Source organism: Garra rufa, chromosome 15 (assembly GCF_049309525.1).
Source record: "Garra rufa chromosome 15, GarRuf1.0, whole genome shotgun sequence".
Classification (NCBI taxonomy): Eukaryota; Metazoa; Chordata; class Actinopteri; order Cypriniformes; family Cyprinidae; genus Garra; species Garra rufa.
Window position 1 is genome coordinate 12139401 of NC_133375.1, and position 72089 is coordinate 12211489.

At 34.6% G+C, this 72089-nt stretch overlaps 3 protein-coding genes across 3 annotated transcripts in view; 2 read left to right on the top strand and 1 right to left on the bottom strand.

Annotated features, from left to right (window-relative positions):
* Positions 1-2180, bottom strand: part of gck (glucokinase (hexokinase 4)) — a 10534-nt gene extending 8354 nt beyond the window's left edge. The window contains exons 1-2 of the mRNA XM_073818892.1: positions 2062-2180; positions 1760-1922 (exon numbers count right to left, since the gene is read on the bottom strand). Coding sequence (XP_073674993.1) covers positions 1760-1922; positions 2062-2136 — 238 coding nt within the window. The 5' untranslated portion in view covers positions 2137-2180. The remainder of the gene's footprint in view (positions 1-1759; positions 1923-2061) is intronic.
* Positions 2181-13281: 11101 nt separating this feature from the next.
* Positions 13282-15621, top strand: myl7 (myosin, light chain 7, regulatory). Its single transcript, XM_073818969.1, has 6 exons — positions 13282-13699; positions 14644-14719; positions 14829-14933; positions 15044-15122; positions 15196-15244; positions 15470-15621. The coding sequence occupies exons 1-6, from the start codon at positions 13664-13666 to the stop codon at positions 15572-15574; spliced, it is 450 nt and encodes a 149-aa protein (XP_073675070.1). The 5' UTR covers positions 13282-13663; the 3' UTR covers positions 15575-15621.
* Positions 15622-20538: 4917 nt separating this feature from the next.
* Positions 20539-40125, top strand: tbc1d10aa (TBC1 domain family, member 10Aa). Its single transcript, XM_073818883.1, has 9 exons — positions 20539-21403; positions 27426-27525; positions 31304-31411; positions 31654-31760; positions 31856-31970; positions 32106-32171; positions 34123-34312; positions 35078-35232; positions 36454-40125. The coding sequence occupies exons 1-9, from the start codon at positions 21219-21221 to the stop codon at positions 37213-37215; spliced, it is 1788 nt and encodes a 595-aa protein (XP_073674984.1). The 5' UTR covers positions 20539-21218; the 3' UTR covers positions 37216-40125.
* Positions 40126-72089: the final 31964 nt, after the last annotated feature.

Genomic DNA, 72089 nt, shown 5'->3' on the forward strand with positions numbered 1-72089 from the left:
TGCCGCCACCTACTGGCAGGTTTAGTTTCATTTTTAAAGTATTTTTTCAATTATTTAAATCATTTAATATTTCTGTATTCAAAATTTTATATTTAAAACATTAGTCTCAACATGAATTTGATTTACGCCACCTCTGAGCCTCATTAAACATGAAAATACACCTATATAAGCCACTTTTGTGTTCTTCTGTGCCACCTCTGTAGTACAAATTAATTTTGTTAATACTTATTGATTGCAGTAATAGCACGCAGCACAACGTGACCAACTGCATGCACAGGGAGCGTTCCTCGTTGGAAGTTACCTAGCTGGGAACTAATTTCAGGCGCTGCATGATATTACTGTGCCTGCTTCGGCCATGTTACGGCAGCAAACTCCCTTGACTATTACGCTGGAATGGGAGTGTAGTTCCTAATCTTATCGGCCTAGAAAATTGCAGCTTTACATTTTCCGCCGGTCTTAGTACACGATATAACTGCAGAAGAGTCAAGTTTTAAATGGGACAAATACCGAAACTCATTGGTTATTTTTGAACGTGATGCTATTGGTCTAATAGGATTCAATGATCTAAGCTAAGCTATGCTAAAAGTGATATCGCCAGAACAGGAGAACGACTGAATGGATTTCAAAATGGTAAAACTCAACTTATTAACTCGAGGGGAGTTGGAGAATGAGCCTATTTCCAAAAAAAGTGGAATGTTCCTTTAAGGAGTCAAATATCACCTTGTAATATGAAGGCACATTTTTGATCAGATTTTTTTTATTAATTAATAAAAATTTTGACTGCTCCTAATTTTTTTTTAAGTTGGAAAAAGAAAATTAAGAGAGCCCTGGGTTATACAGTATTTGACAGTTAAGAAAGACACAGTTTTCCCGTGAGTGGGCGTGGCTTCAGCATAGCCAACAGTGTTTGCAAACAGCGAGGATGTTTTTGTGGGCGGAGCCTATCTGATTACAAAAAAAATGTTTTTTCAACTAGCAGTCTTTGGAGCCATGGAATAATAGATTAAAATAGGTAAATTTGAGTTTATTTTTTTTAAACTCTTAATTTATTCTTGAAATTCTGAGAATAAATCTCACAGTTCTGATTAGAAAAAAAACAACTTGCTATTCTCTTTTCCCCTCGGCTTTTTTCCCCTGAGAATTGACAAACTCCCTATTGTTGAGTTAAATCGAGTCATAAAGTATGAACTAGGAGATATAAACTTGCATTTGCAAGAAAAAAGTCAGAATTGTCAGATAAAATAAATAAATGTCATGTAAAATGTTAACAGTAATAGGTTTAAAATAACATTATGTCATGCATTCCGATTCTGGCATCAAAAGGCAATTTTTTTTTTGTTTTTTGTTTTTTTCTCGTATTCCATGGATTTTACTGTTTCACTCCACTTTTTACCAGGGTTTTTCTGCCAAGTGACATAACTGTGACATCTACTAAAAATTGGTCTATACTGTTTATTTTTTCAAGATTTTGATAGGCTAACTTATTTTATTTAGTTGGTGTTTTTATTATTCAAATTTGGCTGGGTGGTTAATACCACTTTTGTCTGTGTTGTAACAAACTCAGAACAGAATCTGTGCAAAAGTTTTCATTTTCATTTTAAAATACAACTTTTAAACAATAAAGGATAAAATGCAGCATATAAATTATACGTAACCTACCCAAAACATGTGAAACACAGATTTTTATGTAAATATCTGACTACCCTTTAAACATTTCTTAAAGGTTAAACCAGGATGAGGATCAGAGCTGAAGTCTTACCAGAGCCTTCAGGTGTGGAGCGGACATAAGTAGGCAGCATTTTGACACTGGCTTCATCATGTGTCTCCACTCGCAGTCCTCTCTCCATCTCTCTACGCATTCTCCTCATCACTTCTTCTAGATCTTCTTTTCTCAGCAGAAACTCAGACAGAATTTGGTCCACCTTTAGAGTATCCCAGAAAGAGAAAGATTCAAATAATTAGTTTCAGTCATAATTTGATATTAACACTCACAGGAGTGACAATGAATCAAAAAATAGCCCAAAACATAGATACAACTACTTTCATAGCTTTTGCTCTTACCAGGAGAATTCTCTCCAATACTGACTCATAGTCACTGGGCATCCTCTGCTTATGAGCTGAAGTAAGGCACGGCATCTTTGCAAGTCTTTCCAAACAAGTGTATGATGAGCGTTGATTTGCTAAAGTTTGAATGTGTGTGAGGTGCATGGAGATGCTCAGCTGTTTTTATGCTCCAGTGAAGGAGGAGGGGAGGTGTGGTCATAAAGATCATTACCCTCTGTGTACACACACACACACACACACACACACACACACACACACACACACACACACACCTACATTTAATCTCACCTATCACCTTGGAAACCTAACTGTCAAGGCCACTCAACGTGGTCACGCGCTTCACATGTAACATGACCTTTGCCTCCATGGGAAATTCACAATGAGATTGACACAATTAATTTGATGTCTATAATATAAATTAATACTGTATGTATGAAACAACAGTGAAAAGGTATATTTATAAACACAAGCATCATTCTGATGCAATACAGAGCAAAAAATGGCATTTGACATTATACTGTGATGCACCTAAGTTGGCATGTGGGTTTCTTTAGATGTCTGTTTGCCACTAAATGTTTGATTGATATTGTATTATTTCATACTGAATTGTCTTATGTAATTTACTTTCAAGAAAACTAGGATTTAGGTGAAATTTAGAAATAGCTACTGAACTTAAACCCTTGCTAAATATAGGTTACTTAGTTTACATGGGGCAAACATTTTTCCAAAAATAGGTCTGCAGGAATGTGATGTGAGGGAAAGTCCAAATATCAAAAGTTTATTGCACTCTGAAGAGTTGCCTAAGTGGTCAGGCAGAGTTATGTTTAGGTTTGTTAAAAAATCAGATAAACGTGAAAACACAAAGAGTATGAATTGCTCTAGTATCATAAAAATAATATAAAAAATGATTTGAACCTCACTAGCAAGTTCTAAAAGTAGATGGGAGTTCAAGGAAGAGAAAGACAGAAATAATTGAAGCTTTAATATCAAGTGTATAAGGTTTAGAAACTTGATCTGTGCAGCCCTGGTGCAACGTGGTAAAATGCTGATAACATGAAAACTGTTGGGTTTGATTTTGTGCAGTATATGGCTCATATTTATGGCAACACTTTAGTTTAGAGACAAGATTTACTATGATTAACATGCATATTACCAGGACATTGTCTGTTTATTAGTATTCATGAAGCACATATCAATGCTTTATTCCTGACCATATTAGATCTCATAACCCTACCCATACCTAAACTTAACAATGACCTTGAGCAGCAAATTAGGAATTTATTGAGGCAAAAATCATAGTTTATAATTAGTTATAGTGAGAATTGGTCTCCAAACTAAAGTGTGACCAAATTTTCTATTTGCAGGTTTGACTAGGACCTAGACAAATCCTTATACTACATCAGTTAGGTTATAGAGAATTATGTGCTTTCACCTCAGTTTCCAAAGTTTGTGGAAAGCCTTTTTTTTTTTTGTTCCAGTGTAACAAAAGCAAGAGCCATATTAAAATATCCACATGAGTTTGGCTTTAGAGTATGTTGCCAATAGATAATGTTATCATATTGGGGTCAGTTATATAAGTATTATTAAGTAACGCTTTTATACATTTAATTTCCTTATTGCCATTCTCAATATATTGTAGGCTATCCTTTATCTATGTCTTTGTGAATTGATGTGTCTGTTGCAAGAAGATTTTATGATGTTTTAAAATTCTTATAATCAGATTGCAGTTCGTTTTTTAAGTACAGAATTACATTAATTGGAAATCACTTTTCTTTTTTTTATCCTTTTTATTCCTAAAAAACCTGTCACTTATATATGTTTGTAAAGTGTTCTAGATTTGTTGAATTGTACACACAGACCAGCCATTATTCATTTTTACACAGACATTTAATAGGCTACACAAATTTAACTACTGGATTTACATAAATAATTTTACTTTTAAGTAGTATTTTCTCAATATGTTTTACTGTGTCTATGGAATTCATATATTTTCATAGTTTACATGTAATGCAGGAATTCGCCGATTTTATCTGTCAACCGAACCTAAAAGATGTACTTACAAAAGTAATTTAAAAGTAATCATAAAGAAGTCAGATTACCGAAAATGTAGTCAAATTATATTACAACAAATACAATACAACTGATTTTATAATTCGCAAACAGCAACAGACTACAGTTTGCAAGTAATCTGTCCACCACTGTATATATACTGTAGACAAAAACTTTTTGAATTTGAAGATCAGGGTAAATTTGATTTGTTTTGTCTTCAAACGTAAGTATCTTCTGTAGCTTCTGAAGGGCAGTACTAAATGAAAAAAAAATAAGACATTTTGGCAAAATAAGAAAAATGTACACCTCTTCATTCGGTTCAAAAGTTTTCACCCCCAGCTCTTAAAGCATCGTTTTTCCTTCTGGAGCATCAGTGAGCGTTTGAACCTTTTGTAATAGTTGCATATGAGTCCCTCAGTTGTCCTCAGTGTAAAAAGATGGATCTCAAAGCATACAGTCATTGTTGGAAAGCATTCAAATACACAAAAATAAACAAAAAATGATTTTTCTGAAGAACAGCGGGCAGCTTAACTGTTTAGAACAAACAAGGGACTCATGAACAACAAACAAACACACACACACACACACACACACTTTTGAACAGGGCCATTTTTATAAATTCAACTATTATTTTCTCTGGTGGACTATATGTAAACGTCTTTTATGTGAAATATCTTATTCAGGTCAGTACTAAATAAAAAATAACATGCATTTCGTATGATCCCTCTTATTTTGGTAAAATAATTAACATTTTGCAGATTCAGTAAACTTTTGACTTCAACTGTATGTGTTTTAAGACCTTAAAAAGTCATGTGCCTGGGGTCATAAAGGCGGTCAGACACACATTGAACTCCCACGCAGAGTTACGGTTACAATATACTGACATTGCGAAAGGTCCTTATCAGTGCAAACAGAACTTTATTTCTGGACACATTTATCATTCATTCCTGGATTTAAATACTTCACATAGGTTAGCTAAAGAGACTTTTAATCAAACTCTTAAACATTGTAGAAATTCCCTATACTAGAATTTTTATCCTACAAATGAATTTGCTTCATAATCACTACACTTATTACATAATCACTACAACTGATTGCACTGCAAATGATTCATTGTTATTAAACTCACATTGCAATTCCAGCCTGCATTACTGTAAGCAGACCCATCCTCAGTCTAAAGTAATCAAGACAGACACTTATCAGTATCATAATATTTTTACAGCTGTGGCTTCTGTATGTTGTCTAGGCTTATTCCAGAAAAAAAAAAGTATGTTAAATTTTAATCATTTTACGAGAGGGCGTAGTAACTCTAGTTAGAGTTCATAATTTATGATCAGCTTTTATAATCATAAGAACTGTTTATTGATACACATCCAATGCACTGTTACATCATAAAAAAGGCAGGGCGATGGACTTCATGACAATAAATTGACTCTGAATTGAAGATGCAGTCACAGTGACACAAATCACACACATAGAGTTTGTCCAAGGTCATGAGCCATTAGATGACAATCATAAGAGCAAACTTGCAACAAAGAAATCTACTGTGGCGTGAGGGGGAGGACCAACAAAAGCTCAACAGATATTTACAAGACGTTGCAGCATGCTTTGATAAACGCTACATTCCTGGCAAGGTCTTGGATAAAAACCAGGTGCTATTAAGTGTAATAAAAAAAATGTCTGATTTAAGAATTTATAATTGAATATCTACTTTATGATATAAAAAAATCAATAACAGTCAACACTTACTAATAAAACATGACATCTATTAATATAGAAGCAAGTGAATTATAGGTAAAGCTTCATAAACATCAATTACACAGCAATTTATTTTAATAAGTCTGTACCTTGTTCATGGTATGAAGGTCCATGTTGTGTCTTCTTCATGTATTCATCATTTTAAAGTAAAATCTGCATAAGGTGCAGATTTTTCTTTGGTTCTTCCTAAATTACAGTTCAATGCAAATGGCTATAAAAATATACGTAAACCATCTGTCAACTTATCCAACCTTCTTCATGGTCGACTGGATATTCCAGTAGTCAGTCACACCGGATGGTCCTTTGTGTGGTCCATTTTCAATCATCCAAGTGTCCCAAAACCAAAATCCAAAAGTTTTTGTAGCTTGAATTTGATTTCAATCCAAATCCTTGTCTCGATGCTCGACCAGTCTACTGTGCGCCACTGAAGCTGACCCAATACATGAGTAAATCTTTTACTTTTAACTTAAATAAACAAAGTATTTTGATCCTACACTAATGCTATGTTGAGGAAAAGGGTTTCATTCATAATTTTCTCCCTCCCTGACTCTGTAACTAAGGCAACAAAATGACTATTTCCTCCTATTTTTGTAGAAAAATACCCACACCTGTCTCCTTCTACGCCAGTTCAGACTGCAGGCCCCTTCTTGTTGCCGTGGCAAACTCGTCACCTTGGATATCTGTGAAGACCACACACTACTGATATGGAAAATACTTTGCTTGCCCTTGGTTAAGTGTCCAAAGGGAAATTGTTAAATGAGGCAAAATTACTTAGGAAAACATTGAGTATGAGTCTTGTTTGGTGAACATGAGTGGCTTGTTTAGTGTTCGCTTAACACTAACCTTTTATAATAGACAGTAGCACATTTCGCACTGTAATATGGAATTACAGAATTACTTGTTGCTGTTGGTGCAATACTATATCAGCCAATGATAATAAAAACATCCCAGATAGCACACATGCATTTTCAAGATGTCTGTTAAAGATCTCTAAATCTGGAAAGCATTTGCTGTGCACAAATGTCTGGCAGACATCTGTAAGATTTCTGTTTTACATACATCTTAAAGACATCTAATAGACATCTTTTTGACATCTGATAGGAAACATCCAATAAGCGTATTGCAGATGAGCAAATTTGCATAAATGTGCATTTACATCTGCAAGATGTAGTCTGATCATCTGCAATATGTCTATTGGATGTTTCCTATCAGATGTCAGATAGACGTCCATTAGATGTCTTTAAGATGTTTATGATTTAGAATGTATGTAAAACTGACATCTTCCAGACGTTTGTACACAGCAGATGCTTTTCAGATCAAGAGATCTTTAACAGAAATCTTGCAGTACGTGTGCTATCTGGGATATTAAAGCTTAACTGTGGGTCAAGCTAAAAAAGCTCATGTGACGATGCAAAGCCTCCTTGAGATCTCCTTTTATTGCCAAGTACAAAGGATTCATAGTTCACTGTGGCAGCTTCTTATCCAATCAACTTTTAAAGATAATACAGATACAGAGAGAATCTCTCCCTTATACAAGGCCTGGGCCCTGTGACGACTGAGCTGGTCCTGCCCTATTTTGTACCCTATGGTACAATTATGTTTCATAGCATTTTAAGTCATGTAAAGTTACATTAAGAATGCATTAAAGGAGTAGTTTACTTTCAGAACAAAAATTTACAGATAATGTACTCACCCCAGATGTTGTCATCCAAGATGTTCATGTCTTTCTTTCTTCAGTCATAAGGAAATAGTTTTTTTTAAGAAAACATTTCAGGATTTCTCTCCATGTAATGGACTTCTATGGTGCCCCCGAGTTTGAACTTCCAAAATGTAGCTTCAAAGGGCTCTAAACAATCACAGCCGAGGAAAGAAAGTCTTATCTAAATGATCGGTTATTTTTTAAAAAAAATTACATTTTGTGTACTTTTTAGTCTCAAATGCTCATCTTGTCTTAGCTCCATAAAAGTCCATTATATGGAGAGAAATCATGAAATGTTTTCCTCAAAAAACATAATGTCTTTATGACTGAAGAAAGAAAGAACATCTTGGATGACAAGGAGGTGAGTACATTATCTGTAAATTTTTGTTCTGAAAGTGAACTACTCCTTTAACGGAGACCTATTATGCCCCTTTTTACAATATGTAATGTAGCAACATAGTCTCATAAAAATATGTACCTCTGGGTACTTTTTAGTAGCACCAATTTTACGTACCTTACTGTATGTTTTGTGGCAGTTTCAAAAAGAAATGTCCACTGAGTGGTACTGAAAGACAGATTCAATACGTGAACCCTGGCGCGTATTTACTACAATGATATAAGTATGTGCTAAAAGTTAATACTCTATAGTGTTGGTAATATGTCCTACACCAAACCCAACCCTAAACCTACTCGATAGTGTTAAATGCAAAACCGTTATAAAAACGCATTGGTTGGCGCAATTTGAACCTTCCGTATGTGTAGATTTGAACTCTTTTGTCAAACTGCAGTTAGACGGGATTCAAACCGGAGCTCTTCACCTCTCAAGTATATATCCGTACTGCATGAGCTACTGAACAAACCTACCATCTTTGAAAACCTATAGATATGAAGCTGGATATGTCATGCCAACATTCATAAGCATCTGTTTTCAAATTTCACAGCATATTAAAATAGTTTTTAAGTCATAATATAATATTCTACAAGTTAAAGGCTGTATCAGCGATTCTAGGCTGAAACATAAGGTGTCACATTCAGCTGACCTTTCTTCACGATCCGCTCGCTGCCTGCCCCATAAATTGGCTGTGAAAAAAAAACACGTCTCTGTGGTCAGCCTAGGCTCCAAGATATGCCAAAAAAAACAAAACAATCGGTGCTACCAACCATTCCACAGAAAAACAAACAGTGTTCCAACCAAACACCGTCAGGGGGTTGGTGTTGTGGATTTTCGTGTTCATGCACGAAATGTGAGGGAGGCAGAGCGAAAGGAGAGCAACCTAAAATATACTGTTGTGAGATTGACCCAATTAAGACAAACAGACATGGCTGATACAACCTTTAATTGGGTCAATCTCACAACAGTATATTTTAGGTTGCTCTCCTTTCGCTCTGTCTCCCTCGCATAAATACAGCCTCACGTTGTGTCAATCATGTTTACAAACTGCCTTCAAAACGTTCGTCTGTCATAAAGTTTGGATAATTTTTTATTTTCGCATCCGTAGCAAGCATTTTGATAGGAAAGAATGATGAATACGAAAAAACTAAAAAACTCATATGAAAATTTCGGACTCAGTGTGCAGTGACCTTAATTGTGCAAAAATTACGCTTTATCTAACTCTGTAAATCATACTTTGTGTTTGAAGGAATAAAAGGTGTCTGAGTTTAACTGCCTCTAGTGTTCATTTTTTGGAAACTGCAGTGATATTTACTTATTGGTACGTATTTTGCGTCTTGTGAAAAAGTAGTGTTTGTCATGAGACCAGGTAGCTGGTAGCAAACGTAATACAATATTCATGGGAGTCCCCATGAATATCTCTTGTGACGTTTTAGCTCAAAATACCCCACAGATCATTTATTATATCATTTTTAAAATACACTGTTTTGTCTCTTTAAATGCAAATGAGCTTCTGCTCCCGGTTCCCTTTTCCAGAATAGGGCTGTGCCTTAACAGCTCCTACCTCAGATACTCTGCCAAACAATGTCTTTTTGGTTTTGATTATCATGTCTATCGCACTGAAATAATGCGTTAAAAAGCCATATTAGTTAAAACATCTGATACAGGGTTTTTCTGAACGCACACAGTATGTGAGTACTAAATCAAGTTCTCTTTCATGTCTTACTGTGCTTAAACTATCAAATACACACAAGTCTATGTTAAAAACTAGGGATGCACGATATGTATCGGTCGATAACTTGCGCGTTTTGTCAGTAAAGCCGGTTCTGTAATCAGCGGTAAATGCCATCAGGTGCGTGATTTCACGTTGAGCCGTATATACTACACACAGCCGTTGTTCACTGACGAGCTGCGCACATTCACACTGATAATGAACATTGCTATGCGCAGCTCGTCGGTAAACAACGGCTGTGTGTAGTATATACGGCTCAACGTGAAATCACGCACCTGATGGCATTTACCGCTGATTACAGAACCGGCTTTACTGACAAAACGCGCAAGCTTTATCGACCGATTGGTATCGGTGCATCCCTATTAAAAACACACAGGTGTTTCAAAAAGAGTGGGTTATGCCTGTGAAGCCTTTAGGTGTAGGTGTAAATTCCGATTAAATCCCAATAAGTGCCTTTACAATGACTGTATTGAATTATTACCAAACTTACATAAACATCTTGTGTTTTAGTAAATTGCAAAGTTTTTATGTGCTTTAAATAAAGACCATCTTCATCTTTTTGCATTGCTGCAGCAAATACTTTACCCAGATAGCAAGCAACTACTGAAATAGTGTTAAATCAATGTTGATGTGTAAATGCTAAGTGCATTGAATTCATGTTACAAAGTTGGTTCAACGTCACCTTTTGCACCCTAAGGTAATGTTAAAACAGTTTGGAAATTTGGAATTTTCAACAATAAAATCAATGGTAATGTCACTGAGTCAGCATTACAAAATGCTACTGGTTCATCGCTTTTGTGGCCTCATTTAATGTGGAAACAATGTTGAAATTTCAGCAAAAACAATGGTAATGACACTGAATTAATGGTACACTGATGTTGTTTTTACATTACTGCGGTTGAATCAACATTGAAATTAATTAATACAAAAATAAATGATAATGTCACTGAATTAACATTATACTGTACCACTGCTGTTAATTCAATGAGAGAGAAAGAATAATAATAAATAGCAAGTCAATTCAGCTGTGTACATTTAGATACAGGAATGTTAACAATATGACTGACTTAGCTCAACACAAAATTAGAACTATGGATTGGCACCATCAAAGTCTGTTTCTACAATGAACATTTGTATCTGAAAATACTTCAGCAGAGGTGTACAGTCTCACTTTTGAAGGCACTTTCCATTCAAGTTTATAGCCCAAATTTAAAACAACTGAAGAAGCCAGTTTGGGTCTTCAAGACCTGTAGAAACTTCCTGGCAGGTGTGTTGGGCTGCAGATTTGCATTTATGTAGATTTAATTATCTTTCATTTCCAAGTCTCTGTCACTTTCTCATAAACACAAGTATTAGTTTTTTAGATTTAGCAGGAACAGGCTAAACTGAAGATCAGTTACATGTAATACTGATTGAGAAAAATGAATGATTACCAGATAATCAGGCAATGAGAGATAAGGCACAGTTTAGTATCAAATCCCACGTCAGATGACCTTGCTGTTGGCTACAAATCAATGTATAATCAGACATGGGCTATGTTTCAAGTGCTTATTTACAGTACGTCACTTGGACTTGATGTTGGAACTTTTTTATTCAAGACATGCCTAACACACTTCAGTAACAATACAGATAGCAAAACACAAAAAACTAATCAGTAAAACCAAAAAAAAAAAACTGAAATAATAGAATAAAGTCATAAGCATATGTCAGGCAATTCAACAAACATGATGGTTGGATGCATGTTTTCTATCTAATAAGAATGAATAATTTGACTTATAATTAGATTACTGAGTGTACAGTATATGCAAAACTACAATCTTTATCAGTGGGTCTTTTTTAAATAATAATGTGTGTTAGGGTTACTTGCTAAAATCATGAAGGGCCATTCCTACCACCACATCTAAACCTGCCTCAGCACAGATTAGAGTGAACTGAATAAAGCTTTTGGAAATGCCCACCATAATTTGAAAATGCCCCAGTAACTGAGGAACAGCCACTAGCATTCTCCAAAATACTTGTGCGATCTAATGCAAATATGCTGAAAATGTACTCACCCTCATGCCGTCCAAGATGTAAATGAGTTTGTTGGTTCATCAGAACAGATTTTAGGAAATTTAGCATTACATCATTTGCTCCCCAATGATCCTCTGCAGTGAATGGGTGCCATTAGAATTAGAGTCCAAACAGCTGATAAAAACATCACAATAATTAACAGGTAATCCACATGACTTTAGTCCATCAGTTAACATCTTGTGAAGTGAAAGGCTGTGTGTTTGTAAAAACAACAACAACAACAACAACAACAACAACATTAAGGCATTTTAACTTTAAACCATAATCCATATTAATGCTTCCACAACCCGCTTGACCCATTCATAAAATAGAACCAACTTTAGAATGATAAAATTTCCAACAAATGGCAGAAAACATGGGACTGTAATAAAATGACTCCACATTCACAATGCTGTGTCACACGGAATATTTTTTTTTCTCACACTGTACCCAGTTTAACACAATCCAAGCAAACCCAAAATATAACAGTCACAAGGACTCTGCATGTCCCAGAGCTTTACCCAAGGACACTATCTTGATATGCGAGCTTTGTAATTCACCAGGTCATGAGCTGCCCTAATTTGGATTGAACATTTGTACTGCCACCCAGACTCACATAAACTCACATACTGCCACTGTTTTAGGCATTTGTTTGTTTCTTTCTGTCTCAGTTCTTTTCTCATTTTCATTGCACCCATCCATCATTTTCGTCCCTTAAAGGGATAGTTCAACCAAAAAAATAAAAATTCTGTCATTAATTACTCTTCCTCAAGTCATTCCAAAACCCATAAAACCTTTGTTCATCTTCAGAGCACAAATTAAGTTATATTTGATGAAACCCAAGAGCCTTCTGACCCTGCCAGCAACACAGCAACATAGTTCTTATACCCAGAAAGGTATAAGAACATTGTGACATCAGTGGTTCATCCGTAATCTTATAAAGCTCTGAGAGTACTTTATGTGCGTAAAGAAAACAAAAATAACAACTAACTTGAGTACCATGACTGTCACATGGCCGAGACTGAAGCAGGAGAAGTTGTTGAATAAAGTTGTTCGTTTTCTTGTAGCTTCATAACATTATGGTTGACCCACTGATGTCACATGGACTATTTTAACAATGTCCTTACTACCTTTCTGGGCCTTGAATGTGTCAGTTGCATTGCTGTCTATGCAGGGTCAAAAAGATCTCAGCTTTGGTCAAAAATATCTTAATTTGTGTTCAGAAGATGAACAAAGGTCTTACAGGTTTGAAACAACATGAGGGTGAATAATCAATGACAGAACTTTTATTTTTGGGTGAACTAACCCTTTAAAGTGTCCCCCCATTTATTCTCCCCTCCTCATCCAGTCACTTTATCTCCTTTTCCACCCCACTGGAATCTGAGTACTTGGGCAGTTATCAGGGCTCCTGTATTTAGGAGGCTCTGGGTGTCCATGTAGGGGACTAACAGAAGCGCTGCAGACCTTTATAGAAAGACAAGTGATAAGAGTCCTCATACTTAAAGACTCCATTAGCAACACCACTGACCCAGGAGCACAAACAGAGAGCAGAGCAAAGAGTCAACATGGTGAGTGGACACAGCTACTTTTTTTCTGGTTTTGAATATACTGACAGTTAATTTGAAATTACGGAGATGATTTATATTAGTGTACCTAGAAGCACTATACACTCCTTAAACATATTTTCTATTAATATTTTTATTTAATGTAAGAAAAATTAGCCAAAAAAGCATAAATACATTCCTATTCTGTGACTATTAAAAAAAAGTAATTTTAATGAACCTCACTATGTACACTTATTGATATTGATTGTTATACTGTGTGCTTCCAATTTTTATTCATTTTTTTTAAGGCTAGTAAGAAAGCTGCAGCTAAGAGGGGGAAACCTGCTCAAAGGGGCTCCTCCAACGTCTTCTCCATGTTCGAGCAATCACAAATACAGGAGTTTAAAGAGGTCAGTCTTTATATTGTATGAAAACCAAATTAAACAATTTATATATTGGCAAAGCTAGATATATAAAGTTGTGTATATATATATATATATATATATATATATATATATATATATATATTGTTAATAATGTGTTGTGACCTAAATGATCCACAGCTGTGTCTTCTTTTTTTTTTTTTTTTTTTTAATTAAATTTTTTTTCCCTGAACAGTTAAACTGCCTGCTGTTCTTCAGAAAAATCCTTCAGGTCCCTCAGCATTTTTGTGTATTTGAACCATTTCCATCAATGACTGTATGACTTTGAGATCCATCTTTTCACACTGAGGACAACTGAGGGACTCGTATGCAACTATTACAGAAGATTCAAACGCTCACTGATGCTCCAGAAGGAAAACCTATGCATTAGGAGCCGGGGGGTGAAAACTTTTGAAGAAATTTTTGCCTAAATATCTTTTTTTTTTTTTTAGTACTGCCCTTCAGAAGCTACAAAAGATACTTACATGTTTCCCAGAAGACAAAATAAGTTAAATTCACCCTGATCTTCAAATTCAAAACGTTTTCACCCCCAGTTCTTAACGCATTGTGTTTTTTTTACTTCTCAAGCATTAGTGAGCATTTGAACTTTCTTTAATAGTTGCATATGAGTCCCTCAGTTGTCCTCAGTATGAAAAGATGGATTTCGAAATCATATAGTAATTTTGGAAAGAGTTCAAAAACACAAAAAATGCTTAAAAACCAAAGAATTTGTGGGACCTGAAGCATTTTTCTTAAGAACAGCAGGCAGTTTAATGAGCAGGGTCATTTATGTAAGACGTCTTTAATGTTAAATATCTTATTCAGGTCAGTACTAAATAAAAAATGACATGCATTTTGTATGATCCCTGCAGATTCTGCAAGGTGTATGCAAACTTTTTTACCTCAATTGTACATTATATGCTTTTTTGCAGGCATTCGGCTGCATAGATCAGAACCGAGATGGAGTTATTAACAAATCTGATCTGAAGGAAACTTATGCACAACTAGGTATATAAAATGCATTCACTGGAGATTTCAGAATACTTTTATTATACATCTGAAACATCAAATAAGCAGACAGCTTTTTAGATAAGCATTGAATACTATGTTTGTGCAGGAAAGCTAAATGTGAGTGATGAAGAGCTGGAGTCTATGTTAGCAGAAGGAAAAGGGCCCATCAACTTTACTGTCTTCCTCACTCTCTTCGGAGAAAAGCTCAATGGTATGACAACTACATTTCAAGATCTCAAGGCCTTGATGAATAAGAAAAAAGTCTATAGGGACTTAAAAGCAGAGGATTTATTAAAATTTGTGTATTTGTTATAATTTTAGGCACAGACCCAGAAGAAACCATACTTGCTGCTTTTAAACTATTCGACCCAAATGCTACAGGCGTTGTCAATAAGGATGAGTAAGTGTATAAAACAGATCACAAAAACATATTTTTAAAAACATTTAATGGACTTCATGTCATGTTGTTTCAGGTTCAGGAGGCTGCTAATAAACCAAGCTGATAAATTCACAGCAGAAGAGGTTAGTATCTGCATTTATAAATGTTAATTGCATTTTAAAAAATATTTAGTCACATAAAATGCATAAAAAATCAATAGATACCGATAATGTTTCCCCATCTTTCTACTGCTATCACAAACATTGGGGTTTCGATAGCCTATATTATCAGGTGATGTGATAAGAATGTGTACTTTTTACAGAATCTCTTGTTCTAATGATGTTCTAATCTACTTGATTCTGTTTCAGGTCGACCAGGCTTTTGCAGTGGCTCCAATAGATGTGGCTGGGAATATTGACTATAAATCACTTTGCTACATTATCACGCATGGCGATGAAAAAGAGGACTCTTGAATAAAGACAAATCTTTTATTTCATTTGAACTTTCTCAGTTCAATTCAGTTCAGTCAACCCTCAGGCATGTCAACAGCTTTCATTATTAAAAACTTTGTTTTGCATTTCAAAACAAGATCGACTGTTCTGGTAGTTCTAGATATAACAAAGGCAAGGAAAAATACAAATCTATTGCTTGTTGTCACATGTAACTGTACTGTTAGGAGCAGTGTATTACAAGACAACACGGTTTCAAACCACAAACAGCATTCTTGTATGTTTTTAACAAAAACAATAAAATACGATTGATTTCAGTTAATAAAACTACATTTCTATCATTATGAAAACACATTATTGGAATACTACTGTACCTAACTAACTGAACATTAGAGAAGAGTGTACTAGTAGATATTTGCTCACTTGTAAATTCTGTCTGTAATTGCTGCCCCCCACAGACGGTTTGTTAGACTGCAATTAGTAACTGGAACTTGAGGCCCTTGAATTCTTTGGTGCATTTTCGTAAACATCTAATAAACTTCATACTTGCTATGCTTTGTTTAATTCTTTTAAATCTAGTAGGAGTAATGCATTATGTGTAAGAGGGAAAAAAACGTTTTAAATATGATGAACTCAAGAGAATCCAACCTTTTCAGAAATTGTCAGGTCCCAGGTCCCAGTATGACTTTGCTTCTGCAAAATAAACAAAGATTTTTTTGAAAAATGTCTCTAAAAATATTAATGTTTGTGTGCAAGAAATGCATATACACATATGCCTTATTCTGCATGACCATATTCTAGCTTAACCATAATCTAAATTTACCAAATACCCAAAACCTAAACAACTACTTTACTATTAATAAACATTAAATTAGGAGTTTATTGAGGGGAAAACTCTTATTAAATAGTGCATATGTTCCCTAATCTAAAGTGTTTTCAAGATTATTGTAGTATGTTTCACAAGAAAATATTGTTTCAGTCTTTCTATTAAAAATTTTTTAGGTTCTTAATTAATTGTAAAATTAAGCAGCAATATCTCAGTGAAATTAGTTTCTACATCATTTTTTTCAGTGCTTTTTAAAAAATATCCTGCTAGACTGTGTATCAATGCCAGTATTAGATATAGTGTTGCAATCGAAATTATTCAACCCCCTTGACCTGCAAAATTTTGTGAAAACAATTCAACAAAGGCATCAGTACACTATTTGAGAAAAAAAAATCAGCTCTAAACATTCATGTTCAAAATTATTCAACCCCCAAAAATCAAATTTGGTGCAGAATCTTTTAATCTTTAAAACCATCAATAAACTGCTCAGACGTGCTTAGAAGCATGTCACCTCTCTACTGCAATCTTGGTCTATTAATCACCTGAAAAGCTTCAGATCACTGATAATCTTGGGTTTTTACTTTGCCACTGCTTTCTTCAAATTCAACCAAATGTTTTAAATGAGAATTAAATCTGGAGACTGAACAGGCCACTCAAGAACATTCTATGACTGATCCCTGAACCAAGCAGAAGTAGATTTAGATGTTTACTTTGGGATGATTGTCCTGAAGGAAAGTCCATTGATCTTCAGCTTCAGTCTTTTGCACCAAAGGCATCACAATTCTTGCCAAAATGGCCTGATACTTCAAAGAATCTGTGATGTCCTTCATACAGTCATGTTTTCCACTTTCTGCGACAGTAAAAACCCTTGTAACAGGACTGATCCACCTCAATATTTGACTTTGGAGATAGTGTTTTTCTGCTTATAAGTTTTGCGTTTTTTGCACCAGACATACTGCTGATCCATGGGTCCAAAAAGTTCCAATTTGGTCACATCACTCCATTAAACACTCTTCCAGAACTCCACAGGCCTATCCAAATACATTTTAGCATATTCAAGTCAGCATTTTATGTTCTTCTTGGTCAAGAGTGGCATTCAGCAAGATGCCCCAACAAGAAAGCTATGCTTGTCTTGTGTTCATCTTCTACTCTGCACTGAAATATTTTTCCACTTTTCATTAGTTCATCCTGAAAGTCTTTGGCTGTACATTGCAGGTTTTCCCTCAGTTGTTCTGATCAAACATTTTCTGATCTTGTGGGAATAAGGCTGCCAGCTGTATCCATAGGAACTTTTAATGTCTTAGAAATCTTCATATAGCATTAGACTTTGTAAAGGAATGAAATGATCTTCTCTATAGCTTTTGTGAGAGCTATGTTAGTCTCATCCTCAGACGTCATGCCCACAGAACGTTGACTAAACAGTCTGAAGGCTATGCGAGACTAGAGCTCTGTTGACTTTGTCATATTAGCTACTCAAACTTTATAACATGCATGGGCTAACTGTATGTATGTGTAACAGCTGAAGCTAATTCTATTTTCTAAGAGTTTCTAAAGGTTTAATAATCGTGTTTTACAGTTTTTTTCAACTGCTTACACACAAAATCTTTACTTGTCACACAATTTCTGAAACCTGACACTCAAACATACTCAAACATACAACATACACTAATTCTCGGCCTTTGACTCAATTTTCAATTTTCTAAAACACTTTTTGCAAAACACAAAACACAATTCTCTATGTAACATACAAAAAATCTAACAGGAAGTATCTTGATTTCCTTTTTCAAACACAACTGATCAAAACGGCACAATAATTCATCAGTGCCTCACACTAACTCCTTACTTTTGCAAACACTTATTGCTTTACTTAACACCAACTAAACATGGCTTTAAAATAGGCCTTGGAATATGCTTTGGAATAATCACCTTTTTCAAAATTATGCTTGGTTTCTGTCCAACTACACATGGTTAATGTACACTGCCAGTCAAAAGTTTTTGAACAGTCAGATTTTTAACGTTTTTTTTTTTATTCTCTTCTGCTCACCAAGCCTGTCTATGTGAAGAATACAGCAAGCACAGTAATGTTGTGAAATATTTGTACTATTTAAAATAACTGCTTTCTAGGTGAATATATTTAAAAATGTAATATAATGTAATATATACAAAAAGCTAAATTTACAGCATCATTACTCCAGTGTCATGTGATCCTTAAAAAAAGTTTTTTTATTTATTTTATTTTATTTATTTTTTTTTTTTTCTGTGGAAAGAAATTATAGAAATTAATACTTTTATTTAACAAAGAATTGATTTGCTTTGACTTGATCAAAAGTGATGATAAAGACATGTATAATGTTACAAAAGATGTATATTTCAGATAAATGCTGTTCTTCTGAACTTTCTATTCATTTAAGAAATCTAAGAAATTCTACTCAACTGTTTTCAACATAATAATAATAATAATAATAATATTTTTTGAGCAGCAAATCAGAATATTAGAATGATTTCTGAAGGATCATGTGACTGGAAATAATGATGATAAACATTACAGGAATAAATTACATTTTACGTAAAATATATACAAATATAACAGTTATTTTAAACAGGAAAAATAATTACAAATTTTACTGTTTTTGCTGTACTTTGGATCAAAAAAATGCAGGCTTAGTGAGCAGAAGAAAGTTCTTTAAAAACAATAAAAATCTTTCTGTACAAAAACTTTTGACTGGCAGTGTATTACTTTTCTTTCGTACTGTGTATTACTGTATTCATAACCACAAATGCATTTTTGTCAAAATTTAGTTATTCACATATTCTTATTCTGTGACAACTTATTTACATTTTTTGATGTTTCTTTTGTAAGCTATGTACATTTGGGGCCTTTTTTTAGAAAACAAAAATGGTTCTATCTAGAAGTCTATGCAATGCAAAAATGTGAAGCTCAATATCTCGAAAGTGCTCAGAATGCATGACGAAATGTTTGCTTTTGAGACGTGTTTGTGATATTTTGAATGCAGTGCTTCATTTTGCAAGAGATGTGAGGCATTTTGCATTTTGTGTGTGCAATTCTTGAATTTGTGTGTAAAGTTGTGAAAAACAGGCAAAGTTTTGGAAATGCGTGTAAGCAGTTGAAAAAACTAAGAAAATTGTGTTCCCCACCATACAAATAAATGACTAAAAAAACAAAACGTTGAATAATTATAACATAGCTGTGTTATAAACCCTAGAACTCAAATATATTACATTAAATATTGACATTTTCACTTTTAATATGGCAATAATCTGTTATATATGCAATTTTCTGGATCTTCAGAAAAGCTTGTATTTGTCTTTAGGGGGGTTGAATAATTTCGATTGTAACTGAATAGGTCCACTATTTTTACTACTACCATAGGAAGTAGTAACCATTCATAGATTGGCTCTCCTTTTGGTTATTTACACTACCGTTCAAAAGTTTGGGGTCAGTCTTGTAATAGTCTTTAAAGGAGTCTCTTATGCTCATCAAGGCTGCATTTATTTGATTAAAAATACAGAAAAAAACAGTAATATTGCAAAATGTTTTTACAATATAAAATAATGTTTTTTATTTGAACATACTTTAAAATAGAATTTATTCCTGTGAAGAAAAGCTGAATTTTTATCAGCTGTTACTCCAGTCTTAAGTGTCACATGATCCTTCAGAAATCATTCTAATATGCTGATTTATTCTTAGAATGATCAATGTTGGATAATATCAACAGTTGTGCTGCCAAATATTGACATTTTTTTTTATCCAGGATTCTTTCATGAATAACAAGTTTAAAAAGTACAGTGTTTATTCAAAATATTAATTTTTACAACAATGTAAATTATTTATTATTAACTTTTAATAAACTCTTAATTATTAACTTAATACATCCTTGGTAAATAAATGTATTAATTTCTTTAAAAAAAATGTACTGACCCCAAACTTTTGAACTTTTGGGGTGAACCTTTGCTTTAATCATTAGTCAGACTTCCCTTTACTTTTCCTACTCATCTGTGACATAATGATTTAAATGATTCAAGCTAAAACCTCGAGAAACTGACCAGACACATTCCAGAGAAATATGATATGCAAATAACCTGTGGATTCCGGAAGTGACACAGACGCGCATGTGCAGAACTGTCAAACGCAACAGCGAAAGACTGGAAACTCAGCGCTAATGTCATCAACACCACCACCACCCAAACACTAAAAACAGCTCGACCGATGCGTCAGTTACTTTATTATTTACCTTTGAACCATGGGACCTCGATTTAAATTACGAGAACAACTCTACTGGTGCATCTTGGCTGGGAATATCATCTGTTTTCCTCCTCAAACCTCTGCGTGCTGAATGAAAACAGCCCGCTGAACTCGGAACCTGACAATCCGTGGACTGGAAAAATGTGATTCAGGAAATTCAGGCGTAACGTTAGTTTCGCTCGTCCGGTTGTTTACACGTTTTTCGGACGACGTTTCTGCTTGTGTAAAGTACAATTTGAGTGATAGTTGTTTTGGGATCTTACTAACTGGGGGTTGGATAGTGACACGTTGCGCGCTAAGCTAATTTAGCATTTAACTCGGGTGATTTAGAAGCACAGTAATCCGTTTAGAAGACGCTGTAGCTTTAAAACACGCACAAATCTACATACAAAACACGGGAGACAAAGTACGTGAATCTGAAGTCGTGGTGGGACTGTATAACGTTCGTTTTGGTTTGGCCTGATTTGGGATCAATAACGTTAAAGCTGAAACCGTTTTCTCTTGGGATGTCTATTGATGGGTGCAGGTGATGACCTGTAAGTGAACTTATCTTAAGAGTGTTTGTTTAGTAGAGGATCATGATGGCTCAGCAGGAGAATGGACGTCTTTCGTCTGAGGATACCATGAGTGTGAGGACTCTGGGCAGTCAGTTTGATGAGGAGAGCTCTTTCGGATCGGACTCTGAAATCAACGGGTTCACCAGCTCGAGGCAAACTGACAAGTATGGATTCATCGGAGGAGCCCAGCAATATTCAGTCGAATTGTAAGTGCACTGGTTTGCAAGGCTGTTTTAGTGGATCTCACCAGATCCTGTTTGTGTTGCTTGATTTTGGGTGGTAATCAAAGTCACGTGATGAAGCTGGAAGAGAAAATACTGCATGTTTGGACTTTAATGGGTGTGTGAGTAGTAGGAAAGCACTTGAGAGTAGCATAGCTCAGATTCTTGACACACTTAAGCATTCAAAACAAAATAATCTTTGTTGCTTAACTTTGTCAATGCCATATGTGTGCCTGTATATTATTCATAATATTGCCTAACGCATAAGTTAGTTAAAGAATGCTTTATTTGTGGTGGCAGGTGTAGCCTTTTAATGAAACCCTTTGAATAACAATTATAATTGTAATTATTATAATGATAATATAAACTACTAGTCAAAAGTTTTGAATCATTAACGATTTTTTTTTAGTTTTAAGCTTTATTTTGTTTTTTTAAGCCTTTTACGCTCGCAAAAATACATTAAAAATAGCAATATTTTGAAAATATATATATATATATATATATATTCTGTATTTAATATCTATTATTTGTGTATATTGTTTGTGAATTATTAATTTTACACTTTTAATGTTTTTTTAAGAAGTCTTCTCTGCTCACCAAAACTGCTGTCTGCATTTATTTGATCTAAAGTACAGCAAAAACAGTCAAATTTTGAAATATTTTTACTATTTAAAATAACAGTTTTCTATTTGAATATATTTTAAAATGTAATTTATTCCTGTGATTTCAAAGCTGAATTTTTAGTATCATTACTCCAGTCACATGAGTCTTCAGAAATCATTATAATATTGTGATTTGCTGGTCAAAAATATTTATTATTATTATGTTGAAAAAAACAAACAAACAGCTGAGTAGAATTTTTTCAGGTTTCTATGATGAATAAAGTTCAGAAGTTAAATGCCTTTATCATCACTTTTGATTAATTTAAACCTTTCTAAATAAAAGTATTAATTTCTATCATTTCTTTCCTGTCAAAAAAAGCTTTTGTAACATTATAAATGTCTTTATCATCACTTTTGATCAATTAAAAAAAAAAAAAAAGACTTTAAGCTTTTGAATGGTATAGTGTATAATGGTACAAAAGCTTTTTATTTCAGATAAATTCTGATCTTTGGATCTTTCTATTCATCAAAGAATCTTAAAAAATAAAATAAGATAATAAAAAAAATTCTTGCAAATCAGCATATTAGAATGATTTCTGAAAAACCATGTGACACTGAAGACTGGAGTAATTATGCTGAAAATTAAACTATATTCAAATAGAAAACATTGATTTTATTTAAAGTAAAAATATTTCAGAAATGTACTATTTTTGCAGTTCTTTGGATCAAATAAATCCAGGCTTGGGAAATAAAAGCCAAGCATTAAAAACATAAAAAATTTTACTGTTCAAAAAACGTTTGGTAGTGAACTTATTACAGCAATAACAGTAAATTATGCATAATTACTTGCAACTAACCCTAAACCAAACCCTAGTCCTAACCCCTACCACATAGTAAGTACTAGTTATTCATTATAATTATATTGTATACTAAAGTGTAACCTAAAATTATTATAATATAAAACAATTACAAAATTAAATTGTTTTAATTTTTAATATATTTTTGTTGTATGTTTGTATACATACATTTTTTTATATATATATATATATATATATATATATATATATATATATATATATATATATTTATTTATATTTGTATACAGCTCATGTCATGTGTTCTCACCAGCAATGTAAAGTGTTCACATAAAACTAGTAATTAATTGAACTGTAATTATGCTTAATACATTTCTACACCCTTTTTTGAAAAGCACTAGAATCCCTCCTTTTAAAAAGTGATAAATGGGAAGTTGATTTTACTAAAGCAAACAATAACAAAACACAGCATGCAACCAAGTATTTTAAACTCAGAGTTACTGAATTTGTTTTGTGTAAGTCGTTGAACCAGTTTTGACGGATGTATGAAACTGTCAGTTTTCTTTTCATTGGAATTGGGCTTAAAAGGTTGTGTGTTAGTTTTCATTGATGTGGTTTGAATGGAGTGTCAGCCTGTCAGGGCGTTTCATCCTCACTTGCTTTGCAGCCGGTTGCAGTCCTGTTAAAGCTTCCTGTCTTTTATCAGCGAGGCATCTGCCCCAGGTTGGCGTCTTTAATAAAGACACTCCAGTCTACAGAAAAGAACACATTTGTGTTGTTTACAGATACGCCTAGATTTTGGATTGTCACCACTGCATTGAGAAGAGAATTAACGGTATCAAACAGTAGCCTGAGACGGCAGCAGGCCTGTCTGTTCGGTGTGAATTGTTAAAGAGCATGGAATAGATGAGTAAGTGATAGTTGTCCCTGTGTACTGAGTGTACAGCCGCTTTCCGTTTCCTGTGGTTTATGGGAGTGCTGGTGCCCTGAGGTTAGACGTCTCTGCCAACTAGAGAGAGGCCCCATTTATTTTATTTTTTTTATAAACTGTTTTTGGTTTAAATTGCTCTGGAAAATGAAAAGGAAGTAAAACCTGCAACTGCAAGTTGTAGCTTAATAGGAAAAATATTTAAAGAAACATTACTTTCAGATCAAATTTCTAGTGGTTAGGATCGGTATCTAAGTAAAGGGGAAGCTAGCTGGTGGTTGGTGCGCTGGCAGACTGATATTTAAATGTCTCGGCCACAAGCTAAATGGTTCAAATTTGAATGGGGAAACACAAAAGCTAAAGATAACAGGCCTGTTCAGCACCGTTGTAGCCTTAGGCAAAGTTATCACCACAGGTCGAACCAAGTGTGCCGTAGGTGTCCTGAAAAGTGAAGCCAAAAGTTTTCTATCGCCCCCCGGTGGCTGGCTGCAGTATAGGTCATAAACCCCGCCCTCTCCATGTAATCTAATGGGACGTGAGCCAAACTAAATAATCGAATTACACTTCAAATATTTTTTTTCAAAAGATGATTTCCATCGTGTGAAGTAGTTCTTATAATGCTGATTCATGTTTAGGTAATCGTTTTTCTAATAAGTTCGCTTCTAAGTAGTTATTTGATGCTATAAAAACTGGGTGTGGTGTCATGATTGTGATCGTGCGATTGGATCTGTGATAGTTTGGGCGGGATTTTGATACCACGGCTCCGCCTCACGACTCTGCTGCGCAGACTCTGGCTCCAAACGAATCTCTACTGCGCAGACTCTGGCTCCAAATGAATCTCTACTGTGCAGACTCTGGCTCCAAACGAATCTCTACTGCGCAGACTCTGGCTCCAAACGAATCTCTACTGCGCAGACTCTGGCTCCAAACGAATCTCTACTGCGCAGACTCTGGCTCCAAACGAATCTCTACTGCGCAGACTCTGGCTCCAAACGAATCTCTACTGCGCATGCTCTGGCTCCAAACGAATCTCTACTGCGCAGACTCTGGCTCCAAACGAATCTCTACTGCGCAGACTCTGGCTCCAAACGAATCTCTACTGCGCATGCTCTGGCTCCAAACGAATCTCTACTGCGCATGCTCTGGCTCCAAACGAATCTCTACTGCGCAGACTCTGGCTCCAAACGAATCTCTACTGCGCAGACTCTGGCTCCAAACGAATCTCTACTGCGCAGACTCTGGCTCCAAACGAATCTCTACTGCGCATGCTCTGGCTCCAAACGAATCTCTACTGCGCAGACTCTGGCTCAAAACGAATCTCTACTGCGCAGACTCTGGCTCCAAATGACGTAATTTCCCCCAAGATGGTAGCGGCCATATTGAGTTGTTTTGGCTTCATTTTTCTATAGTGGAAAGAAACGGAGACGCGTTGTCCATCTTTTTTTTACAGTCTATGGGTCGAACCCAGGGAGATTCTCCCTGACCTTACTCGGGGTGAAACTGTCTAGTCATCGACTGAATGGTTATTTGCATTAGTCATGAAATTGTTTCAGATTATTCAGATCTAAAATTCCTGGTGATGAAACTTGCTTCAACTATTTATTTTTCTTGTTTGTTAGTTTGTTGTCAAGATTACAGCTCTTATGCTCACCAAGCCTGCATTTATTTGATTAAAATACAGTAAAAACAGCAATACTGTGAAATAGCATTATTATTACAATTTAAAATACATATTTTCTGTATTTTATGTTGTAATTTATTCCTGTGACGATGAAGCTGAATTTTCAGCATCATTACTCCAGTCTTCAGTGTGGCTTGATCCTTCCGAAATTGATCTGATATGATTATTTGATGCTTAAGAAACATTTCTTATTATCAATGTTAAAAACAGTTTATTTATGGCTCTTCAATGAATATAAAGATTAAAATAGCAGCTTTAGTTTAAAACGGTAATCTTTTGTAACATTATTAATGTCTTTACTCTCACTTTTGATCAATTTAATAGATCATTGCTGAACAATAGCATTACTTTCTTTTAAAATGTAAATAAATTAGACACATTAATTATCTACAAAATTAAAATAAAAAAATAAATCGCCCTTAAACATTTGTTTACGGTTTTGTTATGCCTCTTTTATTATGACTTATCAAGTGCAGGAGTGATTGGGGAACTCGTATTGAAGCTCATATTAGATAACATCATTTCTGTGCATTTTGGGATCAGTAGGACTTGAAATGTTTTAATGGAGTCTCTTATGCTCATCAAGGCTGTATTTATTTGATCAAAAAAAAAGAGAAAAAAAAAAGTAAATATTATTTAAATTTTTAATATTGGTTTTCTTTTTTATTGTATCTTAAAATATAATTTATTCTTGTGATGCAGTGCTGAATTTTCATCAGCTGTTACTCCAATCTTCAGTGTCACATGGTCCTATAGAAATCATTTTAATATGCTGATTTATTATCAGTGTTAAAACTGCTTAATATTTTTTAGAACCTGTGATATTTTTTCAGGATTCTTTGAATAAAAAGTTAGAAAGAACAGAATTTATTCAAAATATTATTTTTTTAAGTCTTAATTATCATTTCTTAATTGTCTATTTAACACATCTTTGCTGAATATTAATTTCTTTAAAGAATTAATTTCTTAAAAACCAAAAAATAAATAAAACATTTACTGACCCCAAACTTTCAAATAGTAGTGTATATTGTAACACAACATTTATATTTTGAATAAACGCTGTTCTTTTAAACTTTTTGGATTCGTTAAAGAATCCTGAAAAAAGCAACACAGGTCTCAAAAAATATTAAGCAACATTCACGTTTCCAAATCAGCATATTAAAATGATTTCTGAAGACGTGACAGTGAAGACTGGAGAAATGATGTTGAAAATTCAGCTTTGCTTGACAGGAATACATTATATTTTAAAGTATATTAAAATAAAAAAAATGATACTTTAAACTGCAATAATATTTTTCTAAATTACAGATTTATTTATTTTTGTCAGGTAAATGCAGCCTTCATGATTATAAGCAACTTAAAAAAAAAAAAAAAAACATTTAAAATCTTACTGATTTTAAACTTTTAGATCCTAAACTTTTGAACGGCACTGTAAACATTATACATATAAAATGTATGGAAACTTAAAAAAAAACGTAGCAGCTGTCCATACAATTAGTTTGTAAGAATCTTATTTGAGAAATATTATTAGCTACTATAATTATGCTGTTGTTGTTTGTAATCTTGTTGATTTTGAATAAAGATCCTAGTTTATTTATTTCTTTTGAGTGGCATGTTTAGATTTTTTCATGACGCCATCAAAAGTTCACAAGAAGCTATTTTAGATCTTTGTTTAGTGGCTGTAATTCTTCCTGCAATTAGCTCAGTCTTTTTTTAAGCAGTATGTTTTTATAGTTTTATGGTTGACCCAAAAAGAAAAAATGCCATCATTTACTCCCCCTCATCTCGTACCAAACCCTTATGACTTCATTTCTGTCTTTAATTCTTTTGTGGAACACAAAAGGAGAAGTTAAGCAAAATGTTTACGCAGCTATTTTCTATACAGTCATAGTGTAGATCAGAAGTATTTTTAAAGAAGTCTATTTATAATAAATTTCATTCAAATCTCATTGTTATTCTTTTTTTTCCCTCTCTTACACAGGGCTCAAGATGTGCCTCTGGAAGTGCTAAGGCACAGGGAAGTCAAGTGGTTGGATATGCTGAACCACTGGGACAGATGGATCAGTAAAAGGTTTAAGAAGGTAGGAGCTACCATCGACGTTCACTAAATTCCTCAGTCAGTTGTGTTCTGTTGCACTGCATGTTCCCGGGAACGGATCAATGATGTAAGATGTTTGCCAATGCCTTGCATGTAAGCACTAGAACTAAAGAGAGGAGGCATAGATACACCAAACCGTGAAAGCATGAGGAAATCATCTTAATATATCAGGGCTTTGGGCTTTAAATTATGATTATCTCATCTTCCTTCTCTTTTCTTCCCCTTCTCGTTTTTCCCCTCATTGACTTGCTCAGACAGTCCCACTGCTGCTAGGATTAATTAAAAAGCTCAGGGAAATGACACCATGACACAATCTTTCCAACACGGCCCTGTCTGGACAAGCCTGATATCACATCAGCTCTCCTTATATGGTCTTCAGTGATGTGTGTATCTTTTAGTGTTCACCTCTGTTTTTCTCTCAAGCTTTATAAAGCTTTCACTGGGAGTGAGGCGTCTTCAGGTAAAGACAACAGAAGAGTTTTGCCAAAGGATTTCTTAACAGTCTTTGTTGGCCTTTATGTTTGCATGCCTGTGTAGCCGCGTGTGCTCGTCCGTCTGTCACACACAGCTTGAAAGCAATGAGACACAACTGTAGGGTTGGGAACTGACAACCGGTTCGTGCTGAAACCAGATCAATTTCAGGACATTTTCAAGCATTTCAAACAGTACCTTTTTGGTAAAACAATCAAGATTATGGACATTATCTATCTATCTATCATTCTATCTGTCATTCTATCGCTCCATCTGTCGTTCTTTCTATCGTTCTATCCATCTGTTGTTATCTATCTATCGTTCTGTCTATCATTCTATCGTTTTATCTATCCTATCTATCGTTCTATCTGTCGTTCTCTCATTCCATCGATTGTTCTGTCTATCTGGCGTTCTATCTGTCATTTTATCATTCCATCTATCGTTCTGTCATTCTGTCTATCATTCTATCTATCGTTCTACCATTCTATCTGTTGTTTTATCAATCCATCTATCGTTCTGTCGTTCTTTCTATCTGTCATTTTATCTATCCTTCTATCTATCCTTCTATCTATTATTCTTTCTATCGTTCTATTTATTGTTCTATCATTCTGTCATTTTATCGATCATTCGATCTATCCTTTTTTCTATCGTTCTATCCTATCTGTCGTTCTGTCTGTTCTATCGTTCCATCTGTCGTTCCATCTATTGTTCTATCTATCGTTCTGTCCTTCTTTCTATCGTTCTTTCTATCATTCTGTCCATCTATCCCTCCATTTATCGTTCCATCTGTCATTCTATCGTTCCATCTATCGTTCTGTCATTCTTTCTATTGTTCTGTCTATCATTCTATCCATCGTTCCATCTAACATTCTATCATTCCATCTATCATTCTGTCGTTCTTTCTATCGTTCTTTCTATCATTCTATCATCTATCGTTCCATCTATAGTTCTGTCGTTCTTTCTATTGTTCTGTCTATCATTCTATCCATCGTTCCATCTAACATTCTATCATTCTGTCGTTCTTTCTATCGTTCTTTCTATCATTCTATCATCTATCGTTCCATCTATAGTTCTGTCGTTCTTTCTATCGTTCTGTCTTCCATTCTATCCATCTATCGTTCCATCTATCGTTCTTTCTATCGTTCTGTCTATCATTCTATCCATCTATCGTTCCATCTATCATTCTATCCATCGTTCCATTTATCATTCTATCGTTTTATCTATTGTTCTATCTATCGTTCTGTCCTTCTTTCTATCATTCTTTCTATCATTCTATAATCTATCATTCCATCTATTGTTCTGTTGTTCTTTCTATCATTCTGTCTTCCATTCTATCCATCTATCGTTCTGTCTATCATTCTATCCATCTATCGATCCATCTATCGTTCTGTCGTTCTTTCTGTCATTCTGTCTATCTTTTTATCCATATATCATTCCATCTATCGTTCTGTCTATCATTCTATCCATCTATCGTACTTTCTATCGTTCTGTCTTCCATTCTATCCATCTGTCGTTCCATTTATCGTTCTTTCTATCATTCTGTCTATCATTCTGTCTATCATTCTATCATCTGTTGTTCCATCTATCATTCTGTCATTCTTTCTGTCATTCTCTCTATCATTCTATCCATCTATCGTTCCATCTATCAATCATTCTATCATTTTTTTTCTATCATTCTATCCTTCTAGCTATCTTTCTATCGTTCTGTTGTTCTATTGTTCTATTCTCTCCTTCTATTGTTTTCTTTCTTTCCTTTCATATTCCATTCCTCCTTTCGTATTTCTTTCTCTTCTTTCTTTTTCGTGTTTCTTTCCTTAGTTTTTTCTTTCTTTCTGTAGTTTTCTTTCTCTTTCGTATTTCTTTCTTTCTTTCTTTCTTTCTTTCTTTCTTTCTTTCTTTCTTTCTTTCTTTCTTTCTGTAAAATTACTCTTACTGTTATGTAAGATCCCATACAAAAGAAAAAAGCATGCAAGATATATCTCTGTTCTGGTTTTTGGCTGACATTAGAGCTATAAAAAAGTTCATACTGCATGCTCATTTTCACCTATTTTTACATTTACCTTTAGTTTCATTTTTACGCTTGCTTAATCTAAAAAAAAAAATAATTTAATAATGCTTTTTTAATACTGTACATCCTAATGTTTCATGCTTAAATTCACTTGTAGTATTTCAAACAAATAATTCATATCAATTACTAGCAGTACAATATAAAAAAAAATGTTTTTAAGAAGTCTCTTATGCTCACCAAGCCTGCATTTATTAGATCCAAAGTACAGCAAAACAGTATAAATTTTGAAATATTTTTACTGTTGGAAATAACTGTTTTCTTTTAAAATATATTTTAAAATGTAATTTATTCCTGTGACCAAACAAACCTGAAAAAATGTAGCTGTTTTCAACATCATCATAATAATAATAATAAAAATAAATGTTTTTTTGAGCAGCAAATGCTCAAAAAACATTTTTCATTTTCATTCTTTGATGAATAGAAAGTTCAGATGAACAGCATTTATCTGAACTCTGACTCTGAGCTTTTGAATGGTGTAGTGTATAATGTTACAAAAGCTTTTTATTGCAGATAAATGCTGAGCTTTGGATCTTTCTATTCATAAAAATGTACTCAACTGTTTTAAATATAGCTAATAATAATATATTTTTTTTGAACAGCAAATCAGCATATTAAAATGATTTCTGAAGGATCATGTGACACTGAAGACTGGAGTAATGATCATTTTAAAATAAATTCAAATAGAAAACAGTTATTTTAAATAGTAAAAATATGTCAACATTTTACTGTTTTTGCTGTACTTTGGATCAAATAAATGCAGGCTTGCTAAGTATAAGAGACTTCTTTAAGAAACATTAAATATCTTACTGTTCAAAAACTTTTGATTGGTAGTGTGTTTATTAATTAATTAATTTATTAAATCTGTGTATCCTTAAAAGTAATGCGAAGGCAATTAACTGAAAATGCATCTTTCTGTTGGTTCATGCCTTTATTGGTCACATGTAACAACAAAACCTGTGCAGCCAGTGTTATGTGACAAGAATCTTTAGGGAGCCCAAATCATCATGTGGAATCAGAGCCTGCATGGTTAAAATGTCAATCATAAAGTGGCTTTTGTGTTAAAGGCAAACTGACATATTTGTGTGAAATAACCATTTGAAAATGACGTCTGGATTACTTGGCCAGTCTCAGATTTGTGTAATCGCTATGAACGCATGCTGGTCCCTGCTTATCTGAATATTTCCACATCAGTGTGTGACGTTCAGACCTCTGTGACCCACAGGTGCGACTGCGATGTCAGAAAGGAATCCCGCCATCATTGCGAGGCAGAGCCTGGCTCTATCTATCAGGCGGAAAAGTGAAAAGAGAACAAAACGTCGGGAAGTTCAAAGTGAGTCAGCTGTACACAAATTGATTATAGCTCATTTGTAGCAGTCACACTAGAGGGTGTTTTCTCATTATTCATTTCTAAGCAGCCCTTTTTTTCTAAACGTGTTTATACATGTGTTAAACCTGTGCACGTTCCCTGTGCTTAAACTTGCATAAGATTAGGCAGCAAAAAAAAAATGAATAGGGAATGTTTACTTGTTTATGACTATGAGATGAACCTGTGTATTTGTTGTTGTTGAATAGGAGTTGGATAGCATGGATGGAGACCCTAAGTGGGTTGATGTGATAGAGAGAGATCTACACAGACAGTTCCCCTTCCATGAGATGTTTGTGTCCCGAGGAGGTCATGGGTTAGTCAATGCAAATTTCAGATATTTCTATATTTTTTTAGATATTTTATTTCTGTCTGACTGATCTATTTCATTTGGTCTGTCTGTTTGAGCAGGCAGCAGGACTTGTTCCGGGTGTTGAAGGCTTACACCCTGTACAGGCCGGATGAGGGTTACTGCCAGGCTCAGGCTCCTATAGCAGCAGTGCTTCTAATGCACATGCCTGCTGAGGTACAGTGCATTATAAAGTTTTGCAATGCTTATTCTAATGCACATTCTTATTCAAAACAGCTGTAATGCTTAATTGATTAAGTAATGATTGAAATGAATAATTCATGTTTGTTTTATTGGTGTATGTTTATTCAGGATGCATTTTGGGGGCTGGTTCAGATTTGTGAGAAGTACCTCCCTGGATATTACAGCGCAGGCCTGGTAAGAACTAAATGTTACTTGCTATATGGCCCAGAATTGGTCCAAACTGCTGTTCCACAACCAAAAAACACATTTAAAAAGCATTTTTAAAATCTTAGATGTTTACTAGGATCCTTCTATTATCTATTGAAATTCACAATAATATGTGACCCTGGACCACAAAACCAGTCATAAGGTTAAATTTTACAAAACTGAGATGTATACATTATATGAAAGTTCAATAAATAAGCTTTCTATTGATGTATGGTTTGTTAGGAGAGGACAATATTTGGCCGAGATACATCTATTTGAAAATCTGGAATCTGAGGGTGCAAAAAAATCTAAATACTGAGAAAATCACCTTTAAAGTTCTTCAAATTAAGTTCTTAAAAATGCATATTACTAATCAAAAATTACATTTTGATATATTTATAGTAGGAATTTTACAAAAACCACTTATGACTGGTTTTGTGGTCCAGGGTCACATATGTAAAATATCAGTGAGTCTAATATATTCTTTTTCTCTTTCTTTCTTTCTTTCTTTCTTTCTTTCTTTCTTTCTTTCTTTCTTTCTTTCTTTCTTTCTTTCTTTCTTTCTTTCTTTCTTTCTTTCTTTCTTTCTTTCTTTCTTTCTTTCTTTCTTTCTTTTTTTTTTTATTTTTCTCTCTTTCTTTGTCTTTCTTTGTTTCTGTCTTTCGTATTTTTTCTTCTCTTTTCTGCTTTCTTTCTCTCTTTCTGTCTTTCTTTTCTTTCTTTTTCCTTTCTTTTTCCTTTTTTTCTTTCCGTCTTTTTTCCCTTTCTTTCTTTGTCTTTCTTTCGTCTTTCTTTCATCTTTTTTCTTTCTTTTTCTTTTTTTCTTTCTTTCTTTCCATCTTTCTTTCTTAATTTCTCTCTTTCCATCTTTCTTCCTTTCTTTGTCTTTCTTTCCATCTTTCATTCTTCCTTTCTTTGTCTTTCTTTCTTTCTTTGTCTTTCTTTCTTTTGTATTTTTTCTTCTCTTTTCTGCTTTCTTTCTTTCTATCTTTCTTTTTCTCTCTTTCTGTCTTTTTCTCTGTCTTCCTTTCTTTCTTTATCGCCTCTTACTTTTGATCAACTTTTTGCCTCTTACAAAGAAAAATTGCAAACAAATCTCATAAATTGCACTTGCAATATTGTTAAACATGTAATTGTAATTGATTTACCTCAGAAAAAAAATCTAAAAGAAAAATATATATTTACCATGTAGATGTAAGCAGAATCTTAATAGGTCAATATAACCCTAATTAAATTATTATTACTGTGTTTCGGTACTGTGTTTCGGAACCTTTCTGAAAACGCAACATGAGAATTAACTGCACAATGACTAGAAATGTGTACCTTGGATATTATACAATTTGCATACATACACATTTTTTGGAAAAGAAAATTTGGACCATTTTTGTAAAATGGCCCAGATAAGAAATAAAAGTTTCTACCTAACAAATCAAATCCAAAAAGAGGAAACAGTACATGCTTGTGAGATGTAGGTGATATTGTTGCCTGGTGATATTATGAAGGTTCTACATTTTACAGCTATGGAATAAAACATTTGAATGATGAGCATCGTGAACGAAGACCATCTATTATGAACTTCATAGTTTTAGGTAATTGAAACCTTATCTGGGTTCCTCACGTACGTTCTCAGGTTCATAGTTTGCATTCTATTCATAGTGTTCATATCTGAAGTTCCCGTTTTCAATCTGCAAGCATTGAGTCATGTTTCCTGAGACAGACAAATATGCTGTAGGTGCCAGAAAAATGAAAGCAAAGCTTATTTAGTTTTTTTACTCAAAGGTGATAAATAAAATAGCTGTGGGCAAATTCATTTAGATCTGATCTATGATTCTTCATTTCTAATGTGAATGTGGAATCACTGCTGTAAATAAAACCTGTGAGTTATAATAATTTAAAAAACAACAACACAGTCTTGATGCCAGTGTTTTTTGTGTTGTAGGAGGCCATACAGTTGGACGGAGAGATCTTAAATGCGTTATTAAAGCGTGTGAGCCCTCCAGCTTATCGCCACCTTGAGAAACACAAGATAGAGCCCATCCTCTACATGACGGAGTGGTTCATGTGTGCATTTTCCAGAACTCTACCCTGGTCGTCTGTTCTCCGAGTGTGGGATATGTTCCTGTGTGACGGTGAGATTAACTTACTTGTTATCTAGGGTTGTGCAATAATGACAAAAAATGGTATCAAAATATTTTAGCGTGTTATTGCGCTAGTTTATTTGGAGGTTTAGGACTTCCATGGAAAAAAAGGGAAAAAATACTTTAAATACAAACCTAAAATCGCCAGTAGTTGGGAGCAGGTCACTGAATGAATAAGTCATTCGTTTAACTGATTCGTTCAAATGGGTGATTGATTCAGCAAAGAAACACTGTGGTTTGTTGCTCAGAGACGCAAAACAGTTCTGCTGTGGCTTTGTTTGAAACTATTTTCATTGACGAAATAGAGCAAAAACAGGAACTTGTGTCTGAAATGAAGCTAAATTAGGCTAATATTAACTTTTTGTTTATTGGACTGTAAAATCAGTATCACATTTGCAATCGTTCTGATGTACAGAGAAAAAAAACTACTCTTTGTGTGACATTATATTCACTGATATAAAAATAAAAGACATTTAAAAGTCATACAAAGACATTTGCCCTTTATCTTGAATTTTTAAATGTATTTTAATAAACTAAAGGCCGTAATACATTATATGACTTTTAAAATCTGAACAGATTTTTAAAACAGTAGGCTTCCTATACTTACTGACGTTGTAAATAATGACAAAGGAAAATTTGTATATATCCCCCACACCTAATGTTGTACAACAGTATATATTGCACATCCCCAATGTTACCGTACATTTTTCATCTTCTTTCTGGCTGTATTCCTCATGTTGTTTGTCGTTTTAATAGGAGTGAAGATAATCTTCCGTGTTGGGCTGGCGTTGCTGAAATGCATGCTGGGATCTCGCGAGAAACTGAAGGCTTGTCCTGGTCAGTACGAGACTATGGAGCTTCTCAGGGCCTTGGAGCCGCGATACATGCAGGAGGGCTTTCTCGTACATCAGGTATCACACGCACACCCTGTTCTACTGCATTTGGGTTTTGAGTAAAATTTGATATATATATATATATATATATATACACACACACACACACACACACACATATATACACACACACACAGTTGAGGTCAAAAGTTTACATACACTTTGCAGAGTCTGCTAAATGATTTTACCAAAATGAGAGGGAGCATACAAAAAGCTATTTTTTTTATTTAGTACTGAACTGAATAAGAGATTTCACATTATTTCACAAACTCTTAATACTGTGTTGTTACCTGAATGACCCACAGCTGTTTTTTGGGGGGGAAAATCCTTCATTACAACCCTTTGGTTTTTCAGCATTTTTGTGTATTTGAACACTTTCCAAAAATGACTATGATTTTTGAGATTTTTTAAACTCAAGACAACTGAGGGACTATTACATATATATATATATATATATATATATATATATATATATTTTACTTTTTTTTTTTTTTTTTCATTTAGTACTGCCCTTCATAAGCTACAGAAGATACTTACATATTTCCCAGAAAACCAAATATGTTAAATTTACACTGATCTTCAGGCTCTTAATGCATTGTGATAATTCTGATATGCTGCTCAAGAAACTTTATATTATATTATGTTTCAATGTTAAAACAGAATTACTGCTTAATATTTTTGTTGAAATTGAATATTATGATACATTTTCTTTGTTGATGAATAGAAAGTTCAAACGAACAGCATTTATTTGAAATGGTAATCTTTTGTAACATTATAAACATATTAACCGTCACTTTTGATCAATTTAAGGCACTCTTGCAAAATAAAAGTATTAATTTACAACTTTTTACAAATTTACAACTGCATAAAAATAAAGATCCATGTTAAATGAAAGGTTTGGGTTTAACCTAAACCCATTAAATTATCAAATATTAATACACTCATATAAAGTTCAAAATAGAAGCATAAATGTCTCAATTTCGTAATGTTATTAACATTAACAGTGCTTAAATGTTACTTTAACTGTTTTCTGCTGGATGCTATTCTTAAAAGACTCAATAGGTGGTGCCATTTATTTGCATTGCTAGTTAAGTTGATAACTCATAACAAACATGTTTGATTGTCAAGCAGGACCTTCCACTCATTAATGCATTTTATTTGCATCATGTAGAAACATTTATGAGCATGACAATAAGAACAGGCAATGATGATAATGAAGCTTATCTTCTGCAATTGCAGATATTAGAGCTGCCCATATCTTCTCGGGATGTCGAGCGAGAGCACCGCGTGCAGCTCAAGCGCTGGCGGAAGACTCACGGCGAGCTCAGCTACAAGTCCCCTCCCAGAATGCACGGCGCCCAGGCCGTCATGTCTGCCGAGCCACACACCCGCCAAGACCTCCGTCAGAAACCCACCATCATTGTCCAGTATCCCCTGCCCTCAGACACTAAATCTGAATTCGCTCGCGTCAAGAAGAGAAGCACTATCCGAAGAGCTCCCAATCCAGCTTTGGATGTCCCAAACCCGTATGCCCTGCCGACAGACCCCAAACTAGCCCCTCTTACTAATCAAACACAAGAGACAGCCTCAAACAATCAGTCCAACCATCCTCCTCCATCACTACAGCAATCCCACCTCACTACACCCGATAAGACACCCTCCCCTGATCCACCAGTCTCTGTCGTCACACCCCAACCATCTCCAAATCTCTCTCGCACCCCACCGCCTCCCCTACCCTCACCAAAACCCAAGCTCCCCGCACATCTGACTGAAATCCCTCCCTCCTCCGACCCTGCTGTTACCGTCCAACCACTTCCACTGCCTAAAGACTCAAGCAACACCAACAACTCAGCCCACCTGATAGATCCTCCACCCACTACAGACTCCACTCCGCTTCTTCCAGATGACGCACCTGTGAACGGCGACGCAGTCGCTGCTCCCACAGTTCCTGGTTTACGTAACTCATTTGAGAGCGTGGGTTCAGAGGACACGTACCTGTAACTCTCCAGGTCAGCATTCAGGGAGAAAACAGTATTGGGAACCAGCATTATGCATGAGAACAAGGTGGGAGGAAAAACTATGAATGTATTTTGGTTTTCTTTGGGCGAGAGTTTTCTGGGGTGACAAGAATCCTTGCCGTCAATATCTTGCACCCGTCAGCGTGAAGAATTCAGGAATATATTAAGCTTAATGACAAGGATCAAATGACTAGGATTGGTTCACTCCTGAATTAAAATTACCTGATAATTCAGTCACCTCCATGCCGTCCAAGATGTTTGTGTCTTTCTTTCTTCAGTCAAAATTAAGGTTTTTGAGGGAAACATCTCCATATAGTGGACTTCAATGGGGATCAATGGGTTGAAGGTCCAAATTGCTGTTTCAAAGGGTTCTACACAATCTCAGCCGAGAAATAAAGGTCTTATCTAAAACGATCAATCATTTTCAAAAAAAAATTACATTTGATGTCTTTTATAATCACAAATACTCATCTCTGGTTCAAAAAGGTCCATCTAATTTTTCCTTCAACTTCAAAAGTGTCCAACATTGTTATTTTACCTTTTTTTGTAAAGTGCGTTGGACTTTCTTTGCATGTTTGCTTTGTAAACACTGGGTGACCTTTCCAATTTGATAACGTATTGCGTGAAGTCCAAGCTGGTGCACAATGAGCATTTTTGGTTAAAAAGTATATACATTTTTACCTTTAAAAAAAAACGATCGTTTTACTAGGTACAACCCTTATTCCTGGGTTGGGGTTGTGTAGAGTTCTTTGAAACAGCAATTTGGACCTTCAACCCATTGATCCCCATTGAAGTCTACTATATTGAGAAAAATCCTGGAATGTTTTCATTAAAAACCTTTTTTTTTTTCAACTGAAGAAAGACAGACGTGAACATCTTGGATGACATCGAAGTAAATGATCAGGAAATTTTAGATTTGGAGTGAACTAACCTTTTAAAGACCTCCATGCACACAAACCTCCTCTTTTTTTCTCTCTGTGCTGGTCCATAATTGACTTCATAGTGTTTGTGTTACAATGCTCAAAAAAAAAAAAAAAAATCTGACTATTAGTTCTTCCATTATTCAGTTATAAGCAGACTTTATAATCAAATCGTTTGGCTAGTTATTGTGTTACTCGCTGCTTAACAATATTAGGTCACGTTGCAAGACTTGATAATGTGTGACTTTCCAATCTAACAGTCTTACATTTACTTACGACTGCCACTATTATAAAAGATTTTTGTTTATTTCACTAAACGGTTTAATGTATAGCTGTCATAATAAGTGCAACGGAGCATTTTTTGTTTCAACATCACGTCTGTTACCAGTAGCTATGGAAGCCAATTTTCATCACTGAATAAAACATATTTATATTTTTTTAATAATATAAACTCACAATTGCGAGTTATAAAGTCAGAATTCCAACATATAAACTCGCAGTTCTGAAAAAAAGAAGTCAGAATTGTGTGATATAAACTCGGAATTTTGTAAACATCAGTCTTTTTTTCTCTTTAGAACTGGACTTTGTAACTCGCAATTGTGAGTTTATATTTTACAAAAAAGTCAGAATTGTGAGATACAAACTCGTAATTGCGAGAAAAAAAAGTCAGAATTGCGAGTTTATATCTTACAAAAAAGTCAGAATTGCGAGTTTATATCTTGCAATTCTGACTTTATAACTCACAATGGTGCATTTATATTTCACAGTTCTAAGAAAAAAGCCAGAATTGCGAGATACAAATTCGCAATTGCGAGAAAAAGACAGAATTTCAAGTTTATATCTTGCAGTTCTGACTTTATATAGAAGAACACTCCGAATTGCGAGATACAAACTCGCAATTGCGAGAACAAAAAGTCAGAATTTGGAGATACTGTCACAATTGCAAGTTTTTATCTCGCAATTCTGACTCTATATCTAGCAATTCTGACTTTATAACTCACAATTGTGCATTTATATCTCAGTTCTGAAAAAAAAAAAAAAATCAGAATTGTGAGATAAAAAGTCACAATTACCTGCTTTATTTTTTATTCTGTGGCAGAAACGGCCTTCCATAAGTAGCTACACTCAAATGTAAGTAAAAATGAAAAACAATTTGTTTTAAACAATCTTTCTTAGAAGCAATTAAAGTGGGAGCATCCTTAAACTTTACTTTGCAAAAAAAAAAAAAAAAAAAAAATGCAAATATTATCCTTCAGGTATACAAAAGCTTGACACTGGGGCTTGACCTTTAAAATGACAATGTTGTACTTCTAAAGCATACATATTAGTACTTTTGAGACCAATTTTGGTGTAAATAAGACACATTTGTCCTATTAAGAGTATCCTCCAGTGACGAGCTGTGTGAGTGCTTTTGTTTAAAAAAAGAAATACTTCGTTCTGATTTTATAAGGACATAGCTCTAGTTTCTTGTGTGAAAATCACAAACATAGCAGATGTGATGTTGAAATGATGTTGGAGTGTCTCTTTAACACCTCTGATGTATTTATTTCCTTGCTAATATGAGAGACTGAGGACTGTAAACCTATTTCATCTCAAGCCACTAGATGGCGCACGTTCCCTGCAAATGATTCATTTAGTCAGAGACGTTAACCTGTTACATTGGGAATTTAGTTACTTGTATAGTCATCTGTGAAGAGAGTTGTTACGAAACAGCTGAGAGACGTGATTACATGTCATTGGGTGAGTCATTTTTATTTACATTTTAATAGCCGAAATATTCTAAACTGTAATTGGTTTTCAGCTGCATCTTATGATTTATGTCTTTAAAAAAAATTATGGGAGCACTGCTGGTTTTTTTTTTTGTTTTTTGTTTTATTAATGCTTACAAATTACTTTGGCAAGAACTTTGATTTGTATATCTAATATATATATATATATATATATATATATATAATCAATCCTCAACAACTGACTGTCGCCTCTATGTAGATTTTGTACAAATAAAAGCACTTCTAAATAAGATCACATGAATGTGTTGTTGTATTTTACGAACAGGATGAAGGCGCCGCTTCCCACTGGGTCACAGAACGTGTCTGTTTTCTGTCACTGCTGTGCTTCAATTACCGTAAGGAAAGCCATCAAAGAGCCTGGTGTAAACCGAAACCTTAATGCTTTGGGTCATCTGCGATGGCCTGTGCTAAGTAGCAAATTAGAGAGCGCCTTGCTTTTTTTCTGTCGGAGGTCTAAACCCATGGCTCTGGTCACAAATTACCAGTGACAACTGGCTGCCTGAGGTCAAACTGCAGCTTTACACAAACTGCTGACAATCAGTTTAATGCGTACTCGCATCTGAGTCTTCAGCATCATTACTCCATCCAGTCTTCAGTGTTACATGATTCTTCGAGAAGAACAGCATTTATTTAAAATAGAAGTCTGTTGTATCAATATACAAGGCTTTACTGTCACTTCTGATAACTTAAAAGGAATTGTTCACCAAAAAAAAGGGAAAAAAGCTGAAAATGTACTCACTCTACGGCAATTCAAGATGTAGATGAGTTTGTTTCTTCATCAGAACAAATTTGGAGAAATTTAGCATTAAAATCGCTTGCTCTGTAGTGAATGGGTGCCGTCAGAATGAGAGTCTAAACTGCTGATAACAGGGTGCTTAAAGTGCTTGAATTTGAAATTTAAGTCCTGGAAAACCCTTGAAAATAGCCATTTTTCTGTAAAGGTACTTGAAAAGTACTTCAATTTTTAAAAGGCAGTAAACATGAAATTAGTGTTTTTGATAAAAACTACCTTTTCACGGAAAATTAACAACGCAGTGCATCTGATATGAACACAGTTTTATTTCACCTATCTTTTCACAATATTAAATGTGACAGTAGATGCGTTTCCATTACAGATTTGCGCAAAACTTACGCGCTATTTTATGATTGTTGAATAAAAAGTATTGCGAAATGACGCCATTAACCGATGTTATGCGACTGAAATGTAATTTTTCCTTTTCATGGCAACAGATTTCTGTGGGGTTTTGGCTATATTTAATTGAATGTGACCTGTAAATGTGAAACAAAATAGTTTCTATTGCTGTTTTGCAAAATATTCCTTTTTCGAATTGGCTGAAAAACCACCTAATCCGAGTGTAAAAACTTTTGCAATAAATGGGAGTTTTTGCGCAACTGACGCGTTTCCATTAGGAATTTCAGTTTGTGCAATTTAAAGGGTAATGGAAATGCAGCTAGTTCAGGCAATTCAAAAAAGGAATATTTCGCAAAAAAAAAAAAAACAGCAATGAAAAATGTTTCTTTCGCATTTACAGGTTACATTCAATAAAATACAGCCAAAATCCCACAAAAGTCCATTGCCATGACATATCGCGACAGGAGCAAAAAAACTTTGGAGCTATTTTATAAATGTACATTAAAAAGTATTGCAAAATGATGGCGTTTCCATTAACCAATGTTATGTGACTGAATTTTCCAAGTGTATGATATAGCTTTCATTCTTCAGGTCAATCATATAATCAGGAAAAAAAAATCACTTTGTATAAGGAATGCGGTAACTTTGCCATAGTATCCATTCAAATGTTAAAGTTGCCACCGCATGCTTTGCATGTGCTGCACTTTATTAGTACCATTTTTTTTTAATAGTTTGTTTCCAAGAATATAAAACGTAATGATACTGTTTGATAAGTGAGATCTCTGATTTTAGTCCTTGAAAACCAAAAAGTACTTGAATTAAAAAAAAAAAACATCACAATAATCCACTGATTTGGTGCTCTATAATATTAATTAATGTAATATTTGACAGATTAGCTTGTGTGCTGGTAAAAAACATAAATGGTAAAGCTATGTATCATGGTATGACACTTCTACCTTCACCCCAGGGTGCTACAGGTTCCTACCTGTGAAAAAAGACAGACATGCCTCAGGATAATACCACATATTTCTTTGGGTCTGACTTTATCAACTGGTCCTCATTTGCACAGGCGCCTAACAGCTCCATTCTTCATACTGGTCTATTTGGCCTGCAGACAGAGAGCAGAGCAGCTGCCAGCACTGAGGAAACAGATTCAAAATAACAAAAAAAACAAAAAAAGATTTCTGTGGGACTGCATTTAAATACCATGCGTCATGGAAGTATTTCATATATCAACATGACTAACCATGATGAATACACTGAAGAGAGTTTGTCCTTAACTTCACTTTCAACATTGCAATGGTAACCATAATGAAGAGTTCAAAAACATGATCAGGTTTGAGCATTAGATTGATCTTCAGGTAGACTGGCTGTAAAAGAAACCTCTGGGAATCACTCTAGCTCTCATAAAAAAAAATCTGACAAAGAAGCGGTATCATTCACTCAGCTCTCCTAATAAATTCCATCAGGTCTGTCAGTCAGAAAAAATCAGGACTTACTGAGCATTTCAACTGGATGGAGCAGCATACTTGGCCAGTAAAACTTTATTTGGAGTTGGTGACTGAAGCAGTTCACAATGCAGCGGCCAAAATCAATTTAGGATTGAAAAGACTGATGAATCTTTGATATGATACTGAAAAGAAATGATTTCTTTCTTGTCATGGGTGGGCTTGTTGTCTGAGATCATAAGAATGATCTAATAACTGAGATACTGTCAGAGTATAAAGTTATTATCTTTATCTCTCAATGAAGGGGTGGTCTGTACTCTGCAGGGGGGAATTGGGGGCTGCAGGTTTTGGCTTTATCCCCACACAAACACACCTGATCCAGCTAATCAAACTCCTGCAGAGAGCAGGATAAGCACAATCAGATGCAAGAAAGCAGCTAGAGAACCAAACCACTGAGTCTCCAGGAATCTCTGGAATTTCTTGAATGTATTTTTTAAACGGTTTTCTCTGTAATAGTTTACATATGAATGCCTGACTGATTTAATCAGTTTTATAAAAGTGAATATAAATTAAAAAGATAATATAATGATGATGATAATAATAATTATTATTATTGGTAGTAGTAGTAGTATTAAAGTCTCAGTTGTTAATGTTAGTAAGTGTATTACCTAACAGCAAGCAATATACAATACTGGTCAAAAGTTTTTTTAATGTTTTAATTTTTTAAAGAAACCATACAAGAAGTGGAAGAAGTAGAAGTCTAAAAAACAGACGAAGAGGCAGAAGCCGAAGAAAAAGTCGAACAGGCAGAAACCATAGAAAAAGTAAAAAAAAAAAAAAAAGTAAAAGTCGAAAAAGTTGAAGTCAAAGAGGCAGAAGCCCATAGAAGAAGTCAAAGAAGTAGAAGTCGAAGAAAAAGTTGAAGAGGCAGAAACCATAGAAAAAGTCAAAAAAAAAAAAAAGTAACAGTCGAAAAAGTTGAAGTCAAAGAGGCAGAAGCCATAGAAGTCAAAGAAGTAGAAGTCTAAGAAAAAGTTGAACAGGCAGAAACCATAGAAAAAGTGTAAAAAAAAAAGTAAAAGTCGAAGAGCCAGAAGCCATAGAAGAAGTCAAAGAAGTAGACGTCTAAGAAAAAGTCGAAGAGGCAGAAACCATAGAAAAAGTAAAAAAAAAAAAAGTAACAGTCGAAAAAGTTGAAGTCAAAGAGGCAGAAGCCATAGAAGAAGTCAAAGAAGTAGAAGTCGAAGAAAAAGTCGAAGAGGCAGAAACCATAGAAAAAGTAAAAAAAAAAAAAAGTAACAGTCGAAAAAGTTGAAGTCAAAGAAGTAGAAGTCGAAGAAAAAGTTGAACAGGCAGAAACCATAGAAAAAGTGTAAAAAAAAAAGTAAAAGTCGAAGAGCCAGAAGCCATAGAAGAAGTCAAAGAAGTAGACGTCTAAGAAAAAGTCGAAGAGGCAGAAACCATAGAAAAAGTAAAAAAAAAAAAAGTAACAATCGAAAAAGTTGAAGTCAAAGAGGCAGAAGCCATAGAAGAAGTCAAAGAAGTAGAAGTCGAAGAAAAAGTCGAAGAGGCAGAAACCATAGAAAAAGTAAAAAAAAAAAAAGTAACAGTCGAAAAAGTTGAAGTCAAAGAGGCAGAAGCCATAGAAGAAGTCAAAGAAGTAGAAGTCGAAGAAAAAGTCGAAGAGGCAGAAACCATAGAAAAAGTAAAAAAAAAAAAGTAACAGTCGAAAAAGTTGAAGTCAAAGAGGCAGAAGCCATAGAAGAAGTCAAAGAAGTAGAAGTCGAAGAAAAAGTCGAAGAGGCAGAAACCATAGAAAAAGTAAAAAAAAAAAAAAGTAACAGTCGAAAAAGTTGAAGTCAAAGAAGTAGAAGTCGAAGAAAAAGTTGAACAGGCAGAAACCATAGAAAAAGTGTAAAAAAAAAAGTAAAAGTCGAAGAGCCAGAAGCCATAGAAGAAGTCAAAGAAGTAGACGTCTAAGAAAAAGTTGAAGAGGCAGAAACCATAGAAAAAGTAAAAAAAAAAAAAGTAACAGTCGAAAAAGTTGAAGTCAAAGAGGCAGAAGCCATAGAAGAAGTCAAAGAAGTAGAAGTCGAAGAAAAAGTCGAAGAGGCAGAAACCATAGAAAAAGTCAAAAAAAAAAAAGTAACAGTCGAAAAAGTTGAAGTCAAAGAGGCAGAAGCCATAGAAGAAGTCAAAGAAGTAGAAGTCGAAGAAAAAGTCGAAGAGGCAGAAACCATAGAAAAAGTAAAAAAAAAAAAGTAACAGTCGAAAAAGTTGAAGTCAAAGAGGCAGAAGCCATAGAAGAAGTCAAAGAAGTAGAAGTCGAAGAAAAAGTCGAAGAGGCAGAAACCATAGAAAAAGTAAAAAAAAAAAAAGTAACAGTCGAAAAAGTTGAAGTCAAAGAGGCAGAAGCCATAGAAGAAGTCAAAGAAGTAGAAGTCGAAGAAAAAGTCGAAGAGGCAGAAACCATAGAAAAAGTCAAAAAAAAAAGTAACAGTCGAAAAAGTTGAAGTCAAAGAAGTAGAAGTCGAAGAAAAAGTTGAACAGGCAGAAACCATAGAAAAAGTGTAAAAAAAAAAAAGTAAAAGTCGAAGAGCCAGAAGCCATAGAAGAAGTCAAAGAAGTAGACGTCTAAGAAAAAGTCGAAGAGACAGAAGCCGAAGAAAAAGTCGAAGAGGCAGAAACCATAGAAAAAGTAAAAAAAAAAGTAACAGTCGAAAAAGTTGAAGTCAAAGAGGCAGAAGCCATAGAAGAAGTCAAAGAAGTAGAAGTCGAAGAAAAAGTCGAAGAGGCAGAAACCATAGAAAAAGTCAAAAAAAAAAAAAGTAACAGTCGAAAAAGTTGAAGTCAAAGAGGCAGAAGCCATAGAAGAAGTCAAAGAAGTAGAAGTCGAAGAAAAAGTCGAAGAGGCAGAAACCATAGAAAAAGTAAAAAAAAAAAAAGTAACAGTCGAAAAAGTTGAAGTCAAAGAGGCAGAAGTCATAGAAGAAGTCAAAGAAGTAGAAGTCGAAGAAAAAGTCGAAGAGGCAGAAACCATAGAAAAAGTAAAAAAAAAAGTAACAGTCGAAAAAGTTGAAGTCAAAGAAGTAGAAGTCGAAGAAAAAGTTGAACAGGCAGAAACCATAGAAAAAGTGTAAAAAAAAAAGTAAAAGTCGAAGAGCCAGAAGCCATAGAAGAAGTCAAAGAAGTAGACGTCTAAGAAAAAGTCGAAGAGACAGAAGCCGAAGAAAAAGTCGAAGAGGCAGAAACCATAGAAAAAGTAAAAAAAAAAAAGTAACAGTCGAAAAAGTTGAAGTCAAAGAGGCAGAAGCCATAGAAGAAGTCAAAGAAGTAGAAGTCGAAGAAAAAGTCGAAGAGGCAGAAACCATAGAAAAAGTTTAAAAAAAAAAGTAACAGTCGAAAAAGTTGAAGTCAAAGAGGCAGAAGCCATAGAAGAAGTCAAAGAAGTAGAAGTCGAAGAAAAAGTCGAAGAGGCAGAAACCATAGAAAAAGTAAAAAAAAAAAAAAGTAACAGTCGAAAAAGTTGAAGTCAAAGAGGCAGAAGCCATAGAAGAAGTCAAAGAAGTAGAAGTCGAAGAAAAAGTCGAAGAGGCAGAAACCATAGAAAAAGTCAAAAAAAAAAGTAACAGTCGAAAAAGTTGAAGTCAAAGAAGTAGAAGTCGAAGAAAAAGTCGAAGAGGCAGAAACCATAGAAAAAGTCAAAAAAAAAAAAGTAACAGTCGAAAAAGTTGAAGTCAAAGAAGTAGAAGTCGAAGAAAAAGTTGAACAGGCAGAAACCATAGAAAAAGTGTAAAAAAAAAAAGTAAAAGTCGAAGAGCCAGAAGCCATAGAAGAAGTCAAAGAAGTAGACGTCTAAGAAAAAGTCGAAGAGGCAGAAACCATAGAAAAAGTAAAAAAAAAAAAGTAACAGTCGAAAAAGTTGAAGTCAAAGAGGCAGAAGCCATAGAAGAAGTCAAAGAAGTAGAAGTCGAAGAAAAAGTCGAAGAGGCAGAAACCATAGAAAAAGTCAAAAAAAAAAAAGTAACAGTCGAAAAAGTTGAAGTCAAAGAAGTAGAAGTCGAAGAAAAAGTTGAACAGGCAGAAACCATAGAAAAAGTGTAAAAAAAAAAGTAAAAGTCGAAGAGCCAGAAGCCATAGAAGAAGTCAAAGAAGTAGACGTCTAAGAAAAAGTCGAAGAGGCAGAAACCATAGAAAAAGTAAAAAAAAAAAAGTAACAGTCGAAAAAGTTGAAGTCAAAGAGGCAGAAGCCATAGAAGAAGTCAAAGAAGTAGAAGTCGAAGAAAAAGTCGAAGAGGCAGAAACCATAGAAAAAGTAAAAAAAAAAAAAGTAACAGTCGAAAAAGTTGAAGTCAAAGAGGCAGAAGCCATAGAAGAAGTCAAAGAAGTAGAAGTCGAAGAAAAAGTCGAAGAGGCAGAAACCATAGAAAAAGTCAAAAAAAAAAGTAACAGTCGAAAAAGTTGAAGTCAAAGAAGTAGAAGTCGAAGAAAAAGTTGAACAGGCAGAAACCATAGAAAAAGTGTAAAAAAAAAAGTAAAAGTCGAAGAGCCAGAAGCCATAGAAGAAGTCAAAGAAGTAGACGTCTAAGAAAAAGTCGAAGAGACAGAAGCCGAAGAAAAAGTCGAAGAGGCAGAAACCATAGAAAAAGTTAAAAAAAAAAAAAAGTAACAGTCGAAAAAGTTGAAGTCAAAGAGGCAGAAGCCATAGAAGAAGTCAAAGAAGTAGAAGTCGAAGAAAAAGTCGAAGAGGCAGAAACCATAGAAAAAGTAAAAAAAAAAGTAACAGTTGAAAAAGTTGAAGTCAAAGAGGCAGAAGCCATAGAAGAAGTCAAAGAAGTAGAAGTCGAAGAAAAAGTCGAAGAGGCAGAAACCATAGAAAAAGTCAAAAAAAAAAGTAACAGTCGAAAAAGTTGAAGTCAAAGAAGTAGAAGTCGAAGAAAAAGTTGAACAGGCAGAAACCATAGAAAAAGTGTAAAAAAAAAAGTAAAAGTCGAAGAGCCAGAAGCCATAGAAGAAGTCAAAGTAGACGTCTAAGAAAAAGTCGAAAAGACAGAAGCCGAAGAAAAAGTCGAAGAGGCAGAAACCATAGAAAAAGTAAGAAAAAGTAAAAGTCGAAAAAGTTGAAGTTGAAGAGGCAGAAGCCATAGAAGAAGTCAAAGAAGTAGAAGTCGAAAAAAAAGTCGAACAGGCAGAAACCATAGAAAAAGTGTAAAAAAAAAAAGAAAAAAAGTAAAAGTCGAAAAAGTTGAAGTCGAAGAAAAAGTCAAAGAGGCAGAAGCCATAGAAGAAGTCAAAGAAGTAGAAGTCTAAAAAAAAGATGAAGAGGCAGAAGCCGAAGAAAAAGTCAAACAGGCAGAAACCACAGAAAAAGTAAAAAAAAAAGTAAAAGTCGAAGAGGCAGAAGCCATAGAAGAAGTCAAAGAAATAGAAGTTGAAGAAAAACCTAGACAGAAACCATAGAAGTCGAAGAAGTAAAGTAGAAAAAAAGTCAAAAAGGCAGAAGCCATAAAATTCGAAGATGTAGTAGTCTAAATAAAAGTCGAAGAAGTAGAAGTCGAAGAAAAACCTAGTCAGAAACCATAGAAGAAAAACCTCCAAGCCTGCATTTATTTTAACCAAACTACAGCAAAAACAGTAAAATTTTGAAATATTTTTACTATTTAAAATAACTGTTTTCTATTTGAATATATTTTAAAATGTAATTTATTCCTGCGATTAAACCTTTCAGCATCATTACTCAAGTCTTCAGTGTTACATGATCCAGAAATAATTTTAATATGCTGATTTATTGCTCAAGAAACATTTATTATTTTAATTTATTATAGAAATTAATAATTTTATCTAGCAAGGATGCTTTAAAGTGATCAAAAGATGATGATAAAGACATTTATAATGTTACAAAATAATTCTATTTCAGATAAATGCTGTTCGTCTGATCTTTCTATTCATCAAAGAAACCTGAAAAAGTTTTACTCATCAGTTTTCAACAAAATAATAATAATAAACATTTTTTGAGCAGCAAATCTGAATATTAGAATGATTTCTGAAGGACCACGTGACTGGAGTAATGATGCCAAAAATGCAGCTTTGAAATCGCAGGAATAAATTACGTTTTAAAATATATTCAAATAGAAAACTATTATTTTAAATAGTAAAGATATTTCAAAATCGTACTGTTTTTGCTGTACTATAGATCAAATAAATGCAGGCTTAGTGAGCAGAAGAGATTTTTTAAAAAACATAAATCTTACTGTTCAAAAACTTTTGACTGGTAGTGTAGATAAAAATAACTTAATTAACAAAATCTTTGTTAATGTCAGTTAATAAAATAATAAATTGATCATTGTTTGTTTATATTATTTCACAGTACACTTACCAATTTTGATTTAAAAAATGAAATTAACATTAACTAAGATCAATAAATGCTGTAGAAGTACTGTTCATTGGTGTTAACTGATGTTAATAAATTAAATAGTTAAATATATTACCAATAATTCTATGTAGCAGACATGAATAACTGATTTATTAGCAGTAAACTGAAAACCAGCTCATTGCATCACTGTAAAGTTAAACAAATAACTACAATAATATAATAAGAACGATGTTGAAAAATCTTGAATGAATTCTTGTTGAGTTAGTTTATACTGCTCTAATGATAAGTGGGCATGTTTTAAAAGCCACAAATTGAAATCTTTTGTTTTCAAATTCTGGTTTAAAAACCAATAGTTTCACAAGAGCATCCAAAGTCTACAAGATAGAATATTGATGTCTGAGACTGTCCTTTTAGCTATACAGTGTCCTCCACAAATATTGGCACCCTTGGTAAATATGAGCAAAGACAGCGGTAATAAATAAATCTCCTAGTTTATCCTTTTGAACTTTAATTAAAAAAAATCACAAAAGTCTAACCTTTCATTGTTCCAGTGTTTTTCTCTAGTTCACATTAGCCACAGTTATCGACACCCAATTTTTGCAGAGTAATTTTCTTAAGATAACAGCTACAAGTCTCTCCTACAATGCCTGATGAGTTTGGAAAACACCTGGCAGGAGCTCAGAGATCATTCCTTCATCCAGAATCTCTCCAGATCCTCCAGATTCACAGCTCCATATTGAAGCTTCTTTTTTTTCAGTTTACCCCACTCATTTTCTACAGGGTTCAGGTCAGGTGACTGGGACGACCATGTCAGAAGCTTAATTTTATGCTCAGTGACACATTTTGTGTTGATTTTAATGTTTGTTTTGGATTATTATCCAGATGGAAGTTGGCCCATTATAAGATTTCTTGATGCCATGTGCCATGTGTCTGAACAAGATGTCTAGGATCTCTAGCGGAAAAACATGGGGTCCTTTTTATCCCTGTCTGCACCAAACCCATCTTGAGTGTTTGCTGGCAAAAAGCTCTTTTTTTTTTAAGTTTCATCTGACCATAGAAGCCAGTCCTGTTTGAGATTCCAGTCGTATCTGACAACGGAATATGCTTTGGATGAGCGAGCAGGACAATTCTTGAAACCCTCCTAAACAACATGTGGTGATGTATGGGCTGTCTGATATTTTTTTTAGGATTTCTGAACCCAAAACTCAACTAATCTCTGCAGTTCTCCAGCTGTGATCCTTTGAGAGTCTTCAAGTCATTCAAACTCTCCTGTCCTCTTCCAGGCAAATTTGTAACCTCTTTAATTGACTGGAACTTCTTCATTATTGCTCTGATGGTGGAAATGGGGATTTCCAATGCTTTGGCTATTTTCTTACAGCCACTTTCTATTTTGTGAAGCTGAACAATGTTGTTCTGCACATCAGAACTATATTTTTTGGTTTTACTCCTTGTGTTGGACGATTAAGGGAATTTGGCCTTCGTGTTCCTCATATTTATAATCCCGTATGACAGGAAGTCATGGCTGGAGAGTTTCATGCTCCTAGTCACCCCGGTGTGCTAAAAATGTAAATATGAATGTGAATATACTTCAGAGATATTCCACTCATAAGAATTTCTAGGAGTGCCAATAATTGTGGCCAACTAGAGAAAAACATTTATTTCATAATTTCCAACTTTTCCAATGTTTTACTTCAATGAAAAGTTAGAATTTTGTGATTTTTTTTTTTTTTTTTGTTGAATAAATGAAAGCTCAAAAGGATAAACAATGCAGATTTATTTCTACAGCTGCCTTTGCTCATTATTTACCAAGGGTGCCAATATTTTTGGAGGCCTCTGTATGTATCTGACTTTGAGCTGAATATGAATCCTATAATGAAGCAGAGCTCAAAGGCTCTTCTAAAAGCATGACTGTCTCAATCTTCAGCATGACAGAGGATGCTTGAGTTGTCACAGCATGGCAGCACTTGGACTCTGACATCATGTCTGTCTGTGCCAGATAAGAGAACTGATAAACAGAGGAAGACTTCTGAATAAAGCAATTCATCAGCGCCAAAGGCTTCCAAAAACCTGTCCTGACATCTTCACACCAAAGATTAGGCCTTAGGCTAGATATTTAAAGTTGTGAGTCAACATATTGACTGGAAATAAATTGATTTGAGCTTTTAGCTTCAGAGTTTCACATCCAGTAACTTTTCTGTGTGTGTGTGTGTGTGTGTGTGTGTGTGTGTGTGTGTGTGCAAGTATGCATGTGTGGGTGCATGCTTGTGTGTACTCTATAAGGTGATGAGTAACACACATATGGTAGATATCAGTGACACGAGGAGGAGCAGACACCCCGATGTGTGCTCACACACCCTGTCTCCCCATCCTGTCTCCATGCTCCCTTAAGGGACTCCATGCAGTAACTTTATCCTGTACATGTTAGTGCTCAAAGGTGCTGTGCTGGCGGGGGTGTTTGTGTGTGTGTTTTGGTACAAATGTGTGTTTTTATATGTCACATACTGTGCTTTAACCAGCACTGACTTGCTTTAACCATCCATTGGTTTTTGGAGGGTGCACATCAAAAGTTTGAGATCAGTAAGATGGTTAATGTTTTTAAAGAAGTCTTTCTGTATTTAAAAATACAGAAAAAATCTGTAATATTGTGAAATATTATTGCAATATAAAATAGTGGTTTTGTATTTAAGTGTACTTTAAATATATAATTTATTCCTGTGATGCAGAGCTGAATTTTCAGCATCATTACTCCAGTCTTCAGTGTCACATGATCCTTCAGAAATCATTCTAATATGGGTTGTGTCAAGGGTGCGTGCAGGACGAGACGATATACAAAACAAACAATATATTTAATGTTACTCTTCAAGATGAACAGGCATGAACACAGATCTTCACACACGTAGATAACATTAAGGACCAACAGTAAACTGAACTCAAAGACAAACTTATAAAGGGTGACTAATCATTGAACACAGCGTTGACGGGGATTACGCTAACAAGGACTAAACCAATTCACACAGAACAGCAGGGGGAGACAATGGGAAAAACCAAATGAACAGACAGAAATGTGACAGGTTGTTGATGTGACATGGCATTTTCAATGTCCTACAAGATAAAAATGAATATAATTAATATAGTCGTTATTTAAAATGCTGTAAATCGTTAAACATTTCTTTGTTTGTTCTCCTACATGGAACTCTTGTTATAAAAGCTGCAGTGTTATTCGATTTTTTTTACAGTTTTGAGCCAAATGTCAAAATTGTCCTATGGTGTGACTGTCTCAAGTGTGGTACAATAAATTAAAACTTTTATAAATGATAAAGAAAAGCATAAAAATGTTAATAAATACTTCTGGCATAATTGTACAAGTGTCTATTTTAGTAAATAGTGGTCATTTTTTTTGAAAGTATAGGAACTTGATACATTTTGTCTCTGAAAAGCATGTCCTCTGGTGTGACTCCATATCCTGATTTTAAACCGGCCAATTATAGAAAAAACCTTTATTAGTTAAAGAACCCCATTCATGGTTGTGTTACTGAAGAATTGTTCATATATTTCACTTTTTTGGAATCACTACAAAAGTGTTACGTTTTGTTGTCTTAAGGTGTGACACCTCTAAATTATATTTTTAATTAAAAACTGTATGTTAAATTACAAAATCTTGGAAAATTATGCAAATGTTTCTTGCAAACCACTAATGACAGGTTAGCTTGGAATAGCAAGGTCATTAATTGACACAAAAGGCTGAAACGTCCTATGGTGTGACAGAAAATGTCCTCTGGTGTGACCTTAATGAATATAGTTTCAATCATATATTAATAATATTTAGCTGTATCATAAATATCAATCATATTTAGTTGTGCCGCACATGCAGCAGAGGGGCTAGAAGACTTTCAGTAACATACTGATTGAAAGAGAATGAATTTTGTTAAATAAAATTATTTTGTTTTGTTTAAAAAACATCAATATTAAACTTTCTGTCTTATTTCACATGTTAATGTGTAATAAAAATACATAATGTCCTATGGTGTGACACATAAAAGTACCACTGATTTGTTTTTATCTCAAAAGGGCAGATATCACTTAAAATGGTAAAAACTTTGAGCAGTTTTGAATGGATGACAGCAAAGTTTATCTTGTCAAAGTCTGTCTTAAAATTGTTCAACAAGTCATGGGGGAAAAATGTGTTAATTATAATTTTGTATTAAATAAATAACACTATATGAAAATAATTGACTAACAATAAAGATAAATCTATCTCATGCTATTTCTATATTATTAAGAGTTTTTTTTTTCTTTTCTTAATTTTTGCTATGTCACACCATAGGACAAATTTACGGTACAGTTAAGTAAAAATGTAAAAAAAAAAAAAAAAAAAAAAAAAAAAAATTGGGGTCAATGAATTTTTTTCTTTCTTTCTTTAAAGAAATCAATACTTTTATTCAGCGATGATGTGTTAAATTGATAAAAAAGTGACAGTAAAGACTTACTTAAATATATATATTTTGAATAAATGCTGTTCTTTTTAACATTTTAGTCATCAAAGAATCCTGAAAAAAAAGTATCACACCTTACAAAAAATAATTAAGCAGCACAGCTGTTTCCAACATTGATGATACATTTGCATATTAAAATGATTTCTGAAGGATCATGTGACACTAATGACAGGAGTAATGATGCTGAAAATTCAGCTTCGCATCACAAGAATAAATTCTATTTTAAAATATAATAAAATAGAAAACCACTATTTTATATTGCAATACTATTTCACAATATTACTGCTTTTTCTGTATTTAACCAAAAGCCTTGATGAGCGGAAAAGACTTCTTTAAAAAACATTAAAATTTTTACTAATTCCAAACTTTTGAACGGCAGTATATTTATATCTATATAAGCAGTATTATTTAATATAAAAGGGATTTTCCCAGGCTTACATTCATTCTTTTTCCATTCTCCAATTTCCTTTTTGTCTTCCACAAAAAAAAGTACTGCTTTCTGATTCAGAGTGAATATCCGTCATATGAGATGGGATATGGGATGTTTGTCAAGGTGCAGCGAAAGTGTAAAAGCTTTATACACAAAAAAAAAGCTGTATCCTGTAGGATACAAAACAACTCTCTTTTCCTTTTTTTTTGAACTTTTACCAGTATGGCACAAATTGTACCCCTTTATCCTGTGCGTTTGGTTATGTGTGTGTTTGTGTGTGTGTTTGAAGAGTAGGAAGCTCCTAGTAGTCTCCTGTGTGAAAACAAGCTGGCAGAGAGATGTCCTCCGGTCACATCAAAGTAAACACACACACAACAGAGGAAGTAAACTCAGACCCACCAGGGTCAAAGGTCACCACAGTGGCATTGTTGGGAAGGCAGAGCGGATACTGAGTAAACTGTGACACGTACAGAGAAGCTCTTGAGTTTGTGTGCATATGTATTAATAAATACAGCGGCCCGTGAGAATAGGAAATACGCTGCGCACTAAATGCAGATGCACTAAATCTGACTGCTACTATTGACATGCAGCCAAAGTGTCTCATCCAAACTGGCTCCTCTTCTTAAAGATGCTTTGTTTAAAAAATGACTCGTGAATCAATGAAACATCCTGCGATTGTGTGTTTTGGGGAAGGTGTGTTGTGCATTTGGTACGGGTTGGTTTACAGTAGAGGATACTAGGGTCTAAATTAACAGGTGAGACGTCCAAAGACAGTCATGATACATTGTTCAGAGTTCCTGTTTTTAGCAGATTTTTGTTTTTTTGGCACAGTATAGTTTAATTTATATTGAATATCAGTGCATACAGTTGAGGTCAAAAGTTTACATACACCTTGCTGAATCTGCAAAATGTTAATTATTTTACCAAAATAAGAGGCATCGTACAAAATGCATGCACTAACCTGAAGAAGATATTTCACATAAAAGACGTTTAAATACAGTCCACAAGAGAAAATAATAGTTTAATTGATAAAAATGACCCTGTTCAAGTTTACATACACTTGATTTGTAACAATGTTGTTACCTGAATGATCCACAGCTGTTTTTTTTTTTTTTTTTAGTGATAGTTAGTGATAGTCCTTCGTTTGTCCTGAACAGTTAAACTGCCAGCTCTTCTTCAGAAAAATCTTTCGGGTCCCACTAGGTCTTTGGTTTTTCAGCATTTCTGTGTATTTGAACCCTTTCCAACAATGACTGTATGATTTTGATCAATATTTTTACACTGAGGACAACTGAGGGACTCATATGCAACTATTACAGAAAGTTCAAACTGCTCCAGAAAGAAAAACAATGTATTAAGAGCTGGGGGTGAAAACTTTTGGACAGAATGAAGATGTGTACATTTTCTTATTTTGCCTAAATATCATATCTCTTTCAATTAGCACTGCCCTTCAGAAGCTACAGAAGATACTTACATGTTTTCCAAAAGAATAAATAAGTTAGATTTACCCTGATCTTCAAATTTCCCTGGCTCTTAATGCATTGTTTTTTCCTTCTGAAGCATCAGTGAGCATTTGAACCTTCTGTAATAGTTGCATATGAGTCCCTCAAGTGTTCTCAGTGTAAAAAGATGGATCTCAATATCATACAGTCATTGTCGGAAAGGGTTCAAATACACAAAAATGCTGAAAAACCAAAGAATTTTGGCACAATATGATAAATCCCACCTTTTGTTTTCGTGTGCATTCTGAATCAGTCTGAATGAACAATATAATGGCATTAATGGGAAGACTTTAATAAAAAGTAAGTAAACAACTCACATACTTGGACATAGCCACTTTTTTATGTCAAAATAAGACTTAAAATTACATGAAAACATGATCTGTGGCAGTTTTTAGTGAGTAATCAGCTTGGTGAAATTTAAAGTATTTTTTATCGAGCTTTTATGACTGATGACCTGAAAAATTAACAGATCATTAAATACTAAAAATAATAGCTGAAGGTAAGTTCATAAATAAAATATATTGTTTAAATGGTTACTGCCTTGAGTTATTATTTTAATTAAATGCTTAAAAACAATAATTTGCTGAGATTCATGCATGGCTTTTTTATACATTAATAATACATTAACAAATGAGATATTTTATATTTATATACTGTATATATTACAATATCAGTTATGACAGACATTGAAGCTTCCCACTATCTGGCACAGCTATGAGTTGCTGAATATTAGAACAATAGAAGTCAATGGGACGTTTCCACTATAATATAAAAACAAATGTCTGCATACGAGCACTTTAGAGTAATGCAAGATTTAATGGTTAAAAGGTGAAGGTGTTTCCTGCTCGCATCCTTCCCATATGCTCATAATAATATTTTTTGGCAGATGTGCTGATCCGGTCAGTCATTTAGCTTCATAATTTTATGGTGATTCAAGATGTGTCCACAGGTGCACTCTGCCTCTCGTACACTCTTTCCTTCCGTTATAATCAGATTGTCTATAAAACCCGATACTCTTTTTTCCCACTAATTATAGGCATATGCCACTGAAAACCTTGATTGAGCATGTGGGTCCAGTGTGTGCATATTTGACTGCTTTGAGGTCAATTGCGCAGAAGATTTCATCACACACAGATTGTAAGCACACATGACCATATTAAGACACATACCACACAATGCCCAAATTGCAATCAGCAGAAAAATTGTCTTTGATGTCAATCAGTAGAGTGCCATTAGAGGTTAGCAAAATGAATTGTACTACATGTATTCACACAAGCACACACTTACACAAATACACACTCGCACAGTTGTGTGTTATGTGATACTGGAGAGTTTCATCTCTGTCGGTTGGAGGTTTCCCTCATGTGACTCTTCTCCCCAGAGGAAAAATCCCATCACACACTTCAGCCTGCAGCCTAAAGTATGAGCAGGGCAAAACCGTGGCAAGATGATTTACACAACCGTGTGTGTGAAAACAAGTTTGTGGCTGTAAGTTAGACGTCAGGTTTCGTGCGGTTCAGGTTTGCACAGATGTTGCTATGGCAGTGAGCCAGTTATGTGATGTCATGAGAGAGGCCCACACCTCTTCTAAAAAGATAAAACACACAGATTAAGAGGGAATGGAGGTTAAGGACAAAAAAGGAGAAAACATCTGATAACAGACATAAATTAAATATATAATAAATGTTAAACAGAGTTTAGTTGTTGCACATTTTCACTGTTATTCTATATACTTTTCATGTACAAAACGTTTGCATTTGCTCAGGTCTTCTGACTGCATGGTTTTTGATTTGTTGCAGGGTGTTCTGAGTGGTTTTTAGATTTGTGGGTGGTTTCTAGTGTGTTGCTATGCAGTTGCTAGGGAGTTCAGAGTGATTTTTGATAATGTGGGTGGTTTCTAATGTGTTGCTGTGCAGTTGCTAGGGTGTTCTGGGTGTTTTTATGTGTTTTTGGTGGGTTCTAGTGCATTGTTTTGCAGTTGCTAGGGTGTTTTTCATGGTTTTTAGTGTTGTTGGTGGTTTCTAGTGTGTTTCTAAGTAGTTGCTAGGGTGTTTTGAGTGTTTTTAGCATGGTGGGTGTCTAGTGTGTTGCCATGTAGTTGCTAGGGTGTTCTGAGAGGTGTTAATTTTGTGGGTGGTTTCTAGTGTGTTGCTATGCAGTTGCTAGGGTGTTCTGAGTGGTTTTAGCATGGCTAGTGTCTAGTGTGTTGCCATGTAGTTGCTAGGGTGCTCTGAGATGTTTTATTGTTGTGGGTGGTTTCTAGTGTGTTGCTATTCAGTTGCTAGGGTGCTCTGATGGTTTTTAGTTTTGTGGGTGGTTTCTAGTGTGCTGCTATGTAGTTGCTTGGGTGTTCTTGGTGTTTTTAGTATTGTGGCTGGTTTCTAGTGTGTTGCTATGCAGTTGCTAGGGTGTTCTGGGTGTTTTTAGTGTTGCCGGTGGTTTCTAGCGTGTTGCTATGCAGTTGTTAGGGTGTTCTGGGTGTTTTCATGTGTTTTTGGTGGGTTCTAGTGCATTGTTTTGCAGTTGCTAGGGTGTTCTTCTTGGTTTTTAGTGTTGTGGGTGGTTTCTAGTGTGTTGCTATTCAGTTGCTAGGGTGATTAGATCGGTTTTAGTGTTGTGGGTGGTTTCTAGTGTGTTGCTATTCAGTTGCTAGGGTGCTCTGAGAGGTTTTAGTGTTGTGGTGGTTTCTAGTGTGTTGCTATGCGGTTGCTAGGGTGTTCTGAGTGGTTTTAGCATGGTGGGTGTCTAGTGTGTTGCCATGTAGTTGCTAGGGTGTTCTGAGAGGTTTTAGTTTTGTGGGTGGTTTCTAGTGTGTTGCTATGCAGTTGGTAGGGTGTTCTGAGTGGTTTTAGTGTTGTGGGTGGTTTCTAGTGTGTTGCTATTCAGTTGTTAGGGTGTTCTGAGAGGTTTTAGTGTTGTGGTGGTTTCTAGTGTGTTGCTATGCGGTTGCTAGGGTGTTCTGAGTGGTTTTAGCATGGTGGGTGTCTAGTGTGTTGCCATGTAGTTGCTAGGGTGTTCTGAGTGGTTTTAGTTTTGTGGGTGGTTTCTAGTGTGTTGCTATTCAGTTGGTAGGGTGTTCTGAGTGGTTTTAGTGTTGTGGTGGTTTCTAGTGTGTTGCTATTCAGTTGTTAGGGTGTTCTGAGAGGTTTTAGTGTTGTGGTGGTTTCTAGTGTGTTGCTATTCAGTTGGTAGGGTGTTCTGAGTGGTTTTAGTGTTGTGGTGGTTTCTAGTGTGTTGCTATTCAGTTGTTAGGGTGTTCTGAGTGGTTTTAGTGTTGTGGTGGTTTCTAGTGTGTTGCTATTCAGTTGTTAGGGTGTTCTGAGAGGTTTTAGTGTTGTGGTGGTTTCTAGTGTGTTGCTATTCAGTTGGTAGGGTGTTCTGAGTGGTTTTAGTGTTGTGGTGGTTTCTAGTGTGTTGCTATTCAGTTGGTAGGGTGTTCTGAGTGGTTTTAGTGTTGTGGTGGTTTCTAGTGTGTTGCTATTCAGTTGTTAGGGTGTTCTGAGAGGTTTTAGTGTTGTGGTGGTTTCTAGTGTGTTGCTATGCGGTTGCTAGGGTGTTCTGAGTGGTTTTAGCATGGTGGGTGTCTAGTGTGTTGCCATGTAGTTGTTAGGGTGTTCTGAGAGGTTTTAGTTTTGTGGGTGGTTTCTAGTGTGTTGCTATGCAGTTGGTAGGGTGTTCTGAGTGGTTTTAGTGTTGTGGGTGGTTTCTAGTGTGTTGCTATTCAGTTGTTAGGGTGTTCTGAGTGGTTTTAGCATGGTGGGTGTCTAGTGTGTTGCCATGTAGTTGCTAGGGTGTTCTGAGTGGGATTTAGTGTTGTGGGTGGTTTCTAGTGTGTTGCTATTCAGTTGTTAGGGTGTTCTGAGAGGTTTTAGTGTTGTGGGTGGTTTCTATTGTGCTGCTATGCAGTTGGTAGGGTGTTCTGAGAGGTTTTAGTGTTGTGGGTGGTTTCTAGTGTGTTGCTATGCAGTTGGTAGGGTGTTCTGAGTGGTTTTAGTGTTGTGGGTGGTTTCTAGTGTGTTGCTATTCAGTTGTTAGGGTGTTCTGAGAGGTTTTAGTGTTGTGGGTGGATTCTATTGTGCTGCTATGCAGTTGCTAGGGTGTTCTGAGTGGTTTTAGCATGGTGGGTGTCTAGTGTGTTGCCATGTAGTTGCTAGGGTGTTCTGAGTGGGATTTAGTGTTGTGGGTGGTTTCTAGTGTGTTACTATGCAGTTGCTAAGGTGTTATTGGTATCTTTAGTGTTTTAGGTTGCTTCTAGTGTATTGCTGTGCAGTTGCTGGGGTTTTCTGAGTGGTTTTAGTATTGTGGGTAGTTTCTAGTGTGTTGCTATGCAGTTGCCAGGGTGTTCTGTGTGTTTTTTAGTGTTGTAAGCGGTTTAGTGTGTTACTATCTCCAGATTATACTAGGGCCTTTGTAGTGTTTTCATAATCTCAAACATGCCTGCAGGGCTCAACTGGACACTTAAAGACTTCCAGGTGTAATTTGTAGTGGAATTGTAATACTAGTACGCAGTTAGTGTGCTTTTGAGTGTGCATTTCCTATAATTAGGGTGTACGAACTGTGTAATATAAGAGTATTGGAGCGTACTGGGTGTGTACTTTGAGTCTAATAGTTCTCCTCCTAAAGGAAGTCAAGGGTTGAGTTATGACCACGGGAAAAAGAGATGAACGACACTGGAGAGGGAGCACCAAGGGTTCTTCCCATTCCCAATATATCTGGTTTACAAATGGTGCAATGAGAGTCTGACTGGAAGCTATTAACATTAAAGTACAGTGAGTCTCTACATAGCAGACTTGATTTATTACGTAATCTTTACATCTTTTACTTCATCGCATGTTATTTTATTCCTGCTGATGGCTTTAATTAATATGTTAAATGTTCTTTTCCTTTGTTTATTTGTATTTTAATACTTGATCTATTTATTCATATCCCTTCTGTAAATCACTCTAAATGTGTACAAAATGTGATTTCTATATAAATCTGCGCAGGAAACATTGAGGCAAAAGGGGATGTAATTTGGAAATTACACACACAATTCGACAATTTAATATCAATTAAGTATCTCAATTCTCTTCCGTTCATTCCAACTCTGTTTCTTTCTTCCTCACGTTCTCACTGTTTTTTGTGTTCTTTTTGGACCTGTGCCAAACCTAAATGGGTCCCTTATGCATAGGATGGGGGCAGACATAGAAGTGGTAGCTCATGTAATGTGTGCATGTGTGTGGAGAAACAGACACACGTGGCGTTGTGTGTTGACAGGCCTGTTCATTTTTGACTCTGGCTCTGTGTGTGGTCACACAGCAACTGCAGAGGTCTTTCTATGCATTAAATATTTATTTTCTTAACCAGTATTTTTATCATGTTTTCCAGTAAACATCTCTAAAACAAGACCAGTTTCCTTGAGAAACAATACTGCACAAGATATTAGGTGTTTTCTGGTTTCCTTTGCATTATTTTGTGAGAGAACATTAACACATCATCAGCACCATCATCGTCACCATTTAGCCTAATAAGTCACTTGTGTCAGACAATTTCCACACACACACACACACACACACACACACACACACACACACACCAAAAGGTTAAGTCAGTCAGAAGGAGAGCAGCAGAGAGTAAGCAGGTGTGTTGGGGCTTGTCTTTGGGGCCCCGTTTTCTGACCTCCTGTTACAAATTACCATACAGGTGAGGGGTCAAATACAACAGAAAAGAATTCAGATCTCTCTGTGTGTGTTGGGGATGTTTTGATGACCCCATAAGCTGCAGGCATTGTGCCGTATACCACACTGAACACAGTGACAAAGTTGAGGCCAATCTGCCCTCCAGCTCTCCATCTCACTGAAAACTTTCATTAACTTGCGTCAAAAGGAGAAGTGGGGGAGAATACACGTCATAGCATGTCTGTCAAATAACCTATAGCGGATTTAGTTCTCGCTTTGAGGATTGGGGTCATTGAAGAAAAAAACAGTGTCTTATTATGGTTTAGGAAGATGCTTCTCTATTCAGTTGACCTCTGTTTGTCTTCTAGAAACATTGCTTTAGACCAAATGGAAAACTTAAGCTGCTTGTTTGCAACTTCATGGGAGGACAGAGAGGAAATGAGAGTAGAACAGTACTAAATTGCAATAAGTGAAAGTATTTTATCATGATTTATTGAATTAGGATGAACTGTGACACACTTTCCCACACTCTTGTGCATATCTACTGCCATTTAAAACCATCAAAAAAGGCAGAGAGTACACACATATACAGAGTTGTGAAAAAGTATGTACCCCCAACATATTACATTCATTTTATTGACATTTTAACAGCTTTACTAGATAGAAGGCAATATAATTGAGCAATTTCACATGCGTTAATGACAAAAAAATCTAAATATTGAGAAAATCGTCTTTAAATTTATCCAAATTAACTTCTTAGCAATGCATATTATTAATCAAAAATGGTAGGAAATGTACAAAAAACTTCAGTGAACATGATCTTTACTTAATATCCTAATGTTTTTTTAGCATAACGAAAATTGATAATTTTGACTCATTTAATGTATTTTCTGCTATTGCTACAAATACTACCGTGCTATTTAAGACTGGTTTTGTGGCCCAGGGTCACAAATAAACAAAAAAGTAAACTTTTGCCCTTTTTTCACAGCGCTTTATTGCCTACACACAAATAAACATGAAAACACACATATAACTGAGTCACGTACACAAATTTATCACTGTATACCTCAATCACCTCTCTAGACAAAACATGCTTCTAACCGCTCTCTCTCTCTCTTTGTCACATACACACAGTCTAACTCTGTCGTGCTGTTACTTCAATTAGTTCTCCCATCCTGCCATTGTTCCCACAATGCCTAGAGGTGGGGTTCTGTCCTGTTTTCAGCACTGACCCCTAAACTCTGTTTCATTGTGACCCATTATGAGAATGTCCACAAGTGACAAACTGTGTGATTTGCTGTGTGTGTAGGAGAGGTGTTTATGTTTATGGGCTTCTTCGAGTCTGGCCACGTCTGGACTGTTGGAAAAAATCAGCACATACCGTGCACATTGCTGTAGCTTATCTATTTATGCAGCCTAAATAGAATCAAATAATATTTTCTTGAAATTAAATATTTTTTTCAGAGCTTCATCAAATTACAAATGTATTTTATTGCATTGACACTTTAATAGTCCACTTTATTTTACTAACTATAAGTAACTTTGTAACTACATATCAAGTATCTCTTTTAGATAATTATTAAAGTATTAATAGACTGTTAGGGTTAAATTTATGGTTTGTTCAAAAAGCTAGGGCTTTCTCCTCTAACTTCTAAAACATCCAACATTGCTATTTTACCTTTTTTTGTAAAGGGCATTGAATTTCTTTGCATGTTTGCTTTCTAAACACTGGCTCGGTACTTCCGCCTACATCACACGTGGCCTTTCCAACGTGATTAGATCATGTGTGAAGTCAAGCTAGTGCAAGATAAGCATTTGAGGTTAAAAAGTATATAATTTTACATTTTATTGAAAATGGCCGCTCGTTTCGCTACATAAGACCCTTATTCCTCGGCTGAGAATGTGTAGAGTCCATTGAAGTCCGCTATATGTAAAAAAAAAAATCCTGTAATGTTGTCCTCAAATACCTTCATTGCTTTTTGACTGAAGAAAGAAAGACATGAACACCTTGGATGATATGAGGGTTTGTAAATTAGCAGGAAATTTTAACTCTGGAAGTGAAACAATCATTTGATTAGAATCTCTAAATTGGACTATCAAAATACCTTAAATTTTTCACACATCCAATATGTCATATTTTAAAAATGTTTCTACAATATGAATTCATTTGTACAAAATTGGTTTATTTAAAGGGATAGTTTACCCAAAAATAAAAACATAATTTACTTACCTTTGTGTTGTTTCACAGATTTATGTGGAAAGCACAAAAGAAGAATCTTGGTAACCAAACAGTGAATTTTCTCAAAATACTATTTTCTCAAAACATATTGTTTAATTTTCCACAGAAAAAATAAAGTCAAACAGGTTTGGAACTAATACGACTGTCTTTTTGAAGAGGTCCTATTATGCTTTCTCACTTTTTGAATTTTAGTCAGTGTGTTGTGCGTATGTTTGGGCATAAAAAAAAAAACACGTACAAAGTTGCAAATCTCAAAGTCCACTCCAAAGGGAGATATTTAGAAAAAAATCCTTTTCAAGAACTACAATGGACTACACAGTATTGTTTTCCGGATGTTAGGATGTCACAAAGCTCATTAGAATATCATTCAGATAAATCCCGCCTACGGAAATTCGAATTGTTGGCGGGAGGGTCGAAACACATGCTGAGCCGTGGCTGATGTAAACACAAGAATTGACTAAAATTATGATCATGGTTGCAATGCCGTCTAAGCTGTTCGCCAATCACGACGCAGTGGAACTGCTAACCAATCACAACACATTTCGTTTTTCGGAAGGCGGACCTTCATCAAACCCAGAACTAACAGAGCAATTTGTGCCAGGCTGGGGAAAAAGATATTGTTATAATGTAAATTATCTGAAAAATGCATTTTTTGAACCACCAAGCAGAGCATGTTCTAGTGCACCCCCAAAACAAAATCAAGACTTTGTAAAAGAGCATAATAGGACCCCTTTAAGAGTCATCTTCTTCAATGACTTTCATTTAAATATCATTCCTTGTTGATCATTCCAAGATCTTCACTCAGTAAGTGTGTTTGTGTGTGTGTATGTGCTTTAAATATTCATTTATGAACAATAGTTGTGCTACTATTAGTAAGAGTGAGATCACTTTGGCTGATAAATTTAGCTGACAACTCATGGACAGATATAAACAATTCACTATTGTGCTGGATTAAATATTTCAGTCTCCTATTGTTTATTGTCCAATATCTTGTCTCAAATGAGCCCTAAAACCATGGATCTTCTAAATGACGGCGATGAAATGTGTGTGTATGTGTGTTTGTACAGCTATTCCATCATATGTCCCCACTAGTAATACCATTTTGTTGCAGCCTATAATTAAACTGCTGGATTTGTCTGGCCAGAGGAGAACGGAACAGTATTTCGACACACTGTTTCCCTGTTAATACTGTAAAGCTGCTTTGACACAATCTGCATTGTAAAAAGCACTATATAAATAATTGACTTGACGAGTCAATTTTGACCTTGTGGGGAATTTTTTTTGGTCCCCATGAATAAAACAGTTTATAAGTCATACAGAATTAAATGTTTTGAAAATCTAAAATCGAAAGTTTTCTGTAATGGGTAGGCGTTTAGAGTAGGGTTAGGGGATATAAACTACAGTTTGAAGAGTATAAATATAATTACGTCTATGGAATATCCCTATAATGAATACTAGTTTTGGTGTGTGTGTGTGTGTGTGTGTGTGTGTGTGTGTGTGTGTGTGTGTGTGTGTGTGTGTGTGTATGTGTGTACCTGGTATTCATCACGTTGTGGGGACCAAATGTCCCCACAAGGATAGGAATACCAGTAGATTTTGACCTTGTGGGGACATTTCTCAGGTCCCCATGAGGAAACAGGCTTATAAATCATGCACAATGAGTTTTTTTGAGGAAGTAAAAGTGTGCACAATCTCCTGTGAGGGCTAGGTTTAGGTGTAGGGCGATAGAAAGTACGGTTTGTACAGTATAAAAACCATTACGCCTATGGAATGTCCCCATAAAACATGTAAACCCAACATGTGTGTGTGTGCGTGTGTATGTGTGTGTGCGTGCGTGCGTGCGTGCGTGCATGCGTGCGTGTGTGTGTGTGTGTGTGTGTGTGTGTGTGTGGGTGGGTGGTTATGACATGAACGGAAAGGCATCGTGGTTGGGGAGGGGAGTAGTTGTGGAGCTTGACCTTGTCCAGCAGACTCCCCTCCCTGTCTGTCTCTCTCCTGCTCTTTAGCCTTTCTTTCAGATGGGAGATGTATGATGCCTAATCAGCAACAGGCAGAACTACAACAGGAAACACCTTCCATCTTAAGATGCAGGAAAACAACATCTCAGAGGGAGAGAGGGAGAGATATCCTGTAGTCATCTGCACATCTGCCTCTCTTCTGAGATCTAATATAAACTCATCATTAAGGCCCGAGTGCAGTCAAAACACATGCAAAGCGTGCAAGTATGACCAAATGTGAGCATAAAAATATAAAAAAGAAATTGCTTACTCCTAAAGGACTAGTTCTTATTTATCTTAAGTCCAACCAGTTTGTTCTTTCTTCTGAGCAGATTTTGAGAAATTTAGCATTAAATAAGCTGTTCACCAATGGATCTTCAGCAGTGATTGGGTGCCGTCAGAATGAGAGTCCAAACAGCTGATAAAAACATCACAATAATCCACAAGAAAACCATATGATATGTTAATTTTGCTGTGAGAGGACAAGAGGGGATGGAACAAACATGCAGCTTTTCACTTCACAAGATGATAATTGATGGACTGGAGTCATGTGGATTACTTGTGGATTATTGTGATGTTTTAATCAGCTGTTTGGACTCTCATTCTGACGGCACCCATTCACTGCAGATGATTGGGGAGCAAGTGATGTAATGCTAAATTTCTCCAAACTTTACAGATGAAGAAACAAATGTATCTACATCTCAAATGCCCTGAGGTTGAGCAAATTTTCATTCTTTGGTGAACTATTCCTTTAAGGAAAATGGCTCTTCAATGAATCTCAGCAAAACTGACTTCTTGAGCTCATCTGCGACTCTTTGAAGATCAAAAATGTCCCTGATGCATTCTATAATAATGATAAGAAAAACACAAATAAAATCTCATTTATTTCTCCTACCGAAGCAGAAATGGTGTTAAATAGAGTGCAACTACAGATTTTTATTATAGTCTCTTGCTTTCTTACATTTTCTTCCCCTGAGACCTCAGTAATCTCACATTTCATCTAGAGTTTCAGAACGTCACACACTGTGCTCAGACCTGTACAAAACTCAGCAATCAAACATCAGATATTTCAGTCTGAACACAGATTTTTGTTTTAAATAATCTGTACTACGCTACATGCATTAGTTTCAGCACACTATTTTTAATACAGTAAAAACATAGTATTGTTAGCAATCATCTCATATGTTGCTGCAGAAAAATACTATACAAAGTTGATGTGTCAGTGAAAGGGCAACCTCTGAGCAAGGTGAAGAGCAAGGTGAAGCAGAAGCAGAGGCTGCGAGTTTCAGCAAGTCTGTTCTTGTTGTTTGCTGAGAGCTTCTTTAAGAGCTCGAGTCAGTTCTTCTTTCACTCACCTGTCACAGGGAATCTTTTACATCCATCAGTAAAGTCTTTTTATCACATTCTTTGTCTCCTTCCCTCTGTCTTTTGATTTTTTGGGACCACCAGGCCTAGTCATGGACCATTAAATGCTTACTTGGATTACGGGACATAAAGCACAGAGTAGCACACAAATCCACACAGAAACAAACGCACAATGGATGGTCAGTGGGAAATGATAGTGTTTGTTGACCTTTTGTTAGAAGCTGTGTTTGGGACTTTCCGATTTCTTGGGTTATTTTTTCAGTCTCTTATGACCTAACCCTAAAAGAAGACGTTCTATATGTCTTCATTAAAACATTATTTAGTATGTTTATTAAGCGTTTTTCCCTCAGAAGGAACTTTGGTTGATCCCCACAAAAGTTTTTCACACATACACATACAATTGAGGTCAAAATTTTACAAACACCTTGCAGAATCTGCAAAATGTTCATTATTTTACCAATATAAGAGGGATTATATAAAATGCATGTTATTTTTAATTTAGTACTGACCTGAATAAGATATCTCACATAAAGATGTTTACATATAGTCCACAAGAGAAAATAATAGCTGAATTTATGAAAATGACCCCATTCAAAAGTTCATGCTTGATTCTTAATACTGTGTTGTTACCTGAATGATCCACAGCTGTGTTTGTTGTTGTTGTTGTTGTTGTTTAATAGTTGTTCATTTCAGTTTTTTAGCATTTTTGTGTATTTGAACCCTTTGACTGTTTGATTTTGAGATCCATCTTTTCACACTGAGGACAACTGAGGGACTTATATGCAGCAATTACAGAAGGGTCAAATGCTTACTGATGCTTAAAAAAAACTAAATTTAAAGATCAGGGTAAATTTAACTTATTTTGTCTTCTGGGAAACATGTAAGTATCTTCTGTAGCTTCTGAAGGGTAGTACTAAATGAAAAAAAAAAGAAAAGATATTTAGGCAAAATAAGAAAAATGTACACATCTTCATTCTGTTCAAAAGTTTACACCCCCCGGCTCCTAATGCATGGTATTCTCCTCTGGAGCATCAGTGAGTGTTTGAATCTTCTGTAATAGTTGCGTATGAGTCCCTCAGTTGTCCTCAGTGTGAAAAGATGGATCTCATAATCATACAGTCATTGTTGGAAAGGGTTCAAATACACAAAAATGCAGAAAAAACGAAAAAATTGTGGGACCTGAAGGATTTTCAGCGGGCAGTTTAACTGTTCAGGACAAACCTTAAACACACACACAAAAAAGTACATATTTTGTAACTATATGATAATAAAATATCATATTTTCAACCAAAATGTATTACAAAAAGAGATTTGTTTGGTTTTGAGGTGTCCCTGCCCGTTTGGACACTGTACACACTATTTAGTGAAACTCCTCACACTCCTGTGTCTGTATATAAAATCTGTTTATAATCAAACAAAACAGCATTACAGAGGTCTGTGTGTGTTGATGGGTGTACTGCAGCTGTCAGCGTTTAGAAGATGGAGGTCAGCTGCTTAGCTATTAGTGTGTGTGTGTTTCTGTTTCAGTGTATGGCAACTTTTCCTTTTTCTTCCCTGGCTTGTTGAAATCAGCATTTTTGGGGACATTTCTTCAGTTTGTTAGTTCTGTCTTCTAGTGACCCCAAGCTCTAATACTAATACTGATTGGTGCTCTGCGAGTGTCTAAAGAAAGTAGCCAGGGCAAATATTTTCCCACAGCAAGCAGTGCTGCTTGTTATTTGTGTGCATTATGAGAGACACACACATGGCTTTGACATTGGCTTTGAGCCCATGTGCCATCGTTAAAGGGCAGTTTGTCAGTGCACACCAGCAGCAGGCAGACGTAAACATGAGAGTCTGTCTAAAGTGCTCCAAAAGAGTAACCTCTGCCTGTTTTAGAGCGTCAAAGAGTCCAATAATAGCCAGTTACAGACCATAACTAGGCTTTCTGGAGTGTGTATGTGTCAGTGGTGCCAAAAATATTCAGTCACTTTAGACACTCTTAAAATATATGAATGTCATTGCTTTAAAATAAGAACATATTAAACTAAGTATTTATTTGCACTTTAAGCAAAACAGTTTCACATATGAAGTCACATGTGAGATAAAACATGAAATTGTAAAAGTAATTCACAGGTGAATCAACGTCATGGATCAAGGTCATTTTGCAATTCGAATCAACATAAATATTGCAATCTTGTTTAAATTGAATGAGTTTCAATATTGATTTATACGTATTTTGATAACATTTTTAACCCCATTTAGCATTTAATACTGTTTTAACATTCTTTTTCTCAACCACATATAAATGTTGAAGTGTGTCATGCGCCAGCTGGGAAAATATTTAGTCGCTTTTTGGCATAATATCAACTGTGTGTTAAAAAAAGGTTGCAATTATAAGAAATAAAGTAGCATTTGTGAGATAACATCACAATTACCTACATTCTGAGGTTCAATTGAGATTCCATGAATGCATACATTTTTAAGCGTGCATCCAAATACTTTTTAGGCCCACTGTATGTGTGCTTTTCCATCTTCCACATCCCATTGGTTTGGTATGATAATAGCCATAGCCTTTTAGCCTTTAATAACAGTGTGTGTGTGTGTGTGTGTGTGTGTGTGTTATAATCATCTATAAATAATGAAGGTAATATTAGAATCAGCTGTTGAGAAGGAAATGCTGAAGAACTCCATCGTCCCTTGTGAAAGAGAAGTGCGCTTAATTGTGTTGAATGCGGACTTGTAGTGTACTTCAAATTTTAATAGTAAACTGTACTTACAGATAGTATAATTTTACTGAAACAAAAGTGTACTTAAAGAGAGATACTGTTTCTTAAGTACACTTTTTAAAAATTGCACTGTGTAATAATGTAAAATGAAAAGTTTTTTTTAAGTAAATTTAAAATCATTGTTTTAATTTTTTTTTTGTCATGCTTCAAAAATAGTATACTTTTTTGGATGTGTTGACTAACATAAAAGACTTGATTCAAATTTTTAACTGCAGACTGTTATTACATTTAAATCTGTTATTACATTTAAATATGTATGAAATGTACTAACGCAACTGTAAAATTGTAACTGTATTTGTATATTTTATATTTTAGCTTATGACATAAATGCTTGTCAATAATTTCAGCAGTACACTTTAACCATAATTCCTACTTAATTATGTTTAAGGTTATTAGTCCTAAGTGGGTCAAAAACACACTCTTAAGTTGTAAACTATAATACATTTTCATTTAATGGCAGATAACATGCAGTTAAGTATCCCAAAACATTACGTTTTCCCTAAAGTATATTATTATTTAATAAGCACTCTTAAAAAAAAGATGTTAAAGTGTACTTCTTAAGTAATAAGTAATCTTAAAAAGTTATCTTAAAAATGTATATTTAAGTGTACTTCTTTCGCAAAAAATAATCTTAAAAAGGTATGTTAAAGTGTACTTAAGTAATAAATAAGCTTAGAAAAAAGTATGTTAAAGTGTACTTCTTAAGTAATAAGTAATCTTAAAAGGTATGTTAAAGTACTGTAATCTTAAAAAAAAGTATGCAAAAGTGTATTTAAATAATAAATAGTATTTAAAAAGTATTTTACTTTTTACTTAAGTAATAAATATCTTTAAAAATGTTAAAGTGTACTTCTTAAGCAATAAGTTTTTTTTAAAGTATGTTAAAGTGTACTTAAATAATAAATAATCTTTAAAAAGTATGTTAAAGGGTACTTAAGTAATAAATAATCTTAAAAAGTTTGTTAAAGTTTACTTCTTAAGTATTAAGCAATCTTTAAAAAAGTATGTTAAAGTGCACTCAAGTAAAAAATACTCTTTAAAAGTTTGTTAAAGTTTACTTCTTAAGTATTAAGTAATCTTAAAAAGTATGTTAAAGTGTAGTTAAGTAAAAAAGAATATTTTTTAAAAGTATGTTAAAGTCTAAGTAATAAATAATCTTAAAAAAGTATGTTAAAGTGTACTTAAGCAATAAGTATTTTTAAGTATGTTAAAGTGTACTTATGTAATAAAAAATCATTAAAAAGTATGTTAAACTGTACTTAAGTAATAAATAATCTTAAAAAGTATGTTAAAGTGTAGTTAAGTAATAAATAATCTTTTTTAAAAGTATGTTAAAGTGTGCTTAAGTAAATAATCTTTTTTAAAAGTATGTTAAAGTGTGCTTAAGTAAATAATCTTAAAAAGTATGTAAAGTGTACTTAAGTAATAAATAATCTTAAAAAGTATGTTAAAGTGTACTTAAGTAATAAATAATCTTAAAAAGTATGTAAAGTGTACTTAAGTAATAAATAATCTTAAAAAGTATGTTAAAGTGTACTTAAGTAATAAATAATCTTAAAAAGTATGTAAAGTGTACTTAAGTAATAAATAATCTTAAAAAGTATGTTAAAGTATACTTAAGTAATAAATAATCTTAAAAAGTATGTAAAGTGTACTTAAGTAATAAATAATCTTAAAAAGTATGTTAAAGTGTACTTAAGTAATACATATTCTTTAAAAAGTATGTTAAAGTGTATTTAAATAATAAATAGTATTTAAAAAGTATTTTACTTTTTACTTAAGTAATAAATATCTTTAAAAATGTTAAAGTGTACTTCTTAAGCAATAAGTTTTTTTTAAAGTATGTTAAAGTGTACTTAAATAATAAATAATCTTTAAAAAGTATGTTAAAGGGTACTTAAGTAATAAATAATCTTAAAAAGTTTGTTAAAGTTTACTTCTTAAGTATTAAGCAATCTTTAAAAAAGTATGTTAAAGTGCACTCAAGTAAAAAATACTCTTTAAAAGTTTGTTAAAGTTTACTTCTTAAGTATTAAGTAATCTTAAAAAGTATGTTAAAGTGTAGTTAAGTAAAAAAGAATCTTTTTTAAAAGTATGTTAAAGTCTAAGTAATAAATAATCTTAAAAAAGTATGTTAAAGTGTACTTAAGCAATAAGTATTTATAAGTATGTTAAAGTGTACTTATGTAATAAAAAATCATTAAAAAGTATGTTAAACTGTACTTAAGTAATAAATAATCTTAAAAAGTATGTTAAAGTGTAGTTAAGTAATAAATAATCTTTTTTTAAAGTATGTTAAAGTGTGCTTAAGTAAATAATCTTTTTTAAAAGTATGTTAAGACTGGCAATTTTCTGAGAAGGAAAAGACCAGAGTGGAAGGAAAGTGATTTGTGCCAGTTCTTGATTGGTTCTGGCTGCAGCGCTTGATTAAAAGACTAACATGAAGATAAGGAAGTTTAGAGTGAACATACACAAGCACGCGAGCACATGTACACATAAACACAGCTACCGGCTGTCAGTGTCTGCATGGCCTTACAGATTGTTTGTTGTGTTTTACTGACTGCCCACAGAGTGCTAAGAACTCAAGGACACACACACACGTGCAAAGAGACGACTTATTGCCAATAATTCACATGCTAGCACGCGTCTGTTAACAATAAGAGCAGAAGCCATTGTACTCCACAACAGGATGATGACTGTGCCTCTTACTGGAGCAAAACAGACGGCCATCAGAACAATGCAG

Bases quoted from the DNA above. Each gene is read 5' to 3' on its own strand.
- myl7 (XM_073818969.1), top strand. From the start codon at position 13,664: ATGTTCGAGCAATCACAAATACAGGAGTTTAAAGAG. The intron at 13,700-14,643 runs GTCAGTCTTTAT...GCTTTTTTGCAG, and splicing joins AAATACAGGAGTTTAAAGAG to GCATTCGGCTGCATAGATCA. The intron at 14,720-14,828 runs GTATATAAAATG...ATGTTTGTGCAG, and splicing joins GGAAACTTATGCACAACTAG to GAAAGCTAAATGTGAGTGAT.
- tbc1d10aa (XM_073818883.1), top strand. From the start codon at position 21,219: ATGATGGCTCAGCAGGAGAATGGACGTCTTTCGTCTGAGGATACCATG. The intron at 31,412-31,653 runs GTGAGTCAGCTG...GTTGTTGAATAG, and splicing joins AAAACGTCGGGAAGTTCAAA to GAGTTGGATAGCATGGATGG. The intron at 31,761-31,855 runs GTTAGTCAATGC...CTGTTTGAGCAG, and splicing joins GTGTCCCGAGGAGGTCATGG to GCAGCAGGACTTGTTCCGGG.